This window comes from Manihot esculenta, chromosome 11, assembly GCF_001659605.2.
Source record: "Manihot esculenta cultivar AM560-2 chromosome 11, M.esculenta_v8, whole genome shotgun sequence".
In the NCBI taxonomy this organism is placed as follows: Eukaryota; Viridiplantae; Streptophyta; class Magnoliopsida; order Malpighiales; family Euphorbiaceae; genus Manihot; species Manihot esculenta.
This window is the reverse complement of record NC_035171.2, coordinates 374870-446958: the sequence shown is the minus strand read 5'-3', so window position 1 is coordinate 446958 and position 72089 is coordinate 374870. Positions and strand designations below refer to the sequence as shown.

Genomic DNA, 72089 nt, shown 5'->3' with positions numbered 1-72089 from the left:
GCGGCTGGAGCTGCTGGCTGAGCCACACTACCAGAAGCTGTCTGCTGAGACTGTGCCATAGAAGCTACTCTAGGATACTCCCGTGCCATGTGTCCCTCCTGCCCACATCTGACGCAGGCTGTCGTCCCAACCAGACATACTCCCTTGTGTGGCTTCCCACACTTCATACATGTTGTAGTACCTGCACCCGAGCTCGAGCCACTACCTAGTCCCAGACCTGACTTGATCTTATTCCAGAACTTGCTCTTCTTTGACTTCTTGGAGCCCCTGCCCCACTTCTTACTGCCTGAACTCAGAGAAGAAGGATCAAATCTTCCCCCACCTGGGGTCTTGGAACCAGAAGGCTGTGCTACTGACTGTTTAAATTTCCCTTCGATGATTGCACTAGCCTCCATTCTCCGAGCCATATCCATAATGGCATGGAAACTCTCCCTCTCTGTTGACTGAATCAATGAGGAATACCTGGAATGGAGCTTCATGATATACCTCCTTGACTTCTTCTGATCTGTGTCCAGATTCTACCCAGCATACGGCAACAGCTCCAAGAATCTGTCTGTATACTCGTCCACGCTCATCTCATCCGTCTGCCTCAACTGCTCAAATTCAATCATTTTCAACTCCCTGGAACTGTCAGGGAAAGCCCATCCTGCAAACTCATTTGCAAACTCCTCCCATGATAGGCTGTCCATCCTTGGGTTTACATAGTTCTTAAACCACTCTCGGGCCTTCTTGTATTTTAATGTGAACCCAGCCATCTGAATGGCTCTATTGTCATCAGCTCCTATCTCATCTGTAATTGTCTTGACCCTCTCTAGGTACATAAACGGGTCATCACCGGTTTCAAACTGGGGAGCACCCAGCTTCATGTAGTCGGTCATCTTGACCTTGCTCCCCCCAGATGAGCTAGGTTTAGGGTCTTGGGTTGCTGGGACAGCAGGTGCTGCTGGTGGTGGAGGAGGTGCAGCATCCCCTGGGGTAGGGTCTGCTGGACTTGGATGGTAGGGTGGGGGTGGGTACATAGGGTACTGTGGGTACGGTGGGTAGAAAGGTGGGTATGGCATCTGAGAGTGATAAGGGTTAAAACTAGGGTAATCCAATGTACCTCCCATCGAATACCCGGGATTATATGAAAAGGGTGGGTAGAAAGGTGGCTGAACAAATCCCGAGGCCTGAGTGCCTCCTTGGGACTCTCCCATTCCCTCTTCCGACATACTCACTCCTAAACTGCCATCCCTCCTCTGATCCACATCCATCTGATCCCCCACATCTTCTGACATATCACCTTGCACTGTTCCCCTTACTGATCTGCTTCTACCCAAATCCAAAGACCTTCTAGGGTCTCTTACTGCTCTTTCTCTGTTGGACCTACTTGACATTTCCCTAGGCAATGCAGGAGGACGGGCATCAGTGCCCTCATCCTGGGGTGGTACTCCAGTCAATCGTGCAGATTGACGAGTTCCTCTCATCCTGTTTTCTGAAAACAGCACACACCACATGGAACATTAGCATCAAATGGTTCATGTGCAAACACATGAACCCACATCACATACATCACATATCATAGCATAACATTAATGCACATGCATATAATCATGGCATTTCACATCATCATTCAAGACAGGACTCTTTATCCTATCCTAGTGGACATGATCTTCTTATTGTGCTTGACCTTCTATAACATCTATGAGCCCGACACTCTAGGTCCGACCATATGAACCTAGGGCTCTGATACCAATCTGTAACGACCCGAAAATTGGACCGCTACCGGCGTTAGGATCCAGGTCGGTATAAGGCCGCCGGGACCCGTAGCAAGCCTGACATTTATCCTGTGAACCTGTTTAATCCCATACATGATCAACATATACATAATAACTTTGAACTTTTCCTTACATTTATTCATTCTTTCATTCATTCACCAAACTCAACCTGTGCATGCACAATACATAGACATAAACATTAACTCCTCTTTGGAGCCTCATCATAGCCCCAATGGGGTGACATCATATAAATTGAGTTTGGTTACATAAACATTAATAAAATCATGTACTCAGAGGGATTAACAACATTACACTATAGTCAAGCACAACTCTAAACTTCCATAAGCATCATTACATCACATTTCTATATCATACTTTTACATAACTGTACTCAACATAACATATCATCATTTATCATGTCCACACTAGCTATTACAAGACCATGACTTTATTACTCTTGCTGACCTCCTGGTCTACCCTGTACCTATATACCTGGGGGTTAAGAGAGAGGGGTGAGCTACTAGAGCCCAGTGAGCAGAATAATAAAACATAGCATTTAAAACATATGATATCATGGAATGCATCACAGCACAAACATTTCACATCAAGGATGAACTTGTCACCACTTAGCCCTCCATACAGTCTAATCATGCCAGGGGCGTAGTGCAGGCACACCTGGACTTCCATAGCATATCATACATATTCAGTCATGCCGGCGGCGTAGTGCAGGCTCACCCGGACTTCCATAGTCTGTCATACTATATGAGGGCTAATGGATCATTCAACATTCATCCACATCAACAACATAAAGTGCAATGCGACATATTCATGAATTCTAATGCAAACACCCTAGTATATCTCATGGCATTCATGATGCGTGAATCATGCTAAAACATTCATTATTTATTTTGAAATCATAGAGAGTTATTCCACTCACCTCTGGCTAGCTCTGACAAGACTCGAAAGCAGCTATCTCACTGCTGGGGTCCTCGGTTCCTCGGGTCCGAACCTACACAGGTGGACTCAATTGAGGGACCTAACAAACATAAACATAACTCTAAACTACTCCCCAAAAACCCCCCTAGAACATCATGAAACAATCATAGAAAAACATGCAAAGGAGGGCTGGACAGGGCACTTTCGGCGGCAGGTTCGGCGGCCGAAAGTCCCTCCAGAGCCGAAAGTCCCTCCAGAGCCGAAAGTCAGGTAGGTTCGGCGGCACCTTCGGCGGCCGAAGCTCCCAGACAGAGACGAAACTCATGCATGTTCGGGGGCACCTTCGGCGGCCGAAAGTCCCTTCCAGAGCCAAAAGTCATCTTTCGGGGGCAGGGTTCGGCAGCCGATTCATGCTACCACAGGCAGGTTCGGCGGCCAAAAGGACCTTCGGCTGCTGAACCTGGTTTCTCCCAGAAGGGCAGAAACTCAGCTCAACATGCATAAACGCCTCCCAACTCATTTAATCATGTATTTTCCTATTCTACAACATGCATACTCAAGCATACAAGCTCTTAGGGGCTCCAAACTATCCTAAGCCCCATCTACAACACATCAAACAAGCACATACAAGCCACATTGTCCATGAACACATCAAAAACCCATAAACTCAACATAAACCTATACATGCATTTCTACGCCAAAAACTTCATAAAACTTACTTAAAACATGAAAGGAACTATGGATCTACTCTTACCTCTTGTAGAACGAGAGGAGAGACGATCTGACTCGGAGATGGGAGAGATCCGCTCTTTGGTCTCCAAGTTTCCAAAACTTGCTCTTTTTGCTCTAAACTCTTCAAATCAATATAAAGCTTGTTAAAACATGAAAGATTGGAGGGAAAAAGCAAAAATGAACCAAAGGAGAGCATGAACTCACCGTGGCCGAAAATAGGGAGAAAACTCGCCCGTTTCGGCCATGGAGCTCTTATATAGGGCTGGCAGACCACCTTTCGGCAGCCGAACGTGCCCCCACATCTCATGCAAGTTCGGCGGCCGAACATGAGGTTCGGCGGTCGAACCTTTGAGACTTGCGGAAGCCTAACTTGCCCCCCTAAACCATCCCACGTTCGGCGGCCGAACTTGGAAATGCCTCCTTGGTCTTTTTCATTTAAAACTCAATTTCCTTTTTAATTAAAATCATAAAATACATTAAACATTTCATGAAAACATGGTTTTTCCCTTCTAGAGGTTTCCGACATCCAAGATTCCACCGGACGGTAGGAATTCCGATACTGGAGTCTAGCCGGGTATTACAACAGTAAAGTTGCTTCAGGTTGATCATTTCCAAAATTAGCAAGTAACCTACGAAGCCAAATAGCTTGATTTGAGGCTGCAGCAGCTGCTATATACTTTGCCTCCGCGGTAGACTGAGCAACAACTTCTTATTTATTAGAAATCCAAGAAAATTAACATGATCCAAGAGAAAATAGATAACCTAAAGTGCTCTTCATATATTCAGCACTACCAGCCCAATCACTGTCAACATATCCTTCAAGTTTTGCATTTTCATTCTTCGAATACAACACACCATAATCAGAGGTGCCTTTCAAATATTTCAGAAAAATGAGAATTACTTGGAGAGTTCATGAACCTAGCTAAGAAACTTGCTGTGAACATAATATTAGGTCTTGTTGAAGTTAAGAATAACAAACTCCCAATTAGACTTCTATAACTTGTAGTGTCTATTATGGAATCATCATCCTCTTTACTAAGCTTCATATTTGGATCAAGAGGAGTTGCCACAGCTTTGCATTGATTTAGATTGAACCTTTTAAGGACATCAAATATATATTTTCTTTGTGAAATGAAAATTCTAAAATGTGATTGCTCAATCTCCATACCCAAAAAATAGGTCATTAAGCCTAGATCAGACATCTCAAACTCCATTTGCATTTGGAGCTTAAAATCTTTTATCAATTCTGAAGAGCTTCCGGTAACAAGCATATCATCAACATATAGAGAAATAATTAAGATATTTCTATCTTGACATATTCTTATAAAGAGAGTAGCTTCATTCAAGCTCCTCCTAAAATTATGATGGATCAAATAATCATCAATTCTAGAATACCATACCCTTAGAGCCTATTTTAATCCGTATAAAGCCTTCTTTAGCTTATAGACTTTGTCTTCATGTCCAACAATAATAAATCCTTCAGGTTGGTGAACATAAATCTCCTCCTGAAGCAATCCATTTAAAAAAGCCGATTTGACATCAAGATGGAATCTACCCTCCATCCTTTTTGAACTGCAAATGCAAGTAATAGTCTGATGGTGTCATGTCTTGCTACTGGAGCAAAAGTATCCCCAAAATTAATTCCTGGCAGGTGAGCATAGCCCTTCACAACAAGTCTTGCTTTGTGTTTGAACATGGTGCCATTTGGATTCAGTTTTGTTCTAAATACCCACTTTACTCCAATTACATGCTTTTCTTTTGGTTCGGCAATGAGTTCCCACGTTTTGTTTTTGTCAATCATAGCCATTTCATCTTCCATAGCTTGCTGCCATTCAAGAAACTTGCTTGCCTCTTGATAATTAGATGGCTCCATATTCACCATATTACATTTTTCATAAATTTCAGCAATTGACTTGGTTTTTACATTAGGAGAACCAAGTTTAGAATCACTTCCATCATCATAGGAAGCATGCAATTCTGAAATTGCATCTTCTTGCTGTCTTCTTACAATAGAATCATTTGAAGGCATCTCAACCTCTTCCTTCTTCCAATTCCAAAAAGCTTGCTCATTCACCACCATATCCCTTGCAACCATTATCTTATTAGATTTTAGTTCAAGAATTCTATAACCCTTGGAATTTGCAGCATATCCGAGGAAAATTCCCACCATAGCTTTATCATCCAGCTTAGATCTCTTTACATCAGGAACATGAACATAACAAGGAGAGCCAAATACTTTGAGGTGTTTAACAGATGATTTCCAACCAAACCAAGCTTCATATGGAGTCATTCCTTTAACAGATTTAGTGGGAAGCCTGTTTAAGAGATAAACAGCTGTAAATACTGTTTCTGCCCATAAGTGCTTTGGTAAGTTCTTCTCAACCAACATACACCTTGCCATTTCAATAATAGTTATGTTTCTCCTCTCAGAAGCACCATTTTGTTGAGGTGTAGAGCTCACAGTCAATTGATGTTGAATACAAGCTGATTCATAGAACTTATCAAACTCCAAAGAGTTATACTCCATGCCATTATCTGACCTCAAGGTCTTAATTTTCATGCCACATTGGTTTTCTATTAGAGCTTTAAATTTCTTGAATACAGAGAATGCTTGAGATTTGGCACTTAGAAACTAGACCCATGTCATTCTTGAAAAATCATTAATAAATAGAATAAAATACCTGTTCCCACTCATTGAGGGAACTGACATAGGGCCACAAACATCAGTGTGGACAAGCTCCAGCTTTTTTCCAGCTCTAACAACTTGATTTACAGGAAAAGATTGTCTATGCATCTTTCCAAGTTGGCAAGCTTGGCACACATCATCATTTAGATGGATCTCAGGCATGTCTTTAACTAAATCAATTGAAGAGAGAGATTTTAAAGCACTTAAATTAAAGTGGCCAAATCTCTTATGCCATAACTTCACATCAACATCAGCAGCATTATATACATGATGAGATGCATTAATTTGTTATATCAAAGGGAAAGCAATTATCAATCATGGTGACTTTAGTAATCTCAGCACCAGTAGAATCATAGATAATGCAAGATTCATCTTTAAAAAAGATAGAATAATTTTTTCTCAATAATTGGGCAACACTCAACAAGTTCTGATTCCAGCCAGGAACAAGTAACACATCAGAAATAAACTTTGTACCTGACCTGGAGTGCATTCAGCTTGCACTAGTTGGCCATTTGCCAACTTAACTTTTGTTTTGATAGATGAATCTAGAGAAGAGAACAAATCAACATCTTTGGCCATGTGTACAGTGCAACCACTATCAATAAACCATGTGCAAGAGCTGTTTAAAAAGGAAGAAGAGTGATGAGAGGCCATAAACAAATGCTCTTCAGCTTCTTGTTTATAATACCCGGCTAAACTCCGGTATCGGAATTCCTACCGTCCGGTGGAATCTCGGGTGCTGGAAACCTTTAGAAGGGTAAAATCACGTTTTTATAAAATATTTTCATGTATTTTATGGTTTTAAGTAAGAAAGAAATTAAGTTTTGAATGAAAAAGACCATGGAGGCATTTCCAGGTTCGGCCGCCGAACGTGGGATGGCTTAGGGGGCATGTTAGGCTTCCGAAAGCAGTTTACTTTCGACCGCCGAACTTGCATGAGTTTTGGTTTCGCCTTCGGCTTCCGAAGGTGGCCTGGCCAGCCACCTATAAGAGGCCCATGGCCGAGAAACGGGAGAGTTTTCTCCCCCTTTTCGGCCAACGGTGAGTCCATGCTCTTCCACGGTTAGTTTTGTTGATTTTCCTCAAATCTTTCAAGTTTTAACAAGTTTTAACTTGGTTTTGAAGATTTATGAGCTTAGAACAAGCTTTGGAGACCCAAGGAGTTAGATCTCTCCCATCTCCGTTTTGGACCACCTCTCCTCTCGATCTTCAAGAGGTAAGAGTCGATCTTTAGCTCATTATATGTTTTTAACAAGTTTCATGAAGGTTTTTGGGGTAGAAATACATGTTTAGGTTTATAGTGAGTTTTTGGTTAATGTTGAGTATATGGACAATGTGTGTTGTATATGCATGTTTGATGTGTTTTGGTTGGGGTTTAGGATAGTTTGAGGCCCCTATGAGCTGATGTATGAGTGTATGCATGTTGTGGAAGTGTTGGTTTTGAGTTGAATGGCTTGGAATGAAAATGTGCATTGTGGAGGCTGAGTTCTGCCCTTTGGAAGAACTCAGGTTCGGCAGTCGAAGGGACTTTCGGCCGCCGAACCTGCCTGTGGAGGCAAGCCTTCGGCTGCCGAACCCTGCCCCCGAAAGTGGACTTTCGGCTCTGGAAGGGAGTTTCGGCCGCCGAAGGTGCCGCCGAACATGCATGAGTTTCGTCTCTAGAAGGAACCTTCTGCCGCCGAAAGTGCCGCCGAAGGTGCATGACTTTCGGCTCTAGAGGGACTTTCGGCCGCCGAACATGCCGCCGAAAGTGCCCTGTTCAGCCTTCCTTTGCATGTTTTCTATGATTGTTTTAAGGTATTTTAGGGGGTTTTTTGCGGAGTATTTTAGAGTCATGTTCATGTATGTTTGGTCCCTCATTTGAGTCCACTTGTGTAGGTTCGGACCCGAGGAACCGAGGACCCCAGCAGTGAGATAGCTGCTTCAGTGTCTTGTCAGAGCTAGCCTGAGGTGAGTGGAATAAACCTTTATTGTAACGATCCGGAAACTGGATCGCTACCGGTGCTAGGATCCAGATCGGCTTAAGGCCGCCGGGACCCATAGCAAGCCAAACATTCATCCTGTGAACCTGTTTAATCCCATACATGATCAACAACATACATAAAAATTTTAAACTTTTCTTTCGATTCATTCACCAAACTCAACCTGTGCATGCACTATTCATAACATAGGCATCAATCCCTCATTGAAGTCCTCATCAAATACTCCAATGAGATAACATAACATAACATATATTAAGTTTGGTTTACATAAACATCAATAAAAAGATCATGTACTCAAAAGGGATTAACAACATACTATGGTTGTAACAGCCCGACCCTTTCACCAGCACTGTTACCGTTCACGGCCCAGGGCTATCCCTCGCCTGGCCTCGTGCCACCTCGGGCTTTCCACTGGCGTCGTGAACAGCTTTTAACATCCATTCACCCTCATGAGTTCCTGGCAGGATTTGTTCCCTTGGGTTCTTGCATCGCATCCTTCCCCAAGTGGATTTGGCCCAAATTTCCCTTTGGAAATTAGGTCGCCTCCCCCACTACTCGAACCCTTGACCTCCCACTTTAAGGGAATAGTCTGGTGAGAGTGAACAATTGGTACTCACTCTCACTGTAACAGCCCGAAAATCGAACTGCTACCGGCACTAGGATCCAGATCGACTTAAGGTCGCCGGGACCCGTAGTAAGCCTGCTATCCTGTCTGTGTACCTGTGAAATCCCATACATGATCATACTTTTTCTGTCAAACCATTAAAACTGTTCTTTCCTCCAGGGCTTAACCTGTGCATGCACTGATTCTGCTATCTCTTATCCGTCTCTAAGCGGATAAACTCATAATGTTAAGCCTGGATGTCTCATATACATCAACAAGAAAAGATACATACATATACTGAGCATGTGAAAACACAAAGGGATTACAACTCTTAGAAGTCAAGCACAAGTCTATACACTGTACACCATCTCTTTTCAATACATGTCCACTCTAACTATTACAATACTCTTCTTCTTCCATACCCTGCTGAACTCCCTCCTGGACTCTGAACCTGCACAACTGGGGATAGGGGAGAGGGATGAGCTATACAAGCCCAATGAGTAGAACTATAAAACATGATCTCATGGAATGCATCACATCACAGACATTTCATCTCAAGGACAAACATGACCACCAAAATTCTCACTAGGAGGATGCCTGGCCTAGCCAGGTCTTACAACCTCAATTTGCCTGGCCCGGCCAGGTCTTACAAACTCTGCTCGCCTGGCCCAGCCAGGTCTTACGATAATCTGCCGCCTGGCCTAGCCAGGTCTTACCTACAGAAGGCTGCCTGGCCCGGCCAGGTCTTACACAGAGTTAGGGCTATTGGGGTCGCCTAGGTCCATCCATCTCATCATGTACATCGTATTATGCAATGCAATGCGCCATATTCGTGAAACTAGTGCACTCAACCTACTATAGTCATCATGATGCATGCCACATGCTAAAGCAGTTTAGTTCAGAAAAGAGAAGTTCCACTCACCTCTGGCTGACTCTGGACTACCTCTGCAGGTTCTGAACCTGAGCTCACTGCTGACCTCCCTGATTCCTCTGGTCCGTTCCTACACAGGTGGACTCAAATGAGGGACCAAACTAACTCAAGAACCGCTCTAAGAAACTCCCCAAAAGCCCTCTAAAAGATCCTAACACAATCACATAAAACATGCAAAAGAAGGCTGGACAGGGCACTTTCGGCGGCATGTTCGGCGGCCGAAACCCCTCTCCAGAGACGAAACTCATGCATGTTCGGCGGCACCTTCGGCAGCCGAAAGTCTCGTCCAGAGACGAACCTCAACCTTTGGCGGCACTTTCGGCGGCCGAACCTTGCCTCCAGAGACGAAAGTCCAAATGTTCGGGGGCAAGCTTTGGCAGCCGAAACTGCCTCCACAAGGGGTTCGGCGGCCGAACCTGGCTTTGTCCAGTGGACAGAACCCTGCTCTGTTTCATGCAAATCTCCCCCAAAATTTACCCAACATGCATAGCAACTACTCCCAACTAACACATACCATATAACATGCATAAAGAGGTCCAAAACTCTCCTAAAACCTCAAACAAACACATCAAACAACACTGAACATGCTTGAACACAAACATCTCCCAAAAACCTCCCTTAAACCTAATCATGCATACTACCCATCCAACTCCCATAAAACCTTCAAAACTCATCAAAGAAGTTCAGGATCAACCCTTACCTCCTAAAGAACTTAAGGATGAGTGATCCTAACGTGGAGATAGGGAGAAAACCTCTTCCAAAGCTCCAAGCTTCAAAACTTACTATTTTTGCTCAAAACCTTCAAAACACACCAAAACACTTAAAACCTTTGAAAGATTTGGTGAAAAACATGAAAGTCAACGTGGGAGAGGCTTGAACTCACCTCTGGCTGCAAGTGGAGGAGAAATATCCTCCTTCCACCGACCCTTGGCCCTTTTTATAGGTGGCTGGCCAGACCACATTCGGCAGCCGAACGTGAATCCGAAACCATGCAATGTTCGGCGGCCGAACCTTTGCATGTCTCCCTTGTTGCTTTTCTTTCAAAACTCATTTCCTTTAACACTTTAAAACATTCAAAACCCATAAAAACACATGAAAACATATGTCTTACCCTTCTCGAGGGTCCGACACTCGAGATTCCACCGGTCTATAGGAATTCCGATGCCGAACTCAAGCCGGGTATTACACTCACCAGACTATTCCCTTAAAGTGGGAGGTCAAGGGTTCGAGTAGTGGGGGAGGCGACCTAATTTCCAAAGGGAAATTTGGGCCAAATCCACTTGGGGAAGGATGCGATGCAAGAACCCAAGGGGACAAATCCTGCCAGGAACCCGTGAGGGTGAATGGATGTTAAAAGCTGTTCACGACGCCAGTGGAAAGCCCGAGGTGGCACGAGGCCAGGCGAGGGATAGCCCTGGGCCGTGAACGGTAACAGTGCCGGTGAAAGGGCCGGGCTGTTACAATGGTCAAGCACAGTTCTAAACTTTCATAAACATTATTACATTACATAATATTCATGTCCACATCTAGCTATTACAAAAAACATAATTCTACTCCTGCTGACCTCCTGGTCTACCCTGCACCTGCAAACCTGGGGGTTAAGGGAGAGGGGTGAGCTATAAAGCCCAGTGAGCAGAATAATAAAACATTTAATTTATATTTCATGCTTTCATGGAATGCAACACATCACAAATAATTCACATCAAGGATGAACTTGTCACCAATAGCCCACTACTGAATCCAATAGTGCCAGGGGCGTAGATTGGGCCTCACTGGTCTTTCTCTTACATTACATTCATAACATAACATTCCAATATGCCAGGGGCGTAGAATGGGCCTCGCTGGTCTTTCTCTTACATGGTACCAGGGGCGTAGAATGGGCCTCACTGGTCTTCCGTATCGTATCATATCATAACGTAGTGCGGCTAAAGGATCATCCAACATTCATCCACATCATCAACATATTATGCAATGCAACATATTCGTGAATTCTAATGCAAACAACCTAGAATATCTCATGGCATTCATGATGCATGTATCATGCTCATAATTCATTTATTTATTTTGAAACATAATAAAGTATTCCACTCACCTCTGGCTGAAGCTCTAACAGACTCAGAAGCAGCTGAACTCACTGCTGGGGTCCTCGGTTCCTCGGGTCCGAACCTACACAGGTGGACTCAAATGAGGGACCTAACATACATAAACATGACTCTAAAATACTCCCTAAAAACCCCCTAAAACACCATAAAACAATCACATAAATCATGCAAAAGAAGGCTGAACAGGGCACTTTCGGCGGCAAGTTCGGCGGCCGAAAGTCCCTCCAGAGTCGAAAGTCATGCAGGTTCGGCGGCACCTTCAGTGGCCGAAAGTGCCCTCCAGAGACGAAAGTCCATTTTCGGAGGCAGGCTTCGGCAGCCGAAAGTTGGCCTCCACAGGCAGGTTCGGCGGCCGAAAGTCCCTTCGGCTGCCGAACCTGGTTTCTCCCAAAGGGCAGAAACCCGGCTCCAACATGCACAATTGCCTCCCAACTCATCCAATCATGCATTTTCCTATTCTACAACATGCATACTCAAGCATACAAGCTCCTAGGGGCTTCAAACTATCCTAAACCCCATCCACAACACATCAAACAACCCACATTGCTCAAAAATATAATATAAACCCATAAGATCAACAATAACCTAAACATGCATTTTTACCCCATAGATCTTCATAAAACTTGTTTAAAACATGCAAGAAAGGTTGGATCTAAGCTTACCTCTTGAAGATCGAGAGGAAAGACGATCCTAGCTTGGAGGTAGGGAGAAATCAACCCTTTGGTCTCCAAGCTTCCCAACTTGTTCTTTTGCTCAAAAATCTTCAAACCAAGTGAAAACTCATCAGAAAAATCATGAAGATTCGAAGGAAGAAGCTCAAAATCGATGAGGGACGGCAGAGAACTCACCTTGGCCGAAAACGGGGAGAAAAGTTCACCTGTTCGGACATGGGGACCTCTTTATAGGTGGCTAGCCAGACCACTTTCGGGGGCCTAACGTGCCTCCGCATGCATGCCATGTTCGGCGGCCGAACTTAAGGTTCGGCGGCCAAACCTGGACTTCCCTCAATTATGCCTTCGGGGGCCTAAAGCACTCCTGAAGCGCATGCACGTTCGGCGGCCGAACTTGGGATTCGGTGGCTGAACCTGAGTCTTCCTCCAAGGCTATTTTCATTTCAAAACTCAATTTCCTTTTCACTTAAAATCATAAAAATACATCAAAACATTTTATAAAAACATAATTTTACCCTTCTAGAGGTTTCCGACATCCGAGATTCCACCGGACGGTAGGAATTTCGATACCGGAGTCTAGCCGGGTATTACATTTATGTTTTAAATTAATGAAAGTTTTAGTATTATTCATACATCACGAATGCCATGAGATATATTAGGGTGCTTGCATTAGAAATCACGAATATGTTGCATTGCATACTATGATGTTGATGTGGATGAATGTTGAATGATCCTTTAGCCCTCATATGATATGATGACATGATATGATGACATGATATGATATGATGACATGATATGATATGATGACACGGTATGAAAGTCCAAGTGTGGCCTGCACTACGCCCCTGGCACCATGTAAGTGAAAGACCGGGTGTGGCCTACACTACGCCCCCGGCATGATTGGATATGTATGATATGACATGTGTAAGAGAAAGACCAGGTGTGGCCTGTACTACGCCCCTGGCATGATTGGATTATGTAGAGGGCTATTGGTGACAAGTTCATCCTTGATGTGTTATGTTTGTGATGTGATGCATTTCATGAAAGCATGAACTTTAATGTAATGTTTTTACTATTCTGCTCACTAGACTCTAATAGCTCACCCCTCTCCCTTAACCCCCAGGTTTGCAGGTACGGGATAGACCAGGAGGTCGTCAAGAGTAAAGAAGTCATGTTTTATGTATTAGCTAGATGTGGACATGAAAATATTATAATGTATAGTACTGAATGGTTATGTAATGTAATGATGATTATTGAGGATAGAATTGTGCTTGGCCCTAGAGTATGTTAATCCCTTTTTGATACATGATCCTTTAATGAGATGTTTTATTGATGTTCATGTAAACCAAGCTTAATGTATGTTATGATACCCCATTGGAGCATTTGATGAGGGCTCCAGTGTGAGGTTTATGTTTATGAGTTGTGCATGCACAGGTTAAGCTTGGTAAATGAAAGAAAAAATTTTGTGGCTATGAGTTTATGTATGATCATGTATGGGATTAAAAAGGTATACAGGATGTATGTTAGCTTGCTACGGGTCCCGGCGGCCTTATGTCGATCTGGATCCTAGCGCCGGTAGCGGTCCGGTTTCCAGGTCGTTACATTGTTGTTGATTTTCAATAGAGTTAGCGTGATGGGTTGATTGCTACTTCTCCTGCTGCTCCTTGTTTTGCTTTGCTTTGCAGAATTTTTCAATATGGCCATGCTTTTTACAATACCAACATTGTAACACCGGTTTACCTTTATGTCAACAATCTTTTTCCAAGTGATTTGTCCTTTTACAGATGCTACATGGAGGGAACTTGCCTTTTCTTGCATCTTTTCTTGAATTCTCAACTGATTTGCTCTTCCCCTGCTTTTCATGGGAGAATTTCTTCCCATTTTTGCTTGGAGTTGGTTTCCCCTTTTGCTTCACTTGAAATGCAGATTTACTGATTTCTTGATTCCTCATGGAGCATCTCTGTTCCTGAGCTTGAAGCTTGCTGATGAGTTTAGTAACCGTGAGAGTCTTAAGATCACATGATTCCTCAATTGCAAAAATTTTTTACTCAAATTTCTCCGGAAGACTAATCAGAATCTTCTCAACAACCTGACTATCAGGAAATTGAGCACCATAAAGTCTCATTTGATTCACCAACTCTATTAGCTTTGAGGAATACTGCTTTATGGTTTCTCCTTCCTTCATCCTCAACATCTCAAATTCTCTCTTTAGAGTTAGAAGCTTGACTGATCTAGCTCTTTCACTTCCTTGGAATTCATCTCTCAGCTTGTCCCATGCCTCCTTGGCTGTTTGAGCTCCCAAGATTCTTGGAAAAATTGCATCTGAAACAGATTGATGGATGAATGTCAAGGCTTTAAATTTTTTGGAACACTCATCATTATGATACTTGATTTGCGCCAATGTAGGATCTGCGGGCAATGGAGCAGGTTCTCTACCTGTAGAAACAACCTCCCATAGATCATGAGCCTTCAAGAATGCTGTCATTTTGACAGCCTAGAAATCATAATTCTCTCCAGTAAAAATAGGAGCTGAAATGGAGAAAATGCTTGCTGATATTTTTTAGAGACCAACGAAATTAAAAAGAAAACAGAGGAAGACTTAATTACTCAAACAAAAAATATAGGACCCGTAGGAAAAAGGGCTATGATACCACTGTTGGAGCTAAATAGATCAAACATAAACTGATATTAATGAAGTAGAAAGGAAGACAACATAGACATGAAAGAAAATAGATTCACAGCTATCGGAAGAAAACCCTTTTCTCTTATATTTCAAAGCACACTTACATACATCATCAGAACATCTTTTTGCTTTACACATTTATATATATATATATATATATATATATATAAAGCGAAAAGAGAATTTTCTTTACAATATCCCTATAAATATATATGTATATATATATATATTTACAGGGATATTATAAAAAAAATTCTAAGTGACAAAATTATAGTCTTTACATTTGTTAATAAAAGAGAGTGGTTTGATAAGACACCACTAAAGTTCTCTAAAATTAACTACAGCTATACTTAATTAATTTACTAAATATTCTGTAACCTTGATCGAGAAAACTCTCAATTCTTACAAAAATTAAGGATTTAGTTTAGGGAAGCAAATGCAAGGAATTCAGGATCATGTTCTAACATGGCCATTACGTTGTCATCTAGTGTCATCCATGCTTCTATTCCATTGTTTCTTCCAACATCTTTCAAAATTATGAAATTGGAATCACACGGACTACTTCTACTGGCTTCTCCAAAAATCCCAACCCAAACAGGCTTTCCCCACCCGAAATCAATTTCACTGAAATCAAACTTATGCCAACTGAAGAAGCTGAATACATCTGTCTTTCCACTGCCAATATCTGCTAGTCTGTCCAGGTGCTCAAAAATGGCTACGCACCCTTCGCCAGATAGTTTCTTTATGTACTCACTATTGATTTTTCCAACACCTTCTCTTACAAGGGCCACTAGTTCTTGCATCCCCATCTCTGTCTCATCTGGGTTATAGCTAGTGATTGCAGACCAAACAAGATTTCCTATGGAATATCTTGACAGGCGTGGCTTTGCTATTCTTCTTATGTTCACTGCTTGAGACAGAACAGATGCTCTTGGAGAACCTGATATTGATCTACAAGCATTCATGCAACATCTCCAAATGAAACAACACAATCCTTCAACCCGTGTCGGCCTCTCTACGAATTTACTTCTTCCTTTGGCTGTCAGAGTAGCCACTGCATTGGCACCAAAAACGAATCTTCTAGTCCTGAAACTTCTTCTGCTAAACCAGAGGCTTTCCATTAATGATGTATAGTACGAAGGTAATGATTGTTGAGGAGGAAAGAGCGATGAAGCCTCAGATAAATTAGGATTTATAGCTTCATAAGCAGAGCCCCTTGCATTGGCTGCCCAGCTTTTGATGAAGGAACTCCCAGTAATTCCGTCGTTGATCTTGTGTGAGAAGCACATTCCAAGTGCAATTCCACCACAATCGAACATGTTCACTTGCACAGCTACTTGTGCTACCGTGGGATTTGGTTGTTGGCAAAAGGGTTGGCATGGAAGGAATTGGTTAAGCAACTCCATTGGAGGGTGTTGAAGGAAATCAGACAAATGACCCTTTACTCGGGCTTCGATGAAAGGAACACCCTCTTCGTAGTTATGGATGAAATAATTGTCCTTCACCCTTCCGGAGAGAGGGTAGAATGGAGTTAGAGTCTTTGAGAGTGCGGATTTGAGCTGAGTTAAGAACTGGGTGCTCTTCAAATGAGCATGGATGGGGTAGAAGAGAATGAGTGGGGAATAGGATGTGGGAGTAAGCTGATCTAAAAGGCAAAGCTTGAAAGGTTTCAGATGATGAACGGGCGAAGAAGGTTTAATGCTTTCCACTGAAATGACTGCAACTTCCATAGCTTGATGGGCTTTCAGTTACAATGCAGGAAATTGAGTACAAGGAGCAAGAGAAACGCCTTGGTGGCCACATGTGAGGTGCTTGGTCATGGCTGTCCATGTGTGTGGCGGAATGGAAACGCCTTGGTGGGCCATGTGCAAGTGAAGATGCTGTCCATATGAAGTGGAATTGAAGTGCGGTCCCCTTGAGTGAGCGTAAGTGGCGGGCCAGCGTGAGTGGCTGGCCATTGCGTGGAGGTTGGTGAAGATTGGTCCATGTGAAGAGGTCCATGTGAAGAGGTTTTGAAGCTGGCCCATGTGTGTGAATTTGTGGAGTGCGGGCCGGTCCACGTGCTTGGTCTGGTGGGCGGTCCCGTGAGCTTGGTCTGGTCCATGTGCGGGAATGGGCCGTCTAAAGTGAAGTGGATTGAATATTTTCTGCATTTTAGCCCGACTTGAATCCCACTTAGCAGACTTACTCTTTTTTGCTCCAAATAATACAGTTTTAGGGGATTTTCTCCAAATTTTACACAATTTTCTGCAAAATAATATTAAAAGCACTAAATTAAGCAGAAATCATGTAAATATTCATCAATAATATTAATATAAATTAGACTAATTTATGCTCTATCACATTAGGCAGCATGATTTTTAATTTTCATTTGTATTTCAATCATCTCAATTATTCATTTAATATGATTGTGTTTAAATTTTAAATTACAAACTAAATTAATCTATTCATTATTTTAGAAATTTTATTCATTTAAGCTCTTTAATTTTGCCTAATATAAAATTATTTTTTCTTTTAATTATTTACTTATCTAGTAATTAATAATGATCATTGTATATACAACGAACGATTGTATCTGATAGTGGCAAATGCATTATAAGATCGCAAAAGTTTTTCTATTTCATGTAATGAAACCAAATCATGGAGAAAATGTAAAGAAAAGACAAAGCCATTTAAAATTGTTGGAGCTAAATAGATCAAACATAAACTGACATTAATGAAGTAGAAAGGAAGACAATATAGACATGAAAGAAAATAGACTCACAGCTACCGGAAGAAAACTCTTTTCTCTTATATTTCAAAACACACTTACATACATCATCATCAGAACATCTTTTTGCTTTACACATTTATATATATATATATATATTTACAGAGATATTACAAGGGTTCCAAAAAATTTTAGGTGGCAAAATTATAGTTTTTACATTTGTCAACAAAAGAGTGGCTTGATAAGATACCACTAAAGTTCTCTAGAATTAACTACAATTATACTTAATTAATTTACTAAATATTCTGGAACCTTCATTGATAAAACTCTCAATTCTAACACTCCTCCTTGAGAGTTTTTTTAGAAACTACCAACTTGCTTCTCAAACATTCAAACCTGTTTTTTGAAAGTGCCTTGGTGAGGATATCAGCAACCTGCATCTCAGATTTGCAATGCACTAGCTTCACTTCTTGATTTCTTTCAGCTTCTCTGATTGCATGACACTTGACTAAGATGTGTTTGGTCCTACCATGTTGCACTGGATTGTTAGCAATGGCAATAGCTGACTTGTTTTCACACCACAGTAAAGTTGCTTCAGGTTGATCATTTCCAAAATTAGCAAGTAACCTACGAAGCCAAATAGCTTGATTTGAGGTTGCAGCAGCTGCTATATACTTTGCCTCCGCGGTAGACTGAGCAACAACTTCTTATTTATTAGAAATCCAAGAAAATTAACCTGATCCAAGAGAAAATAGATAACCTAAAGTGCTCTTCATATATTCAGCACTACTAGCCCAATCACTGTCAACATATCCTTCAAGTTTTGCATTTTCATTCTTCGAATACAACACACCATAATCAGAGGTGCCTTTCAAATATTTCAGAACTCTCTTAGCAGCCATAAAATGAGAATTACTTGGAGAGTTCATGAACCTAGCTAAGAAACTTGCTGTGAACATAATATCAGGTCTTGTTGAAGTTAAGAATAACAAACTCCCAACTAGACTTCTATAACTTATAGTGTCTATTATGGAATCATCATCCTCTTTACTAAGCTTCATATTTGGATCAAGAGGAGTTGCCACAGCTTTGCATTGATTCAGATTGAACCTTTTAAGGACATCAAATATATATTTTCTTTGTGAAATGAAAATTCTAGAATGTGATTGCTCAATCTTCATACCCAAAAAATAGATCATTAAGCCTAGATCAGACATCTCAAACTCCATTTGCATTTGGAGCTTAAAATCTTTTATCAATTCTGAAGAGCTTTCGGTAACAAGCATATCATCAACATATAGAGAAATAATTAAGATATTTCTATCTTGACATGTTCTTATAAAGAGAGTAGCTTCATTCAAGCTCCTCCTAAAATCATGATGGATCAAATAATCATCAATTCTAGAATACTATACCCTTAGAGCCTGTTTTAATCCGTATAAAGCCTTCTTTAGCTTATAGACTTTGTCTTCATGTCCAACAATAATAAATCCTTCAGGTTGGTGAACATAAATCTCCTCCTGAAGCAATCCATTTAAAAAAGCCGATTTGACATCAAGATGGAATCTACCCTCCATCCTTTTTGAATTGTAAATGCAAGTAATAGTCTGATGGTGTCATGTCTTGCTACTGGAGCAAAAGTATCCCCAAAATCAATTCCTGGCAGCTGAGCATAGCCCTTCACAACAAGTCTTGCTTTGTGTTTGAACATGGTGCCATTTGGATTCAGTTTTGTTCTAAATACCCACTTTACTCCAATTACATGCTTTTCTTTTGGTTCGGCAATGAGTTCCCACGTTTTGTTTTTGTCAATCATAGCCATTTCATCTTCCATAGCTTGCTGCCATTTAGGAAACTTGCTTGCCTCTTGATAATTAGATGGCTCCATATTCACCATATTACATTTTTCATAAATTTCAGCAATTGACTTGGTTTTTACATTAGGAGAACCAAGTTCAGAATCACTTCCATCATCATAGGAAGCATGCAATTCTGAAATTGCATCTTCTTGCTGTCTTCTTACAATAGAATCATTTGAAGGCATCTCAACCTCTTCCTTCTTCCAATTCCAAAAAGCTTGCTCATTCACCACCATATCCCTTGCAACCATTATCTTATTAGATTTTAGTTCAAGAATTCTATAACCCTTGGAATTTGCAGCATATCCAAGGAAAATTCCCACCATAGCTTTATCATCCAGCTTAGATCTCTTTACATCAGGAACATGAACATAACAAGGAGAGCCAAATACTTTGAGGTGTTTAACAGATGATTTCCAACCAAACCAAGCTTCATATGGAGTCATTCCTTTAACAGACTTAGTGGGAAGCCTGTTTAAGAGATAAACAGCTGTAAATACTGTTTCTGCCCATAAGTGCTTTGGTAAGTTCTTCTCAACCAACATACACCTTGCCATTTCAACAATAGTTCTGTTTCTCCTCTCAGAAGCACCATTTTGTTGAGGTGTAGAGCTCACAGTCAATTGATGTTGAATACAAGCTGATTCATAGAACTTCTCAAACTCCGAAGAGTTATACTCCATGCCATTATCTGACCTCAAGGTCTTAATTTTCATGCCACATTGGTTTTCTATTAGAACTTTAAATTTCTTGAATACAGAGAATGCTTGAGATTTGGCACTTAGAAACTAGACCCATGTCATTTTTGAAAAATCATCAATAAATAGAATAAAATACTTGTTCCCACTCATTGAGGGAACTGACATAGGGCCACAAACATTAGTGTGGACAAGCTCCAGCTTTTTTCCAGCTCTAACAACTTGATTTACAGGAAAAGATTGTCTATGCATCTTTCCAAGTTGGCAAGCTTGGCACACATCATCATTTAGATGGATCTCAGGCATGTCTTTGACTAAATCAATTGAAGAGAGAGATTTTAAAGCACTTAAATTAAAGTGGCCAAATCTCTTATGCCATAACTTCACATCAACATCAGCAGCATTATATACATGATGAGATGCATTAATTTGTTATATCAAAGGGAAAGCAATTATCAATCATGGTGACTTTAGTAATCTCAGCACCAGTAGAATCATAGATAATGCAAGATTCATCTTTAAAAAAGATAGAATAATTTTTTCTCAATAATTGGGCAACGATTAATAAGTTCTGATTCCAGCCAGGAACAAGCAACACTTCAGAAATAAACTTTGTACCTGACCTGGAGTGCATTCAGCTTGCACTAGTTGGCCATTTGCCAACTTAACTTTTGTTTTGATAGATGAATCTAGAGAAGAGAACAAATCAACATCTTTGGCCATGTGTACAGTGCAACCACTGTCAATAAACCATGTGCAAGAGCTGTTTAAAAAGGAAGAAGAGTGATGAGAGGCTATAAACAAATGCTCTTCAGCTTCTTGTTGTTGATTTTCAATAGAGTTAGCGTGATGGGTTGATTGCTACTTCTCCTGCTGCTCCTTGTTTTGCTTTGCTTTGCAGAATTTTTCAATATGGCCATGCTTTTTACAATACCAACATTGTAACACCGGTTTACCTTTATGTCAACAATCTTTTTCCAAGTGATTTGTCCTTTTGCAGATGCTACATGGAGGGAACTTGCCTTTTCTTGCATCTTTTCTTGAATTCTCAACTGATTTGCTCTTCCCCTGCTTTTCATGGGAGAATTTCTTCCCATTTTTGCTTGGAGTTGGTTTCCCCTTTTGCTTCACTTGAAATTAGTAACCGTGAGAGTCTTAAGATCACATGATTCCTCAATTGCAAAAATTTTTTACTCAAATTTCTCCGGAAGACTAATCAGAATCTTCTCAACAACCTGGCTAGTAGGAAATTGAGCACCATAAAGTCTCATTTGATTCACCAACTCTATTAGCTTTGAGGAATACTGCTTTATGGTTTCTTCTTCCTTCATCCTCAACATCTCAAATTCTCTCTTTAGAGTTAGAAGCTTGACTGATCTAACTCTTTCACTTCATTGGAATTCATCTCTTAGCTTATCCCATGCCTCCTTGGCTGTTTGAGCTCCCAAGATTCTTGGAAAATGTAATCCCCGGCTAGACTCCGGTATTGGAATTCCTACCGTCCGATGGAATCTCGGATGTCGGAAACCTCTATAAGGGTAAAATCATGTTTTTATAAAATGTTTTAATGTATTTTATGGTTTTAAGTAAGAAAGAAATTGAGTTTTGAATGAAAATGACCATGGAGGGAAATCCAGGTTCGGCCGCCGAACATGCATGAGTTTTGGAGTCACCTTTGGCTTCCGAAGGTGGCCTGACCAGCCACCTATAAGAGGCCCCATGGCCGAAAATGGGCGAGTTTTCTTCCCCATTTCCAGCCAGAGGTGAGTCCATGCCCTCCCATGGTTGGTTTTGATGTTTTTCCTCAAATCTTTCAAGTTTTAACAAGTGTTTACTTGGTCTTTGAAGTCTTTGGAGCTTAGATCAAGTTGTGGAGCTTGGAGACCCAAGGAGCTAGATTTCTCCTACCTCCAAGTTAAGGATCGTTTCTCCTCTCGATCTTCAAGAGCTAAGCTTAGATCCTACCCTTCTTGTATGTTTAAAACAAGTTTTATGAGGTTTATGGGGTAAAAATGCATGTTTAGGTTAATTGTTTGTTTTTAAGGTTAATGTTGAGTTTATGAACAATGTATGTTGTATATGTCTGTTAGATGCGTTTTTGTTGGGGTTTAAGTTAGTGTTAGACCCCTATGTGCTTGTGGAAGTGAGTATGCATGTTTTGGTTGAGTTGGAAAGTTTGGGAGGCATTTATGCCTTGAATGGCTGAGTTCTGCCACTTTGGAAGAACTCAGGTTCGGCAGCCAAAGGCACTTTCGGCCGCCGAACCTGCCTGTGGAGGCAAGCTTTTGGCTGCCGAACCCTGCCCCCGAAAGTTGGACTTTCGGCTCTGGAGGGGAGTTTCGGCCGCCGAAGGTGCCGCCGAACATGCATGAGTTTTGTCTCTGGAAGGGACTTTCGGCCGCCGAACCTGCCGCCGAAAGATGCCTAGGATCGACGATCTATTCGACCAACTAGCAGGAGCAGGTTGTTTCTCCAAGATAGATCTGAGATCCGGGTACCATCAGCTGAGGATAAGAGAAGAAGATGTGCCGAAGACGGCATTCAGGACTAGATATGGGCACTATGAGTTCCTAGTAATGCCGTTCGGGCTAACCAATGCCCCTGCAGTATTCATGGATCTCATGAACAGAGTTTTCAGTCAGTACCTGGATCACTTTGTTATTGTCTTCTTTGATGATATCTTGGTGTATTCCAGAAATGCAGAGGAGCATGCCCATCATCTGAGGACAGTTTTGCAGACCCTGAGGGAACATGGCTTGTATGCCAAGTTCTCCAAGTGTGAATTCTGGTTGAGGAGCATCTCATTCTTGGGGCATGTGGTGTCAGAACAGGGAATAGAAGTGGACCCCAAAAAGGTAGAAGCTGTAGCTAACTAGCCTAGACCCACCACAGTAACAGAGATCAAGAGCTTCTTGGGTTTGGCAGGTTACTACAGGAGGTTCGTACAAGACTTTTCTAAAATTGCCGCTCCTATGACCAGATTGACCAAGAAGAACCAAAGGTTTGTGTGGTCTGAACAATGTGAGGAAAAGCTTTGAGGAGCTGAAGAAAAGGTTGACATCAGCACCGGTGTTAGCTCTGCCCACTAGTAATGAAGACTTCACAGTGTTCTGTGATGCATCCCGTGTGGGACTGGGTTGTGTGTTGATGCAGAATGAAAGGGTGATTGCTTATGCTTGTAGACAACTGAAGAAGCATGAGTTGAATTACCCTACACATGACCTAGAAATGGCAGCTGTAATCTTTGCACTCAAGATGTGGAGGCATTACCTTTATGGGGTTAAATGTGAGATCTTCACAGATCATAAAAGTCTGCAATACATCCTGAGTCAGAGAGAGTTAAACTTGAGACAGAGGAGATGGGTAGAACTGCTTAGTGATTATGATTGCAAGATTCAGTACCATCCGGGTAAGGCGAATTTTGTGGCAGATGCCCTAAGCCGGAAGTCACTTGGCAGTCTATCTCATATTACAGTAGAGAGGAGACCGGTAGTGAGAGAGTTCTACAAGCTCATTGATGAAGGTCTACAGTTAGAGTTGTCTGGTACATGTGCTTTGATAGCCCAGATGAGAGTGACACCCGTATTTCTGGAGCAGGTGGCTCAGAAACAGCACGAGGACTGTTCAGTCGGGCAAGAATGATGAGTTCAGATTTGACAGCAAATGGATCCTCCGCTTTGGGAATAGATTGTGTGTACCAGATGACGTGAGTCTGAAGGAAGACATTATGAGGGAAGCTCATAATGCCAGATACAGTGTTCACCCTGGAGCCACCAAAATGTACTAGAATCTAAAAAGAGTCTATTGGTGGCCAGCTATAAAAAGAGAAGTGGCACAGTTTGTGTCCGCCTGCGAAGTATGTCAGAGGGTGAAGCTGGAACATCAGAAGCCGGCTGGAATGCTTAACCCATTGCCGATTCCAGAGTGGAAATGGGAGAATATAGCTATGGATTTCGTGGTGGGGTTACCGGCGACGTCCAACAGACTAGACTCCATATGAGTGATTGTGGACAGACTGACAAAATCTGCTCACTTCATCCCTGTCAGGAGTGGCTATTCTGTGGACAAATTGGCGCAGGTCTATGTAGAAGAGGTTGTCAGGTTGCATGGGGCTCCTGTTTCTATAGTGTCTGATAGAGGACCCCAGTTCACCTCCAGGTTTTGGCGGAGTCTGCAGAATGCTATGGGCACTAGGCTAGACTTCAGTACTGCTTTCCATCCTGAGACCGATGGACAGTCAGAGAGGACCATCCAGACTATAGAAGATATGCTCAGAATATGTGTGCTAGATTTTGGCGGTTCTTGGAGGCAGCATCTACCCTTGGTGGAGTTTGCCTACAATAACAGCTATCATGCTAGCATCGGGATGGCTCCATATGAAGCTTTGTATGGGATGAAGTGCAGGTCACCTGTCTGTTGGGAAGAAGTTGGGGAAAGGTCCTTAGTGAGGCCTGAGTTAGTAGAGATCACCAGCAGGGTAGTGCCCATTATAAGAGAAAGAATCAAGACTGCTGTTAGTCGGCAGAAGAGCTATGCAGATGTCCGCAGGAGGCATTTAGAGTTTCAGGAGGGAGATTTGGTGTTGCTCAAGGTGTCTCCTATGAAAGGGGTGATTCGGTTTGGGAAGAAAGGTAAGCTAGCTCCACGGTACATCGGACCTTTTGAGATCTTGCAGAAGATTGGGAATGTATCATACAAGCTGAACTTACTTGCTTCAATGGAAAGAATCCATCCGATTTTCCATGTTTCCATGTTACGAAAATTCGTGTCAGATCCAGACAAGGTTCTTAGCAAGCCTGATGTAGAGATCCTAGGAGATCTCACCTATGTTGAGCAGCCAGTACGGATCCTAGACACACAGATCAGAAAGTTGAGGAACAAGGAAATTCCGATGGTGAAACTCCTTTGGAATCACCACAACATCGAGGAATGTACCTGGGAGACACGGGAGTCTATGCTCCAGCAGTACCCTTATCTCTTCTAAGGTGAGTGTTTTGTGTTTCTATGTGTATGTTATGTTATATGCTTTACATGTGTTAGTTGAGGAACATTCGGGGACAAATGTTCTTAAGAGGGGAGAATGTAATACCCGGCTAGACTCCGGTATCGGAATTCCTATCGTCCGGTGGAATCTCGGATGTCGAAAACCTCTATAAGGGTAAAATCATGTTTTTATAAAATGTTTTAATGTATTTTATGGTTTTAAGTAAGAAAGAAATTGAGTTTTGAATGAAAATGACTATGGAGGGAAATCCAGGTTCGGCCGCCGAACATGCATGAGTTTTGGAGTCACCTTTGGCTTCCGAAGGTGGCCTGGCCAGCCACCTATAAGAGGCCCCATGGCCGAAAATGGGCGAGTTTTCTTTCCCATTTCCGGCCAGAGGTGAGTCCATACCCTCCCATGGTTGGTTTTGATGTTTTTCCTCAAATCTTTCAAGTTTTAACAAGTGTTTACTTGGTCTTTGAAGTCTTTGGAGCTTAGATCAAGTTGTGGAGCTTGGAGACCTAAGGAGCTAGATTTCTCCTACCTCTAAGTTAAGGATCGTTTCTCCTCTCGATCTTCAAGAGGTAAGCTTAGATCCTACCCTTCTTGTATGTTTTAAACAAGTTTTATGAGGTTTATGGGGTAGAAATGCATGTTTAGGTTAGTTGTTTGTTTTTAAGGTTAATGTTGAGTTTATGAACAATGTATGTTGTATATGTCTGTTAGATGCGTTTTTGTTGGGGTTTAAGTTAGTTTGAGACCCCTATGTGCTTGTGGAAGTGAGTATGCATGTTTTGGTTGAGTTGGAAAGTTTGGGAGGCATTTATGCCTTGAATGGCTGAGTTCTGCCACTTTGGAAGAACTCAGGTTCGGCAGCCGAAGGCACTTTCGGCCGCCGAACCTGCCTGTGGAGGCAAGCTTTTGGCTGCCGAACCCTGCCCCCGAAAGTTGGACTTTTGGCTCTAGAAGGGAGTTTCGGCCGCCGAAGGTGCCACCGAACATGCATGAGTTTCGTCTCTAGAAGGGACTTTCGACCGCCGAAGGTGCCGCCGAAAGTGACTGAGTTTCAGCTCTGGAGGGACTTTCGGCCGCCGAACCTGCCGCCGAAAGTGCCCTGTTTAGCCTTCCTTTGCATGATTTCTATGAATGTTTTGAGGTGTTTTAAGGGGATTTTTGCAGAGTTGTTTAGAGTTTTGTTAGTTTATATTGGTCCCTCATTTGAGTCCACCTGTGTAGGTTCGGACCCGAGGAACCAAGGACCCCAGCAGTGAGTCAGCTGCTACAGAGTAGATCAGAGTCAGCCAGAGGTGAGTAGAACTGAACTATGTTTAAAATAATAAAAGTTTTTAACATGTTTCATGCATCACGAATGCCATGTATATATTAGGTTGTGTTGCATTAGAATTCACGAATATGATGCATTGCATAAATTGTTGTTGATGTGGATGGATTTTGGATGAACCATTGCCCTCAATATGTCTGATGTTTAATGAAATTCCAAGGCTGCCCATGTCCATGCGTCCTGGCATTTATTTATATATGATGATTAATGAAAGTCCAGGGCTGCCCATGTCCACGCGTCTTGGCATTATGTTATGATTATAGAAGTCCTGCGGAGTTCCGTCGAGGGCCGGGCACATTGGATGAGAGGGTTATTGGTGACAAGTCCATCCGAGAAGTGAATAGAATGTGATGTGAATTGTATGTGTTGTGATGCATTCCATGAAAGCATGATTTATGATAATGTTTTATGGTTCTGCTCACTGGACTTTTTAGCTCACCCCATTCCCTTAACCCCAGGTTTGCAGGTACGAGGCAGTCCGGGAAGTCTGCTAGAGTAGGAAGGTTTTATGTATGTAATAGTTAGTTGTGGACATGAGAATTTTGTAATGTAAAGTATTGAACAGTCATGTGATGTAATGATGTTTATTGAGGTTTAGAGTTGTGTTTGACCCTAGTATGTATGGTTAATCTTTTTTTATATACATGATCCATGTAATGGGTTAATGTTGTTATGGTGTTATGTTTAACCAAGCTTAGTGTATGGTATGTTACCCCATTGGAGCATTTGATGAGGGCTCAGTGTGAGGTTTATGTTTATGAGTTTATGCATGCACAGGTTAAGCTTGGTAAATGAAAGACAAAGTTTACAGTTTTATGTATATGTATGATCATGTATGAGATTTAACAGGTATACAGGATGTATGTTAGGCTTGCTACGGGTCCCGGCGACCTTAAGTCGATCTGGATCCTAGCGCCGGTAGCGGTCCGATTTCCGGGTCGTTACAGAAAAATTGCATCTGAAACAGATTGATGGATGAATGTCAAGGCTTTAAATTTTTTGGAACACTCATCATTATGATACTTTATTTGCGCCAATGTAGGATCTGCGGGCAATGGAGCAGGTTCTCTACCTGTAGAAACAACCTCCCATAGATCATGAGCCTTCAAGAATGCTGTCATTTTGACAGCCTAGAAATCATAATTCTCTCCTGTAAAAATAGGAGCTGAAATGGAGAAAATGCTTGCTGACATTTTTTAGAGACCAACGAAATTAAAAAGAAAACAGAGGAAGACTTAATTACTCAAACAAAAAATATAGGACCCGTAGGAAGAAGGGCTATGATGCCACTGTTGGAGCTAAATAGATCAAACATAAACTGACATTAATGAAGTAGAAAGGAAGACAACATAGACATGAAAGAAAATAGATTCACAGCTATCGGAAGAAAACCCTTTTCTCTTATATTTCAAAGCACACTTATATACATCATCATCAGAACATCTTTTTGCTTTACACATTTATTTATTTATATATATATATATATATATATATATATATATATAGGGATATTATAAAGAAAATTCTAGGTGGCAAAATTATAGTCTTTACATTTGTCAACAAAAAAATGACTTGATAAGACACCATTAAAGTTCTCTAGAATTAACTACGGCTATACTTAATTAATTTACTAAATATTCTGGAACCTTCATTGATAAAACTCTCAATTCTTACAAAAATTAAGGATTTAGTTTAGGGAAGCAAATGCAAGGAATTCAGGATCATGTTCTAACATGGCCATTACGTTGTCATCTAGTGTCATCCATGCTTCTATTCCATTGTTTCTTCCAACATCTTTCAAAATTATGAAATTGGAATCACACGGACTACTTCTACTGGCTTCTCCAAAAATCCCAACCCAAACAGGCTTTCCCCACCCGAAATCAATTTCACTGAAATCAAACGTATGCCAACTGAAGAAGCTGAATACATCTGGCTTTCCACTGCCAATATCTGCTAGTCTGTCCAGGTGCTCAAAAATGGCTACACACCCTTCGCCAGATAGTTTCTTTATGTACTCACTATTGATTTTTCCAACACCTTCTCTTACAAGGGCCACTAGTTCTTGCATCCCCATCTCTGTCTCATCTGGGTTATAGCTAGTGATTGCAGACCAAACAAGATTTCCTATGGAATATCTTGACAGGCGTGGCTTTGCTATTCTTCTTATGTTCACTGCTTGAGACAGAACAGATGCTCTTGGAGAACCTGATATTGATCTACAAGCATTCATGCAACATCTCCAAATGAAACAACACAATCCTTCAACCCGTGTCGGCCTCTCTACGAATTTACTTCTTCCTTTGGCTGTCAGAGTAGCCACTGCATTGGCACCAAAAACGAATCTTCTAGTCCTGAAACTTCTTCTGCTAAACCAGAGGCTTTCCATTAATGATGTATAGTACGAAGGTAATGATTGTTGAGGAGGAAAGAGCGATGAAGCCTCAGATAAATTAGGATTTATAGCTTCATAAGCAGAGCCCCTTGCATTGGCTGCCCAGCTTTTGATGAAGGAACTCCCAGTAATTCCGTCGTTGATCTTGTGTGAGAAGCACATTCCAAGTGCAATTCCACCACAATCGAACATGTTCACTTGCACAGCTACTTGTGCTACCGTGGGATTTGGTTGTTGGCAAAAGGGTTGGCATGGAAGGAATTGGTTAAGCAACTCCATTGGAGGGTGTTGAAGGAAATCAGACAAATGACCCTTTACTCGGGCTTCGATGAAAGGAACACCCTCTTCGTAGTTATGGATGAAATAATTGTCCTTCACCCTTCCGGAGAGAGGGTAGAATGGAGTTAGAGTCTTTGAGAGTGCGGATTTGAGCTGAGTTAAGAACTGGGTTCTCTTCAAATGAGCATGGATGGTGGGGTAGAAGAGAATGAGTGGGGAATAGGATGTGGGAGTAAGCTGATCTAAAAGGCAAAGCTTGAAAGGTTTCAGATGATGAACGGGCGAAGAAGGTTTAATGCTTTCCACTGAAATGACTGCAACTTCCATAGCTTGATGGGCTTTCAGTTACAATGCAGGAAATTTTGTACAAGGAGCAAGAGAAAGAGAGGAAGGATTTGCAACTCTCTTTGCCATTTTCCAACTCTTAATTAACAGGATCTCAAATGCCTCTATTAGGCATATGGTAAAGCATTGTAGCAAGGGCCAATTAACCGACTACATTGCCGCCCTCTCTCTCTATATTTTATGGGGTCGGCAAGAGCTGATGCATGGTTGTCACGCATCCTTGGTTATATAAGCTAATGATTTTTCTTCTGGTTTTATTACCGTGTTGCTGCCTCATGCCGGCTTGAAGATGGATGTTGGGCAATCGAGAATGATTGGCAAATGAATTGTTATATATATATATATTTTTTTTAATTAGCTGAGATTGATCTCTACAAGTTGTAACCAAAATCACAAATAACATTTGCAACAACACAATGCCATTAGGAGTCAACAACATTCTTGAGAGAAATCCTATCTGCAAACATACATATACCACCATGCGACGTGATCCAGCACCAGTTATCCTCTGCCAGCCGCCTGTATGAAGACTTGAGAGAGCTAGCTGAACAGCATTTGTTATGTTAGGAATGCAATTGTGAGGAGCAATCCGGCTCTGCTGTATATCGGGCACAACAATTTGCATAACAATCACTCCTACTCCATTATTATAAAAACTTAACGATATACAGAATGAGTAGAATTAAACAAAAAGGAAATCAGATATCAAATTCAAAATTCACTAACAGATTGTTTGATTCCTTTATAAAAAGATGATAGACTATCTATCAAACAAACGGAATTGCATGGCAGAGTATTCAACCAACCCTTACAACAAACTAAAGAACAGAAAACATCAAGTAACTCCTAAATTTTCTGCAGCTTGAGCTGAGATTGTCCTTCTTGCATCCATTTTAACCTAGCTCTTACTCTTTCATAAAAAAAAAAAAACCTAGCTAGTACTCTGCATCATCCGCAGCACATCTGCTCGGTGTTGGGTTTGCATCATTGATGTATTTTGGAGTGTTAGAAATATGCATTTATTTTAGTTCAGACAAGGTTTGTGATGGTACTAGATAGTAGATATGCTAGTAGGATGGAAGAAACGGTGGCGTAACCGCTTCAACTGTATATGATTCCTAAATCCTAATCCTATAATTTTTTTTCACAAGAATTTAAGGCCTGTTCTTAAATCCCATATTCCTATAATCTGACTAATTGATTTTTGGTCTCTTTTTTTTTTGTTTAATATTCTCAACTTCTCGAAATATAAATGAATTGTTCTTATGTTTCAAATCGTGTTAATATCATTGGAATAATACCTTAGTTATTGTATTAAATTGCTATGAGCAACTCTAATCCTGACAAATGATTGAGCACTTTCATTGATATCCAACTTCTAGGTTTGTCTGGGAACTTGAGAATTTGAATAGCGGAGATTATATTGAGCTCCGATTTTATGGAAGGATATATTCTTGTATTCATTTGCTGAAGGATCATACTGTTAGATTTATCTATTTCTGATGGGATGTTCGTTTGTGCTTCAAATTTAGGTATGCTGGAATTTATATAGCAACTACACTGAAACAGCTGGTTTCACGCAAAGCCAAGGCATCTTTTAGGGAACTGCAAAATATTAGCCTTTAAACATGTGTAAGGCCATCTCCAACACCCTATCAAATCCTATTTTAGCGTTGGAGACATGGGCTTCCAACGGAACACTAGAATTCAGCGCTCATTTTAGATCGCATGACACTGTACCAATACCATTTATTTTATTTTCATTTTTTTAATTTATAATATAATTTTATATTTTATATTTTTTTCATAAAAATCCTTTTTTACTATTTGAATATTTAAAACTTTTAATTAGATTTTTAGTTTTTTTACTCTCATAATATATTATATTTTAATTTATTTTATATTTTTATAATTATAAAAATTTAATTTGAATTAATATATTTTTAATTATAAATAATATTTATAATAAATTAATTAATTTATAATATATTATATAGAATATGTAAGGTGACACCTATATTATAATTGAACAATATATAATAATTAAAAATATAATATTTAATATTTCGGTAGGTCAGACCTGAATACAATAATATTATTAAAATATTGACTATATACATTAAATGCGAATAACAGTGATGATGGTTTACGTTGAACTCTTACGATTGCATTCATCCCCTATACAAACAACATATAATTTTAGTTTTTTAACACTAAAAGATTGATTCGATGATATACAATCTTTTATATAATATGATAATCGAGGATTAATGCACCTATTGAAAACCGTTGAGAATTTTTAGTTTCAACTATTAAAATGGTTGTTGATAAAACTACATGATTTGAATATTTTTTTGCTCGATACAAAAAAATTAAGGATAAAAATATCTATTTTAATAGAGCATTTGTGAGAGCAATATACGAATTCAAATAATCATCTAAATTAATTTATAATTTTTTATTGATAATTTAATATGTATAAGTCTATTTTATTTTTAATTTACTAATTAATGTTTAATTTAATGTAGATTTATAATTAATGTTTAATTAATATATTTTTATAATTAATATTTAATTAATGTATTTTTATTTATTTCTAATATAATTGAATATTTGAGTATTAAATGAAAATATAAAATATATAAATATATGGGTGAATATATAAAATGGTATGAAATTATTTAATGAAAAAAATAAATAAGATTAAAGTAAAATAAATAATATACTGTTAAAGAGAATGAAGAATATAAATAAAATATATATATATTTTTTTGTTAAAAATGATGTAAAACGTTGGCAATGATATTATGCTATTTTGATGTTTTGTATTAAAATATTGCAAAAAGTAATGCGGCTTTAGAATCCTGTGTTGTGGCACCAAAATCATGTGCATGTGCAGGGCAACTTCTGTTGTATTTTTATTTTGTTGCAATCACTTGTTTGGTTCTCTTTATTTTGAATCCTGAATAGATTAAATGCACTGCATCACTGTATTTTTATTTTTGTGTGTAGGTTATTGGGGAAGGTTGCATTGGTTAATGGTGGAGCCACAGGAATTGGAGAGAGGGCATTGTGCGTGTATTCCACACTCATGGTGCAAAAGTATGCATAGCTGATTTGCAAGACACCCGTGGGCAAGATGTATGTGAATCCCTTGGCGGTGACCGAAACGCATGTTATTTCCATTGTGATGTCACAGTAGAAGATGAGGTTCGAAGTGCCATTGATTTCACAGTAAATAAATTTGGAACATTGGATATTATGGTCAACAATGCAGGGTTGTCAGGTCCACCCGGCCCAGACATTCAGGATGTGGACTTACAGATTTCGAGAAGGTGTTCAATGTAAATGTGAAGGGCACATTTCTTGGAATGAAGCATGCAGCAAGGGTTATGATCCCGCTAAATAAGCGTTCTATTATTTCTCTCTGCAGCGTTAGCAGCACCATTTTGGGAGCGGGACCTCACGCGTATACAGGATCAAAGCATGCTGTACTGGGACTAACCAGAAATGTTGCAGCAGAGCTGGGGAAATATGGTATACGTGTCAATTGTGTTTCTCCTTATGCGGTTCCAACGGGCTTGGCCTTGGCTCGCTTGCCCGAAGAGGAGAGAACTGAAGATGCCATGGCGGGTTTTCGCGCTTTTGTTGGTGGGAATGCTAACTTGCAAGGGGTGGAATTGACAGCTGATGATGTGGCTAACGTTGTGCTCTTCTTGGCAAGTGATGAATCAAGGGACATTAGTGGGGCTAATCTAATGGTAGACGGGGGCTGCACTATTGCAAACCACTCCCTCAGGGTCTTCAGATGATCGGTGAAGTTCAACAATCGTGCTGCCTTTCTTTAGGTAGCAATCCATTTTCTCATCTTTAACGCCTAATCCTCTACCATGAGATGGTAAGGTTTCTTTTTTGGGGGATACATCTTTTGGGTTTGCTTTTTGTTCTTGCTAGGAAATAATTATTGCTCCTATCACTTACTAAAAGGAACAGCAGAGTCGGCAGTTTTAAAATCTGTGTTGCAATTGAAAAGTTTGGCAGCATAGATACTCTACTGTTGTAATATAACCTTTCTACAGATGCCGTCTTCGAGGTAATAGTGTTTAACAATCAATAAGAATACAATAGTTTTAAACAAAGTGTTAAGGCCTACAAATCCCCTGGATCAAACTCCTGACAAGTAATTGTTCTCAACTAAGAAATGATATAGGGGACCACAACTAAGAACATGCATCTGTAATGATACGACAAATCAGATATATGGTGCAGAGCTACCCTGCTTTGTTATCGTGAAGGAGAGACATGTTGATCTCAAGCTCTGTAGAAATTAAAAAGTATATCATAAACATGCCCACTGGCCATATCAGAATTGCCACAAAACTTGTCCATCATTCTTTTCACTAGAATACAACGCTAAATATATGCAATAAGTTAGTAGGGAAGGGCATCCAGGCATTAAGCTAGTGATAATATATTTTCTTCATAGCCGGTGACTGCAACAGCATTTCGAGATAAATCAAGAGAATCAAAACCTGGAAGCCCACAAATTTGCACCCATCTAAGGTTGGATCTTTCTAGATCGTAGTAGAACATATAAAAGGGATTGACTAGGCAGCGAGGTGCTAGTAGGATCTCTCCTGTAGCGATGGTGCCTACAGCGAAGTAGTCTTTATTCATTTTCCTCCAAGACGAAGGAAGGGCGATGTGGTGCCTGACCCAAACCACATTCCAGCTGTCCTCCAGAACCCATAGACTTAACTGGTTCTTCAAATCCAGTTGAAAATCAACTATAGCCAAACGCCCTGCCAATTGAATCAAACAAGATGTATTCACATAATGCGGGGCTCGAATTGGGATTTTGATCACTCGAAAAGTTTCGTTTTGCACATCGAAAGCAACCATGGCTGCAATTTTTCGTCCCTCCATGCTAGCTAGATTCACCCAGCTCCGGAAATATATGAATCCATTGAGGCAAATGCTTTCCCGCTGAGGATAGTAAGGAGGGCCATCGTGCAGAAGCCGCCATGATTGAGTACCCAATGTGAAAACTCGATATTCAGTCTTGTTCGTTTGGTAATTCCGCCATGAATTTAAAACCTTGTAATGCTTAGAAACAGGGTCGAACCCTAATGAGTTAACGCAAAAGTAGGTAGAAGAAGCAGCCGTTGCTGTCTTTGAACAAACAAGGGGTAAAGTGATCGCCTGCTTAGTACTGGGGTTGCAAATGGTAGCGCAAAGGCCAAAATCCATACATACTATGCCATTAATTGATTGGGTAGTGTAGCGGGAGTACCGAGGAGGGAGTGTGAGGCAGTGCGTGGCGGGGCCGCCGTTGAGGTCAGCAGAGAAGAAGGTCTGGGCTGATTGAAGCTGGGTAGGACAGGAAATGAGAAGGCCCGGTTTCGGCCGGGGATGAGGCTGATGAGCCGCGGCGAAAGATTGGTCAGCAATGAAGGTGGAGCAGAGCTTGTCAAGGCACCGGAATCGCACGAGGGATTTGACGGGAAGCCTTGAAAAAATGTCGAAAATGAGATCGGGGGAGATTTTGGTTGTGGGTGTGGGGTTTGAGTTTCTTAGAATGGTATGGTTGGTGGATCTGTGTTGCATGTTGGAAATGGAGGGTTTGGATCCCATTGCTGAAATTTAGAAATTAGAATTGTGCGAGAAGAAGAAGGGTTTGAGAGGGAGTAATGGGTGCATTGACTAATATGATGACAATAATAAATTTTGTTTTGGTATATTAAAAATGAAACAAATTATTGGAAATTTTAAAAAACTATTATATTGAATAGGAACATATTAGCGTTTCTTTACTGGCAAAGATAATATAAAATCAACTAGAATTATTTATTTTTGGTGTGTGATGATCATGCCTTTGACGCCTTATTCATGTTAAACGCATGAAGCAGTGTTGTTTATGGCAGAATGCATAATGCTAATTGTTATTGACCCTAGGAGCTCCCCCAAGTCCAACTGAATGGATGGCTCAACGAATTTGCTGGATTTTCTGGCAAATAACGTGACATAATGCTACATGCATCAACTAGTGTTTTTATATCTATTTTATTTTTTAGTTTTTATAAATGTTTGCTAAGTGTTTAACAATCATATAACCGCTCCTTCCTAACTCAAATGAAATTAAACTTCAATTCTCTCATCCTATTCCTAGGTAAACAAAAATCCGCCAAGAGGTGCACCCAAATAACTACCCTTATCTAATCTAACTGTAATTTAAAACAAGAGGAGCCCAAAGGCCAACGGCTTCATCTCCCTTAACTCGCGAAAAATCCCACACTCTTTACATACCTAATTAACCAACTCCTTCATGGCTTCTATTCATCAATTTCAACATTCTTGTCTTTCTTCTCTTATCCAAAAACCCACCACTCTCTTCCCCTCCAAGCCTTCTCCATTCACTGTCTCATTCTCTCTTAATCCATCCAATGCCAAGCTCACTTCACAAAACCCACTGGAAACCACGCCACAACCACAACCCCAACCCCAATCCCAATCCCAACCCGAACCTGAACCTGGGGCTGTGGACCCTGTGAAGCTGGCTTTTCAGAAAGCTAAAGCGTATAAGAAATCAATTGAAGACGGCAAGAAAACGAAACTCGACCAAAGACCAGTTGAGGGTTCTGGTACTACTTCAATTGGGAAGGATGGTGAAGACCCGGTCTCGGTTAAGGTCGCTATGGAGAAAGCTAAGGAGTACAAGAAGAGAAAAGAGGTCGGCGGTGGTGGAGGTGTGAAGGGTGCTTCAGAAAATGAAACAAATTCAGGTATTTTATTGCAATTGCGGTAAAATTGAACAAGGTATATCTGTTTCAATGAGCAATTTCAGCTAATTTTAGTTTATTAGGCATAGCTTTTATCATGATACCCATGTCTAGTTGAGATAACTTGGTGGCAATTCCACATGAGGTGCTAAGAAAATGTTTGCGTTCTCCAAGTAGTCGAGGTCCGTATACAGCTGGATCAACCAAATCTAGTTGCCTCTATAATTTCCCACAGAGGTTTGATATATAACAAATGTGTGGAGTTTTATGCGGTAGAAATCTAGTTTTAGGGATATTAAATTTGCATATTCTAAATACGATTTAATTGCATGCCAAGTCTGAATTTGGGTGCTTTATTAATATAATGACAGTGAAAAAGAGGATAAGGTCTATAAACGCCCAGGTATGGAAGCCATTTTCAGGGTCTTCTGTAAATCTGTTGCTGGATCCTTTTTAGAACCAACGTGAGCCTCAATCAGAGGTCTACTAAAAAATCATTTAGGCCTTTTGAAATTTTATCCATTTCAAATGACTGAGGACCGGAGATACTTTAGTTCTCTTTATCAACCCATGCTGTACTGTTGGCCTAGAAAATCTGGAGAATTTGATGTTTGAGACTGCTGCAAAAAGTATAACATTCACTTGCACATGTTTATGAATTTGTTTCAGGATCAAAGGGAGAGAATGGGGAGAATTTAGGAAGTGGCTTGGTGGATAAAGGTAATATTAAAGAAAAAAAACTGTCAATTTCAAGTATGGATTTCATTGGACTCAACTTTGATGACAAGAAAAAGGGAAGGGGACTGCCAGCTGGATTGGCTCCAGTAGTTAACCCTTTTCTAGAAGGGGACTTACCTGAGGTGGAGATAATTGTTGGAGACACCAGCAAGTTTAAGGACTCAACAACACCAATGCCTCAGCCTAGCCAAGAAGATAATTTGGATCTTTACAAGCCAAAAGTTTCAACATGGGGTGTCTTTCCTAGACCTGGAGACATTTCAAAGACTGTATGCTGACATCATTTTCTCTCCTCAACATCAATTTTTGTTTAAGTCTTTTTTCCCCCTCAGTTGATGTCTTTTTTTTTTAAAGTTATTAACTGACCCTGCCAGTGTACTTTGTGATAAGTTTGTTTCAGAAAGAAATAGAATGAAGCTGGCATGAGATCACAAAACTTTCTGTTAAATTTTCCAAGAGAGAAAAAATAGTGGCCTTAGCTGTGAGTGAATTTTAGGATAAAGTTGGAAGCTGCAAAAGGAGATAACTCATTTGTCAATTGTGAATAAGAAATTATCTTTTGTAAGAACTAAATGGAATTTCTAATCTATTGGCCTAAATTGTTAATGACACCTTTTCATTTTACTATTTTTTAGAAAAGCACTCTTAGGAATAATCTATGTTAACTTCCTTTTTTTGGTGTTTAGTTTGGTGGTGGAAGAACTATTCGCCCTGGAGATGTGCTTGAAACAGCAGAAGAACGGGCTGCTAAAGATGAACGCACAAAGCAATTGCTTGCAGCATACAGGAAGAAAGTTGGCTTAAATGTTGATCCAAAGCTTAAATCTGAGTGTGAGAAGGTACTGCTTACTTAATTCAACCTTTATAATATAAGATGGAAAAATATTCTACTGAATTTTTTTTTTGGATGAATTATTAGATGATAAGGAGCTTAATATGATATCAAATTCTTTTTCCAATTGCATGTCCTTCATGTACTACTTAAAATCAAAGTGTAGCAGTGTCTTCTCTCCATGAAGTAGCACGCCTGCATAAAATTATTTTTGTTTGAAAATTGAAATTCTTTTCCAGTTAAGATGAAGGAAAAAACATGATTACATTAGCTTTAGTAATGTTTAGTAGTTTTTGTGCACTCTATTGTAGTTCATTGGTGCTATAAGGTTTCATGGTTGATTTTTCAATATATCTGTGTTTGATTGGAAAATAAAGTCAGATGGTAGTTTTTCTTGTCCACTGTTCAATTTGCAATTGCTGATAATATTTCTGTCCTTATGAACCTACCACAGCATTGAGAATATAAAACAAACAGCAAGTGCCCCAATCTAGCTGAAAGTGGTAGAGAAGTCAAATTGGTTGTATTAATCTATCAATTTAGTAGGTTGTACCATTTATCCGAACATTTTTGTGTTGGAACCCAGACAAGTTGCCTACTGCTTTGGTTGCCAAGCTGATAGAAGTATATATGCTTGAAAGCAAGGAGCAAAATAATTGTAATAATAGCCAACTGCAAAAGATAATACAGATGAATGATGAATTGACATTGTTGGTATTTGCTAGGGAAGTTGGCAATTTTGTCATATGATAAAGAGTGCACTTTTGATTCCTTTTTTGTGCAATTGCATGCTAATGTGCATCTATTTGAGGACTGTGCGCACTACCTCTTTCCTAATTCAAGTCTTTGTAATTTATAGGCCTTGAAGGATGGTGACTCCTTGATGGATTCTGGAAAGCTTAATGAAGCATTATCATATTATCAGAAGGTTATGGATAAGTTGCCATTTCAGGTAAGTTTACTTAAAATGTGAATCACAACTATTTGAGTAATATCCAATATGTTAACTGCAACTCAGTTCAGTTTTCATTTGAGAATTTAAGTTCATCGACTTGATTTTCATATCTTTTTGAAGTTCAGAATGATCTCGTACAAAATTTTAAATATGGGAAAATGAAGTCATGGATAGCTCTTGTTTCAGTGGTTTTTCTAGTTCTGAAATTTGAATTCATATAATACATGTTTCTGCAGAGTGAACTTCATGGATTGGCTGCTTTGCAATGGTCTATCTGTCTTGATTCACTTAATAGGTACACTTGTTTACAATAATTGCTAGATCCCTGAGGGATTGAGTTTGTTGAAACTTGAGTGTTCAGTGCTCATTTCATTGCATTGAACTTCGAACTATTCTTGTCAGTAAATGAGACTATTCTTTCTTCTTTTTTTTTCTTCTCCTTTTTTTGTCTGCTTCTAGGAATCATGAATGTGTTTAACTCATTTCAAATCACTACGTCCTGACTCAGCAAAAACTTGGGGTGTAGATGGGATGGCGGGCATATTTAGACTTGAATGTGGTTGCTTTCTCTATTTATTATGCTTTTTGCTTCATTGGCAAATTTGTTGATGAGGACGTAACAAATTCTGAAACATTACTAGATCGCAGTGTTGAAATATGCATTTTGGTTCCTTCTAATTTCTTGATGAAAATTTAATATATTTCTTCCTTGCTACTATATTGTAGTAAAATATCACAATGATTGGCAGGCCAAATGAGGCTAGGGCAATGTATGAGAAACTTCAGTCTCATCCAAATGCTGAAGTGAGCAAGAAAGCAAGACAATTTATGTTCAGTTTCCAGGTAACTGAGAATGTACTAGAGATATTTCAGTCTTCATGTGTAAAACTGTGGAAGAAAACTTAGGGCTAGAGGAAAGACATTGAAATATTTTAAGTCCAGCATAAGCATTCTCATCATTTAATTCTACTAAAACACAACGTGCTGTTCACTGTAATCTGGTGACTGAAAACTGTTCGATTCACACATGTTTAACATGTATGCTATACAATAGGAAAAAAAATAAATAAATAAAACAACAGATCTAATGTTGTCAACAACTGCAAGGCCCAAGGGCCAAGAACAAAATAGGCAAAATTTCTGTGCTGGTTTTATGATTTTGCAATCCAAATGTGTAGTAGTTCTAGACAAAATTTTAAATACCATGAATGAGGTATTATCATAAATATTTCAACTTATATTTTGGAAGTTTTGCCCTCGTATCCATTTCAGTTAATCATTAAATGACCTGTATTTATGGTAGGCCATGGATATGATGAAGGTTAGTGGATCAAATTTCTTACCAAAAAGCACAGGCTACCAGAACTACTTTGAGGCGTTCATTGAAGATAAAAGCAACTATCCTCTGGGAGAGGCTGGAAGTGAAGAAGATGCTGTGAGTCAAGCCCTCCCATATTTGTTTCTTCTTGTTTCTCCCATTTTTATCGTACTGTTGGTTGCAGCACAGGGAGCAAATACAAATTAGAAGCTCGTGAATATGTAATTATAAATCTCTGTGATTCATTTTTAAGTTGAATATTTATTCAAGTGGTGAAATAGCTCGTCTATGACTTGACCAGTGTCTTGCTCACACTGGCAGCATCTGAATATGGAACTGTATTTGATGAGAGCTGTAATTACTTGCAGTGACAAACATGCAGATGATCTTATCTTACTCGTATAAAAATTTTGGTGAGGTCATGGTGAACTCATTTTAAAGAAAGTGTCCATTTACATGAGGGCCTATTTTGTTAAAATATTAATTTTAAAATATATTATTTTAATTTCAAAAATAATTTTTTTTTATTTATATTGGGTGGGTGATTGGTTGGCTGATACCTCTAAAACTAAAGCCTGAATCACCCGATAATGAGATCTAAGTATCAATATGGAACAATTAGTGAAAAAAATTGCCATACAAAGTGATACAATTTGAGTGAAACTGTATTATATAAAATGAAAACTGAACGTTCAACCCTTTCATGAGAATCTATTCACAATAATCAAGCATGTTCTTTATGTGATGATTAATTAGCAGCATCATTTTACTGATAGTTCATTACAATGGAATTCTCTACAATTCACCTTGGATCAATCAGTGCAAAGGGTTCCTTTGTGTTAATCATATCATATAGATGGAGATTCATGTGATTAAAGCATCCTTAATTATGGAGATTCAGGTTGCAGAAAAACAAAAAGCAATTCCCTCATAGCAAAAAGAATCTTGCCTAAGCTGTCCACCTAATCAGGACATTGTACCTTAAATAATTAGGCTGCTTTTGTGTGTCCCTAATTAGCTCATTTTTGTATGTATATCCATTATCCAACATGTCATTATGACCTTGTTTATCCAAATAATTCATTAATATTTTTTTTTTCTTATATGTATGATTCTTATCATCATGTGGGCAATTATGTATTTGAAGCATCACCCCTCTGATGATATGATATAAAATTTCCAATGTTTTCAGCTGACAGATGAATTGAAGGCCATGCTTAATGCTTCTACATCTATCCTCATACATATATTAAAATCTTCCTCTCTCTCTCTCAATCAATCTACAGAGACATTGCAACTACATGGTAAATCTGCAGTGACTTTGCAACTATAATGGAACTACTCATCATTAATTTTTTATTATTTTTTTTGCAATAATGTTTTGGGCTTCTGTACTTCAAGCTGCCTAGTTTTCCACAATAGCAGAAGAGCAAGTATTGATTCCAGAATATGTTTAGCTATATGATGAGTGAAAATAATCAGGAGAGTGAACCTTACACTAGGCCAACTTGGTAATAATCCTTATGGGTTTCCCTGGTTTTCAGATCTCAGCATCATTTTTTTGGGCTTTAAAGGAGACAATCATTTAGGAAAGCTATTTGTTACTCATTTTCAGTGATAAAGAGAACACATGCTTATACACCAAACAAAAAGTAGATTCTAAAACAATATCCTTCACCCTAAAGATATGTGATTAAGAAAACCAAAGGCACTTACGTGTCTGCGTTCAGCCTTATCAGATGTGATTTTTACCAGGATAATGGCATGTGAGACTTCAATGGAAGCTTGGGATAAGTTAAAAGCTGAGTTTGAAGGAAGCGAAAGAGAAAGAGAAAGGACGGTTAAACTCTTGACACTCAAAAGAGAGTTTGAGATGTTGAGAATGAAGGATGGGAACAGATGTTGAGAATGAAGGATGGGAAACAGTAAATAGTATTCTTCTAAACTCCTTCATACTGTAAATAAAATAAGGTTGTTAGGGGAAGATTTTGGTGATTAAAAGGTTGTAGAGAAGATGTTGATCAGCTTGCCTAATAGATTTGAAGCAAAAGTGTCTGCAATAGAAGAGTCATGTGATTTGAAATCACTTTCTGTTGCTGAATTGATCAGCGAACTTCAAACACATGAGCAGAGGTCCAACATGAGAGATGAAGTACACCTCTTGTAACGGCCCCAAACTGCTCGGCACCAGGATCCAGATCGGCTTAAAGCCGCCGGGACCCGTAGTAAGCCTCTAGACATCCTGAACTCTAGGTATAATCCCATACATGATCAGCATTTTAAAAAAAACTTAAGCTTTTTCAGAAGCCTTTAAACTTTTTCTTTAACTTTCATATTGATCATGCAAAACCAAGGGATTTACCAATACTAGGCAAAGCACAACTCTATACTATACATCTCACATACTTTTCTTAGCTTGACTCTATCTCTTATAACATACTCATTACTCTTTCCATTCATCATATTCTTTATATACATAAGGACCATACATCAAGTCCATCTATCATGTCCATATATCATCATTATCATCATGTCCACTACTAAGCTAAACAAGCATACAAAACATACATAGCATTACATAACATATCATCTCTTTAACAACTTCCTTACATAACATCCACTATAACCATAAACATACACATCAAGCCTTACTCAAACATAAACAAAACACAGCTAAGCTATTACAACCAAACATGGCAACCCATGCTTGAACCTCTTCTTTCCCATAGCTCTATCTGACTTACTCTGGCTTACTTACTCTGGCCCTGCAAAACTGGGGTTAAGGGAATGGGGTGAGCTACAAGAGCCCAGTGAGTAGAAACAGAGAAAACAGTTCATTAATTATGATTTCATTTTATTATTCATTATTTATTTTATTTCATTTTATTTTATTTCTTTCTTTTATTTCATGCTTTCATGAAATGCGTCATATCACAACGAATACACATCAAACATTTCTTCCCCGCTTGAGTTCACGCTAGCAATCTCTTCCTCTTGCGGGTGATTTTAGAGGGTTCACGAAACGTCCTTCCCCTCAGGGTTAGACATGACCCCAACATTCCCTCTGTCAAAACTTGGCCCCGAAGGAGCTCTCATAGGGCTTTCCTACATGTACTTGCCCGACTGACAAAGACTCATTGACAGACTTGTGGGCTATTGAGGTCGCCTTGGTCCACCCATCACATCATATACACAGCAATTTATGCAATGTGTCATATTCGTGAAACTAGTGCAATCATCCTATTACATATAAACATGATGCATGCATATGCTTTAGGCATTTGAATTCCTTGAAATAAATGATGCATTAGACATTTGATTTCTTAAAATAAAAGGTTAGGTTTAGTTCTACTCACCTCCTGGCAGACGCTGACTGACTCTGCAACTGCTAGCACTACTGGCCTCCTCGGTCCCTCGGGTCCGATCCTACACAGGTGGACTCGAATGAGGTGCCAAACATACTCTAAACAACTCATAAACATACCCCCAAAAACCCCTCTAAACATCACTAAAACATGCATAGGAAACACCCAAGAAACGGCTGGACAGGGCACTTTCGGCGGCACCTTCGGCGGCCGAAAGTCCCTTCCAGAGACGAAACTCGGGTAAGTTCGGCGGCAGGTTCGGCGGCCGAAACCCCTGGACAGAAACGAAAGTCCCTCCTTCGGGGGCACGTTCGGCAGCCGAAAGACTGCCTCCCATGCAGGTTCGGCGGCCGAAACTCCTCTCGGCGGCCGAACCTGGTCCCCTCTGGACGACAGGTCCGATTCTGCCAAGCCAAAAACCAAGCTCAATACACCCAAATCCTTACATACTCTCTCCCGAACATGTATACTCACTCCCACAAGCATAAAGGAGCATAAACTAACATAAACTCCTCAACACAAACATCACATAACATACATTGGGTATACAACCCACATAAACCTTAAACATGCATTTCTATCCAAACTCAACCATCAAACTCTATAAAACTTACTTAAAACTTCATTAAACATAAGGAAAAGCAAGGATCTACACTAACCTCTTGGAGATCGAGGGTTGGTGTGACCCGAACCTTGGAGATGTGGAGGAAACTAGCTCCGGGGTCTCCAAGCTCCAAATCCTTGATCCAAGCTTAAAACTCTTCAAAACCAAGAATGAAACTCATAAAAACCATAGAAGATTGAAGGAAAACGTGAAATCGACCAAGGGAGGACATGAACTCACCTGGACACGAGAATGGGGAGAAAACTCGCCCATTTTCGGTCTGAGGCCTTTTATAGGCGACCGGCTGAGCCACATTCGGCGGCCAAATCAGCACCCTAAAGTCCCCCATGTTCGGCGGCCGAACTTGAGGTTCGGCAGCCGAACCTGGTTTCTGCCCAACTCAACTTTCGGAAGCCAAAAGTCCATCTGAAACCATCTCATGTTCGGCGGCCGAACATCACCTTCGGCGGCCGAACCTGGGTTCTTCCTCCTTGGCCTTCTTCTCTTCAAAACTCAATTCATTTTCATTTAAAACCATGAAATCATGTGAAAACATTTCAGAAAACACATTCTACCCTTCTAGAGAGATCCAACACCCTAGATTCCGCCGGAAGGCAGGAATCCCGATGCCGGATTCTAGCCGGGTATTACATTCTTCCCCCCTTCAAGAACATTCGTCCCCGAATGTTCCACAAACAAACAGGCATCTGAAACATAGCATCAATCATACATAAACAAGCAAGCAATCAAGCAAGCAAAACCTAAAAACCTCTCTCCTAAAAGAGAGACACGGCACTGCCGGAGTCAAAACTCCCGGTTCTCCTAAGAACACTCTTCCAATAGGAGACACCTCTAGCAATACCCAACTTCCTCTGAAACTCAACACTTCCACTGCGCTACTCTGATCCTTACTCTTCTCTTCTCTTCTCATCTTTACTAACTGGCTTCTTCTCACTGCTAACCCAAACTAACTCTAACCCTCACAGGTAGTACCCGAATTTCAGATCTATCTTGGAAAAGCAAACAGCTCCTACTAGCTGTCCCAATAGATCATCCATCCTGCATGGGAATACCTGCTCTTGGTAGTGACCTTGTTTAACTGCTTACAGTCGTTACAAAGTCTCAGGGATCCATCCTTCTTTTCCCACAACCACACTGGAACACTCCAGAGTGAGGTACTAGGTCGGATAAAACCCTTATCTACCAAGCCTCACCTCTATTCTGACAACTCTCAACTATAGGTGCCATCCTATAGGGAAGGACAGAAATGGTTCTGCGTCCAGACACCATTCCTAACAGATGGTGAACCTGACAACTCGCCTGGGGAGACATCTACGAACTCTCTCTAACAACTGTCACTGAGGCTGGTTCCCCGACCTGACTGCTAAACTCTCAAACAAGAGCTAGAACCCTCTGACAACCCTTCCTACGCACCCTACGAACCTGATAGGCTGACATCAAACCTCTAGGCATCCCTACTGTGTCCCCTCAGAAGACTACCTCTGACCCATCCTGTCCTCTGAACTTGACTACCTCGTCTCTGCAGACCAAGATAGCACCACGAGCAGAAAAATCCAGTCCAACCCTAAACTGACGTCCAGATAGTCAAATCTAAGACCTCAAATTCGGGTGGAAGGCATCTACCCTCAACTGTCACAGAACTGAACCGGCAGACTGACTCTGCCCCAGATGGATCACACTCGAGTCCACTGACCCAAAAAAAAAGAACACTCTAGCCCATAAGCTATCAACTCAACCTCTCGACGGCTCCTAGAGCAACTAAAGAAAGAGAAACTCTAGGGTTCACAAAAACACACACATCAGAACATTCAAAAGTGAGCGTACCTGGCGTCACCGTGTTCGATGTGTTTGCTTCCCTTCCTTGCCCACTGGTCTGAGCCACATTACTTGGAGTTAACCGCTGGGACCGTACCATCCTGGGTGCAGTAGGACACTCACGTGCTATGTGTCCCTCCTGTCCGCACCTATAACAAGCTGTTGTCCCATAACGGCAGACTCCCTTGTGCGGCCCTCCGCACCTCATACATCTTGTAGTGTCTCGACCAGAACTCGAACCATCTTCAGCATCTAGCCTAAACCTTTTCCACAACCTACCCTTCCTAGTTCTGCCCCATTGCTTAGGGGTTCTTCTCCCCCTTCTACCTCTCTTGGCGGCTGTACTCAGCATGGAGGGATCAATTTCCCTTGAACTTGAACTCTCAGAATCCTTAGACTCTCCCATGCAGTCCTCATCCATATTCACTTGCACACCTATGTCCCTCCTCTGCACCATTCCTTCTCTACTGACATCAACAGACCTTCCAGGGTCTCTTGATGTTTCCCCACTGCCAACCATACCTGACTGTACTCCTGGCAGAACGGGAGGAAAGGTCTCCGTACCTTCCCACTCAGACGGATCTGACTCCACAGATCGACTAGCACCTTGCATCTTCAGCTCTTCTGAAAACACAACAAGCGCACCGGTACACATAAGCATCACATCACATAGCATGGCATCATAACACATAGCATGCATTATATCATATGGTCCATGTGACAAACACATGACCCCTCATGCAATATATATCATGGATGAACCTGTCACCTATAGCCTACAACATAGCAGAACATGCCTCGACCAACTGTGCCAAAGGCCATACCTGGTCTCTCAGCCCATCTCATATCAGTACATATTATGCCATTTCGTAGCTAGGGGACTATCAACATCCATAATACAAACATAAATGCACATGCACCACACATGGCATTACACATCATCAAACAAGACGGGACTCCTCATCCGATCCTAGTGGACATGATCTTACTCTGAATCTTTCTTATTGTGCTTGCCCTTCTATGACATCTAAACCAACCTCTTTCCGATGTGGGATATCTCTAATCCTTGAGCATCTTTGCTCAACACACCGTACTTATGAGGCCCAAAGCTTTGATACCAACTGTAACAACCCGGACACCGGTACACCTCTTGTAACGGCCCCAAACTGCTCGGCACTAGGATCCAGATCGGCTTAAGGCCGCCGGGACCCGTAGTAAGCCTCTAGACATCCTGAACTCTAGGTATAATCCCATACATGATCAGCATTTTAAAAAAAACTTAAGCTTTTTCAGAAGCCTTTAAACTTTTTCTTTAACTTTCATATTGATCATGCAAAACCAAGGGATTTACCAATACTAGGCAAAGCACAACTCTATACTATACATCTCACATACTTTTCTTAGCTTGGCTCTATCTCTTATAACATACTCATTACTCTTTCCATTCATCATATTCTTTATATACATAAGGACCATACATCAAGTCCATCTATCATGTCCATATATCATCATTATCATCATGTCCACTACTAAGCTAAACAAGCATACAAAACATACATAGCATTACATAACATATCATCTCTTTAACAACTTCCTTACATAACATCCACTATAACCATAAACATACACATCAAGCCTTACTCAAACATAAACAAAACACAGCTAAGCTATTACAACCAAACATGGCAACCCATGCTTGAACCTCTTCTTTCCCATAGCTCTATCTGACTTACTCTGGCTTACTTACTCTGGCCCTGCAAAACTGGGGTTAAGGGAATGGGGTGAGCTACAAGAGCCCAGTGAGTAGAAACAGAGAAAACAGTTCATTAATTATGATTTCATTTTATTATTCATTATTTATTTTATTTCATTTTATTTTATTTCTTTCTTTTATTTCATGCTTTCATGAAATGCGTCATATCACAACGAATACACATCAAACATTTCTTCCCCGCTTGAGTTCACGCTAGCAATCTCTTCCTCTTGCGGGTGATTTTAGAGGGTTCACGAAACGTCCTTCCCCTCAGGGTTAGACATGACCCCAACATTCCTTCTGTCAAAACTTGGCCCCGAAGGAGCTCTCATAGGGCTTTCCTACATGTACTTGCCCGACTGACAAAGACTCATTGACAGACTTGTGGGCTATTGAGGTCGCCTTGGTCCACCCATCACATCATATACACAGCAATTTATGCAATGTGTCATATTCGTGAAACTAGTGCAATCATCCTATTACATATAAACATGATGCATGCATATGCTTTAGGCATTTGAATTCCTTGAAATAAATGATGCATTAGACATTTGATTTCTTAAAATAAAAGGTTAGGTTTAGTTCTACTCACCTCCTGGCAGACGCTGACTGACTCTGCAACTGCTAGCACTACTGGCCTCCTCGGTCCCTCGGGTCCGATCCTACACAGGTGGACTCGAATGAGGTGCCAAACATACTCTAAACAACTCATAAACATACCCCCAAAAACCCCTCTAAACATCACTAAAACATGCATAGGAAACACCCAAGAAACGGCTGGACAGGGCACTTTCGGCGGCACCTTCGGCGGCCGAAAGTCCCTTCCAGAGACGAAACTCGGGTAAGTTCGGCGGCAGGTTCGGCGGCCGAAACCCCTGGACAGAAACGAAAGTCCCTCCTTCGGGGGCACGTTCGGCAGCCGAAAGACTGCCTCCCATGCAGGTTCGGCGGCCGAAACTCCTCTCGGCGGCCGAACCTGGTCCCCTCTGGACGACAGGTCCGATTCTGCCAAGCCAAAAACCAAGCTCAATACACCCAAATCCTTACATACTCTCTCCCGAACATGTATACTCACTCCCACAAGCATAAAGGAGCATAAACTAACATAAACTCCTCAACACAAACATCACATAACATACATTGGGTATACAACCCACATAAACCTTAAACATGCATTTCTACCCAAACTCAACCATCAAACTCTATAAAACTTACTTAAAACTTCATTAAACATAAGGAAAAGCAAGGATCTACACTAACCTCTTGGAGATCGAGGGTTGGTGTGACCCGAACCTTGGAGATGTGGAGGAAACTAGCTCCGGGGTCTCCAAGCTCCAAATCCTTGATCCAAGCTTAAAACTCTTCAAAACCAAGAATGAAACTCATAAAAACCATAGAAGATTGAAGGAAAACGTGAAATCGACCAAGGGAGGACATGAACTCACCTGGACACGAGAATGGGGAGAAAACTCGCCCATTTTCGGTCTGAGGCCTTTTATAGGCGACCGGCTGAGCCACATTCGGCGGCCAAACCAGCACCCTAAAGTCCCCCATGTTCGGCGGCCGAACTTGAGGTTCGGCAGCCGAACCTGGTTTCTGCCCAACTCAACTTTCGGAAGCCAAAAGTCCATCCGAAACCATCTCATGTTCGGCGGCCGAACATCACCTTCGGCGGCCGAACCTGGGTTCTTCCTCCTTGGCCTTCTTCTCTTCAAAACTCAATTCATTTTCATTTAAAACCATGAAATCATGTGAAAACATTTTAGAAAACACATTCTACCCTTCTAGAGAGATCCAACACCCTAGATTCCGCCGGAAGGCAGGAATCCCGATGCCGGATTCTAGCCGGGTATTACACTTGACACTCAAAAGAGAGTTTGAGATGTTGAGAATGAAGGATGGGAACAGATGTTGAGAATGAAGGATGGGAAACAGTAAATAGTATTCTTCTAAACTCCTTCATACTGTAAATAAAATAAGGTTGTTAGGGGAAGATTTTGGTGATTAAAAGGTTGTAGAGAAGATGTTGATCAGCTTGCCTACTAGATTTGAAGCAAAAGTGTCTGCAATAGAAGAGTCATGTGATTTGAAATCACTTTCTGTTGCTGAATTGATCAGCAAACTTCAAACACATGAGCAGAGGTCCAACATGAGAGATGAAGGGATAATTGAAGGCGCTTTCCAAGCAAGGCAGAAAGGGAAGCAACTTGTAAAAGAAGGGAAGAAGTCTGGTAATGACAAAACTATAAATAAAAGAAATTTTAAGACTAAAGGAAAGAAAGGCAGGTTTCCTCCTCGTAATATTTGTCAAAGAGATAATCACATGGAGAAAGATTGCTGGTACAAGGACAAGGGCTCTATTTAGTACAGATTTTGCAAGAAAATGGGTCACAGAGAAAAATTGTAAGCAAAAACAGAACCAGCAACAACAAACTCAGCAGCAAGCCAATTTCACAAAAGATCTGGAGGAAGCTACTGACAGCTTGTTTATGGTTTTACAAGCAAAAAACAGAGGCATGGGAGGTTCCTCGTCTATAAACAATAGTTGTACAAGTCACATGTCCAATGATAAATCATTGTTCAGGAATCTGGACAAATCAATCAAGACAAAAGTTAGATTGGGCAATAGAGAGGTGGTGCAAGCTTAATGATGTCCTGTTTATTCCTTTCTTAGCTTAGAATTTATTAAGTGTTGCTCAGATTCTTGCATATGGTTATTCTTTGGATTTCAAGGGAAAATGTTGTTCTATTTATGATCCTAATGACTGTGATAAGAGTTTTTCCTTGAATTGGATTGATTGTTATAATAGTGTGAATTATGTGGTAAAAGATTACTCAGTTTTATGGCATAGAATATATGGCCATTTTAATTTTGCTGCTTTAAAAAACATGCAATCAAAAGGCATGATAAGAGATTTACCATAAATCTCTTTAAACAATGAAGTATGCAGTCCTTGTCAATTTAGAAAACTTCATAAGAAGTCATTTCCTTCAAGAGCTTCATGGAGGGCCAAAGAGAAGTTGGAATTAGTTCACATAGACGTATGTGAACCAATGAGCACATAATCATTGAGTAATAGGTACTTTGTGTTGTTTATTGATGATTTTATAAGGATATCATGGGTTTATTTTCTAAGTGGCAATGCTCAAGTTTTTTCTATGTTTAAGAAATTCAAGACTATGAATGAAGTTCAAAGTGGTTACAAGCTGAAGTCCCTAAGATCCGATAATAGGAAGGAATACACTTCAAATGAATTTGAGAGGTTCTGTGCTGACATGGGAATTGGACATCAATTAACTGTTAGCTACTCACCACAACAAAATGGAGTATGTAAGAGAAGGAATAGGACTGTGGTTGAATTGGCTAGAAGCATGACGACGGATAAGAAGCTACTGCTGAAATTCTAGGCAGAGGCTATTTACATAGCTGTATACTTGCTGAACAGGCTGCCAACAAAGTCAGTTGAAGGAAAAACACCAATTGAGGCATGGAGTGAGGTCAAACCATCTGCAAGACACCTTAAGATATTTGATTCAGTATGTTATGCTCACATTCCTTCAGTCAAAAGGGGCAAACTTGATCAAAAGGTTCAATTAGAAATTTTTTTGGGGTATGTAGTAATGTCAAAAGGTTACAGGGTGTTTAATTTGTCAACTCAAAAAATCACAGTGAGCAGAAATGTAATTGTTGATGAAAACACATATTGGAATTGAGATAAAGAGCAGATTGAGAAGGAAGAAAGGGATAAAAAAATTGTCATTAGCTCCAATTTAGGAGACTGAAAATTTAACAGAAAAAAAAAAAAGAAATGATTGAAAATGAGGAATTAATTAAAGCAGAAGACTCTCCACTAGACTCTCCTACTCTTAAGACCAAATCTTTGGCTAAAATTTATGAAAATTGCAGACATGTGGTGCTAGAACCTCAATCATTTGAATAAGCAAAAGAATATGAAGAATGGAGAAATGCAATGAAGGAGGAGATTACTATGATAGAAAAAAAATTACACTTGGGAATTAGTAAATAGACCTGATTACAGAAATGTTATAGGAGTCAAGTGGGTGTTTAGGACAAAATTGAATCCAAATGGGTCAATCTATAAACATAAAGCTAGATTGGTAGTGAACTCACAGCAACCTAGCGTAGATTATGGTGACACATTTACACCAGTTGCAAGACATGAAACTATTAGATTAATTCTTACTTTAGCTGCTTAGATGAAGTGGATTGTGTTTCATTTAGATATCAAGTCAGCTTATGTAAATGGAGAGTTAAAGGAGGAGATATATGTCGAGCAGCCAGGTGGTTTTAAGAAAAGGGGCAAAGAAGACTTTATTTTTCAGGTTGCACAAAGCTTTATATGGCCTTAAGCAGGCTCCTAGAGCCTAGTACAACAAAGTTGATTCACATCTTATGAAGTGTGGCTTTGTTAAAAGTGAAAGTGAGGCCACCTTGTATGTGAAGAAAAATGATGATGGGGAACTAATAATTGTATCTATTTATGTTGATGACATATTGGTTACAGGTAACAACACTTATGTAGTGAAGAAGTTCAAAAGGGAGATGGAAATGGTGTTTGAGGTTTCTAATTTGGAGAAAATGACTTACTTCTTAGGAATGGAAATTTTTCAAAATGACTCTAGAATTTTTATTTCCCAACGAAAGTATGCATTGGATGTATTAAAGAAATTCAGAATGGAAAGGAGTAAATCAATCTCCACTCCTTTGGTTTATAATGAAAAACTTTCAAAAGAAAATAAAGGGAGTGAGGTGGATGCAAGTTTATATAGAAGTTTGATAAAAAGTTTGTTGTACTTGATTGCTACAAGACCAGACCTCATGTTCGCACCAAGTGTCCTTTCAAGATTTATGCAATCTCCTGGTCAAGTTCACTTGGGAGCTGCTAAACATATATTAAGATATATTAAGAGGCCAATTGACTATGACATATGGTACACCGGTGTTGAAGATGGAAAATTGATAGGTTATTCAGATAGCGATGAGTACTAATAGATATGTTTTTTCAATAGGATACGGAATTTTTTCATGGATGTCAAGAAAGCAAGATCTAGTGGCACAATCAATGGCAGAGATAAAGTATGCAGCATTAGTTGTAGCTGCAAATCAAGTTATCTGGATTATAAAAATTTTATCAGATCTTCATCAGGTTCAGAAAGATGTTACTGTTGTGTTTGGTGATAATCAATCAGCTATTTCAATGACAAAGAATCCTATGTATCATGGTAGAACCAAATATATAAATGTGAAATTTCATGCTATAAGGCAAGCAGAAAAGGAAGGGAATGTGCAGCTGGTTCATTGTAGATCAAAAGAACAGATTGCAGACATAATGGCCAAGCCTCGGTCAAGAAGAAGATTCATATTTTTTAGGGTAGCACTTGGAGTCTTGAAAAAAATCTTAAAGAGAAGAATATTAACGGCTAAGATTTTTCTGTTATACTCAGTTTTTGCAGAAAATCATGGAACAATTTTTTGATTTTTTGTTTCTGCTGTAAAGTAATGGCTCCCCTTATCCTCATATACTTTTTGTTTATTTTATCATGTATTAGTTTGGGAGCAGGTGTAACTTTTCTTAAATTATGTAATTGTGTTTTGTAATACTTTTATGTATATATTTTCTCTTCAATGGAATTGAGATCAGAGTATTACAGAAAAAAGCTTTCAAAACTAACACATACTCTGAATTCAATACTTGTCAAAAAGTTTGTTTATTACCTTGTTTTGGTGCTATAAATGAAAAACTTGGCAGGAATCCATTTTGGGTTTTGCATTATTCAACCATATCCATTGCTAGAGCCAAGCTTCACAAAGTTGGCATTGAAATAATAGCATTACTTGATGAGGATGAAGGAAACAGCACAACATGGGAGTTGCATTGCACATAAGTTTTGTGGCGTCGTATATGTAACAACACAGATGCATGTCTTTGTTAGTTGTTGCAGCTCACATGGCCTCAGCCCCATAAGTGCAAAACAAGTCATCAACTCAATTCACATCTCCATCTCTTTCACCTCATCTCCATGGATGCATTGAGATTAGACAACTTCAGAGATGACTATAATAACAGTGAGATAATATTCTCTCTATATATTTTAAAATGTCCTGTGTGACTCAAAGCTGTCCAATAATGTCTAGACCATTCTCCTTTGTTCAGAGGGTCACACACGAAAATTACCCACATAACAGCTTATAAAGAAAAACGATTTAACGTATGGGTCCTAGGGACGCCTTCTCTATGAGATTGTCATCTATTTAATCCATTTGTCCAATTTGGCACACAATTTTCTATGTTCAATGATTATTGTCTTACCATTATTTACATCTTTTGTAATCTTCATCCACCAAGTAAATTGAAGTTCAATGGAATTAAAACACTCAGATTCAATATTCATTTGGATTGTTTTTTTTTTTTTATTTGGCATAATTGACTCTAATTGACACTCCAACACTAGATTTCACAGTTGTAGAAGCAAATGTAGTACTAGTAAATAAATCTCACTCGTATTTAGGTGTGCAACTTTATACAAGTTTTAATCACATATGATTCCTATTGAATTTGTTAGGAGACAATATAGGAATAAATCTTGCATTTTCTAACATGAATTTGACGCACTTGACCAAGAAAAAAAATTAATAAGCCAGATTTTGGTAGCATATTTGAAAATCAAGCTAAGAATTTTAGGTACTATATTATTTTAAAAAAATAAAAAAAAATCATTTTTATATAGCCTTTCACATTATGGGAGACTTGGGATGGACTTATAATTTTGGAGGGATGAACTTCAAAACTTACTTAACATTCTGAAATAGATTTAAAGAAATGAGCAAAAAAGAAAGGAGATTTGAAACTAGAAAATAAAATCAACAATTTCAACTAATCATTAATAATTTTATACTTTTAAGCTTAATTTTTATGTTGATGTTCTGAGATCCAATAGAAGGTTGGATTAGAGTATGTGTGTCAACCTAACCTGAATGGTTCATGCCCCATTCTTTTATTCTTTTTTTTACAATTTATTTATTAGTAACGTGTAACCGCCACACTATTACAGTACAACATATCGTTGTCATGCATGGCAATATGTACGGACATACTGTCTCTTTTTCTATTATTAGGCGGCCATTTAATTTCCTCTGACGCCTGTATTGATGTGATTCTAGATGTGTAGAGGTCTGTTGCCCCACTGACCCACTAAGTTAGTTAAACTGGATCCCTCTCAGTTGAGACCGAGCCCTGCTCTGTCCGACCTGCTGGTGCGGGACCTGAACCACGCTTATATGGGTGGATCGGTGTGTTGGGTTCTCATAGGGCTATAGTCTGGTCTTTCCTCATGGGCTCAGCTGTGATTTGGGTATTCGAGACCTAACTGTTATTAAACGCCCCTTTACCTGCTCATTAATTATTCCATGATTAATGAGGGGTAAATCCCTGTAATACCCGGCTAGACTCCGGTATCGGAATTCCTACTGTCCGGTAGAATATCGGATGTCGGAAACCTCTAGGAGGGTAAAACCATGTTTTTATAAAATGTTTTCATGTATTTTATGGTTTTAAGTAAGAAAAAAAATTGAGTTTTGAATGAAAAAGACCATGGAGGGAAATCCAGGTTCGACCGCCGAACCTCATGTTCAGCCGCCGAACTTGCATGAGTTTTGGAGGCACTTTAGGCTTCCGAAGGTGGCCTGACCAGCCCCTATAAGAAGCCCCATGGCCGAAAATGGGCGAGTTTCTTCCCCATTTCCGGCCATCCCATTTTCGGCCAGAGGTGAGTCCATGCCCTCCCAGGTTGATTTTACTGATTTTCCTCAAATCTTTCAAGTTTTAACAAGTGTTTACTTGGTTTTTGAAGTTTTTGGAACTAAGATCAAGTTGTGGAGCTTGGAGACCCAAGGAGCTAGATTTCTCCTATCTCCAAGTTAAGGATCGTTTCTCCTCTCGATCTTCAAGAGGTAAGCTTAGATCCTACCCTTCTTGTATGTTTTAAGCAAGTTTTATGATGGTTTAAGGGGTAGAGATGCATGTTGGGGTTGGTTGGTTGTTGATAGGGTTTATGTTGAGTTTGTGGTTAATGTATATTATTTTGAGATGTTTTGTGTGTTGTTGGGGGTTTAGGATAGTTTGAGGCCCCTATATGCTTATGTATGTGTGTATGCATGTTGTAGAATAGCTAAATGCATGTTTGGATGAGTTTAGGAGGCAATGTGCATAGAATGGCTGAGTTCTGCCACTTTGGGAGAACTCAGGTTCGGCAGCCGAAGGTACTTTCGGCCGCCAAACCTGCCTGTGGAGGCAAACTTTTGGCTGCCGAACGCTGCCCCCGAAAGTTGGACTTTCGGCTCTGGATGGGAATTTCGGTCGCCTAACCTGCGGCCGAACATACATGAGTTTCGGATTTGGAGGGAACTTTTGGCCGCCGAAGGTGCCCAGTTCAGCCTTCCTTTGCATGATTTCTATAATTGTTTTAAGGTGTTTTAGGGGGTTTTTGGGGAATACTTTAGAGTCATGTTCACGTATGTTTAGTCCCTCATTTGAGTCCACCTGTGTAGGTTCTTATCCGAGGAACCGAGGACCCCAGCAGTGAGTTAGCTGCTTCAGTGTCTTTTCAGAGCTAGCCTGAGGTGAGTAGAATGACTCTTTATGTTTCAAAGCAAATAATGAAAGTTTTATTATGATTCACGCATCATGAATGCCATGAGATATATTAGGTTGTTTGCATTAGAATTCACGAATATGTTGCATTGCATATTATGTTGTTGAAGTGGATGAACATTGAGTGATCCATTAGCCCTCGTATGGTATGATATGATATGATGATGATACGGTATGGAAGTCCAGGAAGACCCATTCTACGTCCCTGGCACTATGTAAGAGAAAGTCCAGGAAGACCCATTCTACGTCCCTGACACATTGGAATGTCATGATATGTTATGTAAGGGAAAAGACCAGGACTCATTCTACGTTCTGGCACTATTGGATATGTAGAGGGCTATTGGTGACAAGTTCATCCTTAATGTGATTTGTTTGTGATGTGATGCATTCCATGAAAGCATGAATCTTTAATATAATGTTTTACTATTCTGCTCACTGGGCTCTAGTAGCTCACCCCATTCCCTTAATCCCCAAGTTTGCAGGTACGGGCTAGACCAGAAAGTCACCAGGATTAGAAGTCATGTTTTATGTAATAGCTAGATGTGGACATGTATTGTAAAATGTTATAATTTGATGTAATGTAAAGAATTGTATTGAGGATAGAATGGTGCTTGGCCCTAGTATATGTTAATCCCTTTTTGGTACATGATCCTTTTAATGAAATTTTTTTAATGATGTTGATGTAAACCAAGCTTAATGTACGATATGTCACCCCATTGGAGCATTTGATGAGGGCTCCAGTATGGGGTTTATGATTATGAGTTGTGCATGCACAGGGTAAGCTTGGTGAATGAAAAAAAAGTTTAAAGTTTTATGTATATGATTGATCATGTATGAGATTAAACAGGTATACAGAATATATGTTAGGCTTGCTACGGGTCACGGCAGCCTTATACCGATCTGGATCCTAGCGCCGGTAGCGGTCCGGTTTCCGGGTCGTTACAATTCCGAAACTCCAATTATTATTGCGCGGCTCATAGAGCTATAGTCTGGTCTTTCCTCATGGGCTCAGCTGTGATCTGGGTATTCGAGACCTCATGGGCTCAGCTGTGATCTGGGTATTCCACGTTTGTCAAAACGTCTTCTTTCTGTCTTTACCATTTCAAATTTATACTTTTATTTTGCTCTCGATTCTTCTTCTTGCGTTGCTTCTGCTAACTTGCTCTCCTTCTCCTCTATAATCTCTACTTTCTCACTTCGAAGTACGTCTCACTCTTCTCATAACTTTCGTTAGAATTCTTGATATTGTAGGTTTGGTGTCCTCTGTTACCCTTTCTTCCCTCTTTAATTTCTTTTCCAACGAGTACGCTGACACCACTATCTATAGGATTAGGGCTCCCCTTCCTAATGAAAGGATTGTTCTTCCCAATCCACATCCGGCGAGCTTAATAGACGCCCAACAAGGATGCAGCTTAGTTTTCTTTGTTAAACAGTACGATTTCGGGCTAATATTCCCTTTCACCCCTTTCTTCGTTGAGGTCTTCCGTCACTTCAGATTGACTCCCCCGTATGTTGTCCCCCAACTCCATCCTCTTCATGTGCTGCTTCAAGCCTATCTATTTGTGTTGGGGTTTTGCCCCCTCTGTCATGTTATTTTTCACCTTCTTTCGTCTTGTTAGATCCAACCAGGGATTTTATTATTTTGATCTCAAGAAGGGTTGTCTATTTTCGCTAGGTACAAAGACTCGATAAAGGGCAGGGTTGATGCCTTTATGATAGTCGAGCTGAAAGAGAGCTCAGGGATCAACTGAGATGTTGATGTCTCTTGGTGGGAAGTCCCTCAGGGCTGCAATGACTTCCCCAGGCTGATTTTGTTGGACTAAGTTCGCCTTCTTCGACTAACTTTTGTATGGAAGAAGTATGACATCAAGAAGTGCATGTTCATGTCCAACCTTCGGGACTGCCAGGAAGCTAGTAATGCTAACTATTATTTTTCTGCTTTTATTCCTTGTTGTGCTTTCTTTTGTTATTTTGAGTTCTAATCCGAATTGACATCTCTTTTTCAGCTTCTGTCATTCCCATGGACAATATTAAGCTCCCGAAAAACTTATCCCTGTCCTGGGAGAGCATGAAGGCCACGTTGGATGCCTTCAAGGCTGGCAAAACGGTGGCGAACGTGACCCGAGAGGTCTTTTAGGCCGTGGCCCCTGCTGCAGCAAATCGAACTACTGCTCCTGCCCCAACTTTGGCGTTGGTACCTGCCGCAGGGGGTTCTCGATCTGTAGCTTCGAGGGCCTCATCAGCCACCTTGCCTGCTCCACCAAGCAACAGGCGGTGTTTAGCACTCATTTCTTGGACGATCTCGAACACAGTTTAAGGGGAAATGTTCCTCATGGTAAGCCCCCTGCCCTTCTCAATAGTATTTCTGAGTTCTTTGACTTTTTTAACTTTTTTTTTTCTTTTTCTATGGCAGGCCTTCGGGTGTTCCTTGAGATCGGTGCTAAGAACCACTTTTTTCAGAGCTCGGTGGAGTAGCGCATAGCTGAAGAGCATCGGGATGAAAACATCGTTGCCACTAGTGAGGCCCGTCGGACAAATCATTAAGTTTAAAGGGGTTATTGAGGACCTCACCAAGCAACTTGGGGAGATGAGGGTAGAGGTTGCCCAGGCCTCCCAATGAGTTTCTGCGGTTGAGACTCAATGAGACGAGGCCTTAGCACAACTATCCTCTTTAGAGGAGTCCTACTGTAATACCCGGCTAGACTCCGGTATCGGAATTCCTACCGTCCGGTGGAATCTCGGATGTCGGAAGCCTCTAGTAGGGTAGAAACATGTTTTCATAAAATGTTTTAAAGCATCTCATGGTTTTAAGTATGAAAATTAAAAGAGTTTTTGCATGAAAAGTCCTTGGAGGAAAACCCAGGTTCGGCCGCCGAAAGCCAAGTTCGGCCGCCGAACATGCATGCGTTTTGGAGGCACGTTAGGCCCCCGAAAGCATGAGTGAGGGAAGTGCAGGTTCGGCCGCCGAACCTCATGTTCGGCCGCCGAACATTTGCATGGATGCGGAGGCACATTCGGCCCCCGAACGTGGCCTGGCCAGCCACTATAAAAGGGTCCCTTAGCCGAAAATGGGCGAGCTTTTTCTCCCCATTTCGGCCAAGGTGAGCATTCCGCTATCCTCCCTCGATCTTGAGTGTTTTCCTTAGATCTTCCATGATTTTCACGGGTTTTAACTTTGGTTTTGAAGGTTTGTGAATAAAAAGCAAGTTTTGGGTACTTGGAGGTTCAAAGAGCTCAATCTCTCCATCTCCAAGCTAGGATCGTCTTTCCTCTCGTTTCTTCAAGAGGTAAGCTCGGATCCACCCTTGTTATGTGTTTTAAACAAGCTTTAAGTTGATTTATGGGTAGAAATGCATGTTTAGGCTTTTTGTTGAGATTATGGGTTTTGATGCTTTGATGAACAATGTATGTTGCTTGTGAGTGTTGTAGTTGGGGTATTTGATAGTTTGAGACCCCTAGGTGTGATGTATGGTGTTTATGCATGTTTTAGAACAAGTTTATGCATGATTTAAGAGTTGGGAGGCAAATGTGCATAGAGGAGCCAAAGTTTCTGCCCTTTGGCAGAAACCAGGTTCGGCAGCCGAAGGGAGTTTCGGCCGCCGAACATGGCTTGAGAGGCAGCTTTAGGCTGCCGAAGCTTGCCCCCGAAAGTTGGAGTTTCGGCTCTGTCCGAGACTTTCGGCCGCCGAAGGTGCCGCCGAACATGCATGAGTTTCGCCTCTGTCTGGGAGTTTCGGCCGCCGAAGGTGCCGCCGAACCTGCCTGACTTTCAGCTCTGGAGGGACTTCCGGCCGCCGAACCTGCCGCCGAAAGTGCCCTGTCCAGCCTTTTCTTGCATGTTTCCTAGGAGTGTTTTGAGGTGTTTTTAGGAGGTTTTTGGGGGGTATGTTTAGAGTTATGTTCTTGTTGTTTGGTGCCTCATTTGAGTCCACCTGTGTAGGTTCGGACCCGAGGAACCGAGACCCCCGGTTGTGAGATAGTCGTTCAGAGTTCGTTGTTAAGCTTCAGTCACCAGGTGAGTGGAACAATCCCTTCAGTTTTAAAGTAAAGTAAATGAATAAATGAATGAATCATAAAGCATTGCCCATGCATCATTATGCCATGCAATATTTCAGGATGTTTGCATTAGAATTCACGAATATGCTGCATTGCATAAATTGATGTTGATGTGGATGGTTGTTGGGTGATCCATAGTCCTCTGATGATATGTTATGATGATATGTATGGAAGACCAGCGAGGCCCATTCTACGCCCCTGGCATTTGGAATGTTATGATATGTAAGAGAAAGACCAGTGAGGCCCATTCTACGCCCCTGGCATTTGGAGATGTTGAGGACTAATGGTGACAACACCATCCTTTATGTGATTAGTTGTGATGTGTTGCATTTCATGAAAGCATGAATAAGAAAAAGTTAAATAATAATAGTAATAATAATAAAATGAAGAATAATATACCTAAAAATGGAGGAACTATAATAATAATAAAATGAAGAATAATATACCTAAAAATGGAGGAATTAAAGCAAATGTTTTTAGTTTCTGCTCATTGGGCTTCATAGCTCACCCCCTCTCCCCTAACCCCAGTCTTGCAGGTGCAGAGTAGATAGAGAAGTCAGCAGAGTAAGAGAAGTTTATGTAATAGCTTAGTTGTGGACATGATTTGTTGGTAATGTAAAAGTATGAGATGTAATGTACTGTAAGTTTGATAATGTGCTTGACTAGAGTCTGTTGTATTCCCTGTACACATGGTCTTGTATGAGATATAATGTTTTTATGATGCCTATGTAATCCAAGCCTATGTTATGATATGTTACCCCATTGGAGTATTTGATGAGGACATCCAATGAGGGGTTTATGTTATGTTTGTGCATGCACAGGCTAGGCTTGGCAAAGAAATGTTTGATTGAAAGAAAAGTTTTTAATTTTTATGAATGTTGTTGACCATGTATGGGATGAAACAGGTTCACAGGATGTATGTTTGGCTTGCTACGGGTTCTGGCGGCCTTAAGCCGATCTGAATCCTAGCGCCGGTAGCGATCCGGATTTTCGGAGCGTTACACCTACTGTCAACGTGATGAGGCCTTAGCTCGTGCTGCTGTCCTCTAGCAGGAGCTCAGCAAGCACATTGAGGATCTGAAAGGTATGGCTTCGGCGGTGGAGGAGTCTCATCTCCAGCAACAATAACTTGGTTAAGAGATCACTGCTCTGGAGGAGAGGTGTTCCGTATTATTGAGGGATGCTCGGGCTGTAGAGGATAAGGTCTAGCAGGCTTGTAAGGAGCGCTTGCAGGAGTATAAGGACTATGTTGAGCTAAAAGCCAAGATCCAGCAGGCCTAAGAAGCGCGACTTGAGAAGTACCAGGCCTCCAAGGAGATGAAAGAAAGACTATATAGGGAGGGTTTCCGCATGTTCGCTTTGGGCTACAATCAAGGCCTTAAGGCAGCTAGGGATGCCCCCTCCACTCTATTGGCAAACCTACAAGCTTCTATAGTGGACTCCGATGGTGAGGAGGTGTGCTATAGAGAGAAAGACAATCCTTTGCCTAAAAAGGCTCCTCGCTTGCCTTTTGGACCTCAAGGGGAAGACACTGTAAATAAACCCTTAAATGACTTAGTTAGTTCTGGTTCCCCCTCCCCTGCTGCCTCTGCTGTCTCTATAACTCATTCCAACAATCAATAAGGATTTATATTTCATTATTATTCCCTCTATCTATTTTTGTTTTTTTGTGCTTATTGAATTTATTTGTATGTCTGTACTTGAGCTGTTAACTTATGAATATTACCAAGCTAGCAACTTGTTAATTTTGATTTGTTTGTGTTTGTATACTTAAACTGTTTTTGTATATATAGCCTGTGGACTTTACCAGGCTGGCAGCCTGTGGACTTCACTGGGCTGGCAGCCTGTAAGTTTTATCGGGCTGTTAGCTTGTTTAACTTAATTTATTTATGTTTATATACTTAGACTGTTTTTATGTATACAGCCTATGAGCTCTGTCGGGCTGTCAGCTCATTTAACTTAATTCTTTTATGTTTATATACTTAGGATGTTTTTATGTATACAACCTGTGAGCTCTACCAGGCTGTCAGCTCATTAATCTTGCCTTATGCATATCGCGTCTTTCCTGTTATGTTATCTCTCCTTTTTACTGAATGTCTTGGCACTTTTTGCTTTCTATTTTCTTGAAGCCTTTATTTGGGCTAAAGTTTGATTTTCTTACAGCTTTTTATTTTAGCTCGTATTGCCATTTGGCTAGTTAAGTTTTTTAATTTTTTTCTTCGTGTACTTGTTTATGGAGCTTAACAATAAGGCTTATTTTTATCTTAATTTTGCCTTGGTTTTGTTTACCTAGGGGCCTTAAGAGCATTGGGCTCATTTTTGAGGTCGGCCTGGCATTTTGGCTCTATGAGCATTGAATTAGCTTTTTCATAGGTAACACCATTTCGTAAAGTGGGCATTAGGATGCCTCAAGTTAATTTAATTAATTTTTTTTACGCCGGGCCTTTTCGTGAGATCGGGGTCTCATTTTTCAGGGATCCGAGCCTTTTAACTAGGTCGGAGCTAAGCTTTCTATTAGTATTGTTGCATTCCATGCCCCCTAGTGAGGTCGAATTCAAGTTTTTCACTTGTGTTCCTATGGTCCAAGCCTTCGTGTGAGGTCGGAACCAGGTTCTTGTTTGTTATTTCTGTGCGATCCGAGCTCCTTTTGTGAGGTCGGAGCCAGGTTTTTATCTGTTTGCTGAGCCTTATTCGTGCCAAGGTCCTTTCTTAGGTCGGGTGCGTATTTTCTAGTTTTTCTTCCTTGGCCTTATAGCCTTTGTTGACGTTGGGCCTTCATTATTGGTCTTTGTTCCCTTGCCGATTTTATGGTGTTGGTGGTCATTTTCTAGGACCGGTCACCTACCTCACTAGGGTCTTCTTCTCCTCAGTTAGTTTTGTGGTGTCGGTGGGCATGTTCCAAGACCAATCACCTACCTTACTGAGGGCTTCATCTCCCCAGCCGGTTTTGTGGTGTCAGAAGTCATGTTCCGAGACCGGTCACCTATCTCACTAGGGTCTTCTTCTCCTCAGTCGATTTTGTGGTGCCGGCAGTCATGTTCCAAGACCGATCACCTACCTCACTGGAGCCTTCTATACCTGCTCTGTAACGACCCGGAAACCGGACCGCTACCGGCGCTAGGATTCAGGTCGGCTTAAGGCCGCCAGAACCCGTAGCAAGCCAAACATACATCCTGTGAACCTGTTTAATCCCATACATGGTCAACAACATGCTCATAGAAAAATAAACTTTTCTATGAGCATGTTGTTGACCATGTATGGGATTAAACAGGTTCACAGGATGTATGTTTGGCTTGCTACGGGTTCTGGCGGCCTTAAGCCGACCTGAATCTTAGCGCCGGTAGCGGTCCGGTTTCCGGGTCGTTACAGAGTGGTATCAGAGCCCTAGGTTCATATGGTCGGACCTAGAGTGTCGGGCTCATAGATGTGATAGAAAGTCAAGCACAATAGGAAATCATGTCCACTAGGATAGGATGTAGAGTCCTGTCTAGAATGAAAGTATGATATGCCATGAGATATGCTATGTATATGATGTGGGTTCATGTGTTTCCACATGAACCATTGGATACTAATGTTTTGTTATCTGTGCTGTTTTTCAGTAAACAGAATGCGAGGAACTCGTCGATCAGCTAGATTGACTCGAGTACCACCGGAGGAGGAGGGCACGAGCGCCCGTCCTCCAGCATTGCCAAGGGCAATGTCAAGTAGGTCCAACAGGGACAGAGCAGTGGGAGACCCTAGAAGATCTCTGGATCTGGGTAGAAACAGATCAGTAAGAGGAACGGTTCAAGGAGGCAGGTCAGTGGATGTGGGAGAAGAGATAGATGTGGACCAGAGGAGGGATGGTAGTCTTGGTGTGAGCATGCCAGAAGAGGGCATGGGTGAGTCTCAGGGAGGCACTCAGGCCTCGGGGTTTGTTCCACCACCCCAGTACCCACCTTTTTCACCATAACCCGGGTATTCGATGGGAGGTACATCGGATTACCCCAGTTTTAATCCTTACCCTTCTCACATGCCATACCCACCTTTCTACCCACAGTATCCACAGTACCCTATGTACCCACCTCCATCCTTCCATCCAGGCACAGCAAACCCTATCCCAGGGGATGCCGCACCTCCACCACCAGCAGAAACCGCAGTTACAGAAACCCAAAGACCTCAACCTACCTCATCTGGAGGGAGCAAGACCAAGATGACCGACTATATGAAGTTGGGTGCTCCCCAGTTTGATACCGGTGACGATCCGTTTGTGTACCTGGAGAAGGTCAAAACAATTACAGATGAGATAGGGGCTGATGACAGTAGAGCCATTCAGATGGCTGGTTTCACTCTGAAATGCAAGAAGGCACGAGAGTGGTTCAAGAACTATGTGAAACCAAGGGTGGACAGTCTGTCATGGGAGGAGTTTGCGAATGAGTTCGCAGGATGGGCTTTCCCTGACAGTTCTAGGGAGCTGAAGGTGATTGAGTTTGAACAGCTGAAGCAGACAGATGAGATGGGTGTCGATGAGTACACCGATAGATTCTTAGAGTTGTTGCCGTTTGCTGGGCAACATCTGGACACAGATCCGAAGAAGTCGAGGAGGTATATCATGAGGCTCAATTCCAGGTATTCCTCTTTGATTCAGTCAGCTGATAGAGAAAGTTTCCATGCCATTATAGACATGGCCAGGAGAATGGAGGCTAGTGCCGTAATAGAGGGAAAAGTCAAGCAGTCAGTGGCACAACCTTCTAGTTCTAAGACCCCAGGTGGGGGAAGGATAGACCCTTCATCCTTGAGTTCAGCTAGTAAGAAGTGGGGCAGTACCGCTAAGAAACCAAAGAAGAATAAGTTCTGGAGCAAGATCAAATCAGGTCTGGGATTAGGAGGTGGCTCAAGCTCTGGTGCTGATAATGCAGTGTGTGCAAGGTGTGGTAAGCTACACAGGGGGGTATGCCGGTTTGGGACGACAGCCTGCTACAGGTGTGGGCAAGAGGGACATATGTCTTGGGAATGTCCGAGAGCAGTTCCTACGGCACAGCCCCAGCAGACAACTTCGGGTAGCGTAGCACAGCCAGCAGCTTCAGCCGCAACACAGGCTAGTGGCAGAGGCAGAGGGAGAGGGTCAGCCTCTTCTTCATCAGTTTACAGAGGGGAAGGTCCGTCAGCTCCAGCACGGATTTTCACAATGACGCAGCAGGAGGCAAACGCATCCAACACCGTGGTGTCAGGTAATATCATCATTGGTTGTTCAGATGTTTATGCCTTAATGGACCCGGGTGCATCCCATTCTTTTGTTTCTCCGAGAGCGGTCGAGAGGTTGGGTCTGATGGTCTCTGGGTTAGAGTGCCCCCTATGGGTTAGCGGACCCAAATGTGACCCGTCAGTGGCAGAGTCAGTCTGCCAGTACAGTCCAGTTTTCATAGAGGGAAGATGCCTATCCGCCGACCTAGTGGTTCTAGACTTGACAGATTTTGACGTCATTCTAGGGATGGATTGGCTATCTACCCATGGTGCTACCTTGGATTGCCGAGACAAGGTAGTTAAGTTCAGATGTCAGGATGGGTCAGAGGTTGTCTTTAGAGGAGACAGGGGGAGTACACCTAGAGGTTTGATATCAGCCCTACAGGCTCGTAGGCTGCTCAGGAGGGGTTGTCAGGGTTATCTAGCTCATGTGAGAGAGCTAGACAGAGATGTCAGAGAGCCCGCCTCGGTGCCTGTGGTTAGAGAGTTCTTAGATGTTTTCCCAGACGAGCTACCAGGTTTACCGCCTCCTAGGGAGATAGAGTTCGAAATAGAATTGATGCCAGAAACCAGACCGATCTCTATCCCTCCCTACAGGATGGCGCCAGCAGAGCTGAAAGAGCTTAAAGAACAGTTGCAAGAGCTGGTAGACAAGGGTTTCATCCGACCGAGTGCCTCACCTTGGGGTGCTCCAGTGTTGTTCGTGAAAAAGAAGGATGGATCCCTCAGACTTTGTATCGACTATAGACAGTTGAACAAGGTTACTACCAAGAACAAGTACCCGTTGCCTAGGATCGATGATCTATTCGACCAGCTAGCAGGAGCAGGTTGTTTCTCCAAAATAGATCTGAGATCTGGGTATCATTAGCTGAGGATCAGAGATGAAGATGTGCCAAAGACAGCATTCAGGACCAGATATGGGCATTTTGAGTTCCTAGTGATGCCGTTCGGGTTAACAAACGCCCCTGCAGCATTCATGGATCTCATGAACAGAGTATTTAGCCAATACCTGGATCACTTCGTTATTGTCTTCATAGATGATATCTTAGTGTATTCCAGAAATGCAGAAGAGCATGCCCATCATCTGCGGTTGGTCTTACAGACTTTGAGGGAACATGGCTTGTATGCCAAGTTCTCTAAATGTGAATTCTGGCTGAGGAGCATTTCGTTCTTGGGGCATGTAGTGTCAGAAAATGGTATTGAGGTGGACCCCAAGAAGACAGAAACTGTGGCTAACTGGCCTAGACCCACTTCAGTGACAGAGATTAGAAGTTTCTTGGGTTTGGCAGGTTACTACAGGAGGTTCGTTCAGGACTTCTCAAAGATAGCAGCTCCTCTGACCAGGTTAACCAGGAAGAATCAGAAGTTTCTGTGGACCGACCAGTGCGAAGAGAGTTTTGAAGAACTTAAGAAGAGGTTGACTTCAGCACCAGTTTTAGCTCTGCCATCTAGTGATGAGGACTTTACAGTCTTTTGTGATGCGTCCCGTGTGGGACTGGGTTGTGTACTGATGCAGAATGAGAGGGTGATCGCTTATGCTTCTAGGCAGCTGAAGAAGCATGAGTTGAATTACCCCACACATGACCTGGAGATGGCAGCAGTAATCTTTGCACTCAAGATGTGGAGGCACTACCTCTATGGGGTAAAATGTGAGATCTTTACAGATCATAAGAGCCTGCAGTACATCCTGAGTCAAAGAGATTTGAATTTGAGACAGAGAAGATGGGTAGAACTGCTCAGTGACTACGATTGCAAAATCCAGTATCATCCGGGTAAGGCTAATGTTGTAGCTGATGCCTTAAGCCGGAAATCACTCGGCAGTCTATCCCACATCACAGCAGAACGAAGACCAGAAGTAAAGGAGTTCTACAAGCTCATCGAAGAAGGGCTACAGTTAGAGTTGTCGGGTACAGGCGCCTTGTTGGCTCAGATGAAAGTGACACCCGTGTTCCTTGAGCAAGTCGCTCAGAAACAGCATGAGGACCCCGAGTTAGTGAAGATTGCCAGGACTGTTCAGTCAGGCAAGAATGATGAGTTCAGATTTGACAACAAGGGGATCCTCCGCTATGGGAGTCGATTATGTGTACCGGATGACATAGGGCTAAAAGGAGACATTATGAGAGAGGCTCATAATGCAAGATACAGCATTCACCCTGGAGCCACCAAGATGTATCAAGATTTGAAGAAAGTTTATTGGTGGCCAGCGATGAAGAAAGAAGTGGCACAGTTCGTGTCAGCCTGCGAAGTGTGTCAGAGGGTGAAGCTGGAACATCAGAAGCCAGCTGGAATGCTTAACCCGCTACCGATTCCAGAATGGAAATGGGAAAACATAGCTATGGACTTCGTAGTAGGGTTACCGGCGACATCCAACAGAGTGGACTCCATATGGGTGATTGTGGACAGACTCACCAAATCCGCTCACTTCATCCCTGTTAGGAGTGGCTACTCTGTGGACAAGTTGGCGCAGGTGTATGTGGATGAGATTGTCAGGCTGCACGGGGTTCCAGTGTCTATAGTGTCTGATAGAGGGCCCCAGTTCACTTCCAGGTTTTGGCGGAGTCTGCAAAATGCCATGGGTACTAGGTTGGATTTCAGTACTGCCTTCCACCCCCAAACTGATGGACAGTCAGAAAGGACCATCCAGACTATAGAGGATATGCTTAGGATGTGTGTGCTGGACTTTGGCGGTTCTTGGAGGCAGCATCTACCTTTGGTGGAGTTTGCCTACAACAACAGCCATCATGCTAGCATCGGGATGGCTCCATATGAAGCTTTGTACGGAAGGAAGTGCAGATCACCTGTTTGCTGGGAGGAAGTTGGAGAGAAGGCCTTGGCAGGGCCTGAGCTAGTAGAGATTACCAGCAGGGTGGTACCCATAATCAGAGAGAGAATCAAGACTGCTGCAAGCAGACAAAAGAGTTATGCAGACATCCGCAGAAGGCAGTTAGAGTTTCAGGAGGGGGACCTGGTATTGCTCAAGGTGTCTCCAATGAAGGGAGTGATTAGGTTCGGGAAGAAAGGTAAGCTAGCCCCACGATACATCGGACCCTTTGAAATCTTGCAAAAGATTGGGAATGTGTCGTACAAGCTGGATTTACCTGCTTCTATGGAGAGAATCCATCCGGTTTTCCATGTTTCCATGTTGAGGAAGTTTGTGTCAGATCCGAGCAAGGTTCTTAATGAGCCTGATGTGGAGGTCCAGGAGAATCTCACCTATGTTGAACAACCAGTGCGGATCATAGACACTCAGATCAGAAAGTTAAGAAACAAGGAAATCCCGATGGTGAAAGTCCTGTGGAACCACCACAACTTGGAAGAATGCACTTGGGAGACACGAGAGTCTATACTCCAGCAGTACCCTCATCTCTTTTAAGGTTAGATCCCTATGTGTTGATGTGCTATATGCGTGTTATATGTTGTTTGGTGAACATTCGGGGACGAATGTTCTTAAGGGGGGGAGAATGTAATACCCGGCTAGACTCTGGTATCGGAATTCCTACCGTCTGGTGGAATCTCGGATGTCGGAAGCCTCTAGTAGGGTAGAAACATGTTTTCATAAAATGTTTTAAAGCATTTCATGGTTTTAAGTATGAAAATTAAATGAGTTTTTGCATGAGAAGTCTTTGGAGGAAAACCCAGGTTCGGCCGCCGAAAGTCAAGTTCGGCCGCCGAACATGCATGCGTTTTGGAGGCACGTTAGGCCCCCGAAAGCATGAGTTAGGGAAGTCCAGGTTCGGCCGCCGAAAGCCAAGTTCGGCCGCCGAACATTTCATGGATGCGGAGGCACATTCGGCCCCCGAACGTGGCCTGGCCAGCCACCTATAAAAGGGGCACTTAGCCGAAATGGGCGAGCTTTCTCCCATTTTCGGCCACAGCAAGCTTCCGACCTTCCCTTCGCAAATCTTGTGTTTTTCTTCCAAATCTCTTCCATTTTCCTTGAGTTTTAAACTCACATTGCAAGTTTTGAGCATTTAAACCAAGTTTTGGGGCTTTGGGAACTCAGTAGCTCATTTTCGTGGATCTCCAAGTTTAGGTCGTCTCCCTCTCGATCTTCAAGAGGTAAGAGCCGATCTTAAGCTCCTTATATGTTTTAAGTAAGTTTTAAGTTGTTTTATGGGTAGAGATGCATGTTTAGGCTTGTTGATGAGTTTATGGGTTTTGATGTTTTGATGAACAATGTATGTTGCTTGTGTGTGTTGAAGTGTTGTAGTTGGGGTATTTGATAGTTTGAGACCCCTAGGTGTGATGTATGGTGTTTATGCATGTTTTAGAACAAGTTTATGCATGATTGGGGAGTTTGAAGGCAAAATGCTTAAGGGAGCCAAGTTTCTGCCCTTTGGCAGAAACCAGGTTCGGCAGCCGAAGGGAGTTTCGGCCGCCGAACATGGCTTGAGAGGCAGCTTTAGGCTGCCGAAGCTTGCCCCCGAAAGTTGGAGTTTCGGCTCTGTCCGAGACTTTCGGCCGCCGAAGGTGCCGCCGAACATGCATGAGTTTCGCCTCTGTCTGGGAGTTTCGGCCGCCGAAGGTGCCGCCGAACCTGCCTGACTTTCGGCTCTGGAGGGACTTCCGGCCGCCGAAGGTGCCGCCGAAAGTGCCCTGTCCAGCCTTTTCTTGCATGCTTCCTAGGAGTGTTTTGAGGTGTTTTTAGGAGGTTTTTGGGGGTATGTTTAGAGTTATGTTCTTGTTGTTTGGTGCCTCATTTGAGTCCACCTGTGTAGGTTCGGACCCGAGGAACCGAGACCCCCGGTTGTGAGATAGTCGTTCAGAGTTCGTTGTTAAAGCTTCAGTCACCAGGTGAGTGGAATAATCCCTTAAGTTTTAAAGCAAAGTAAACGAATAAATGAATGAATCATAAAGCATTTCCCATGCATCATTATGCCATGCAATATTTCAGGATGTTTGCATTAGAATTCACGAATATGCTGCATTGCATAAATTGATGTTGATGTGGATGGTTGTTGGGTGATCCATAGTCCTCTGATGCTATGTTATGATGATATGTTATGGAAGACCAGCGAGGCCCATTCTACGCCCCTGGCACTATGTAAGAGAAAGACCAGCGAGGCCCATTCTACGCCTCTGGCATTTTGGAATGTTATAATATGTAAGAGAAAGACCAGTGAGGCCCATTCTACGCCCCTGGCATTTGGAGATGTTGAGGACTAATGGTGACAATACCATCCTTTATGTGATTAGCTGTGATGTGTTGCATTTCATGAAAGCATGAATAAGAAAAAGAAAGAAAAAGTTAAATAATAATAATAATAATAATAATAATAATAATAAAATGAATAATAATATACCTAAAAATGGAGGAATTAAAGCAAATGTTTTTAGTTTCTGCTCATTGGGCTTTATAGCTCACCCCCTCTCCCCTAACCCCAGTCTTGCAGGTGCAGAGTAGATAGAGAAGTCAGCAGAGTAAGAGAAATTTATGTAATAGCTTAGCTGTGGACATGGTTTGTTGGTAATGTAAATTATGAGATATAATGTAATGTAAGTTTGATAATGTGCTTGACTAGAGTCTGTTGAATTCCCTGTACACATGGTCTTGTATGAGCTATAATGTTTTTATGATGCCTATGTAATCCAAGCCTATGTTATGTTATGTTACCCCATTGGAGTATTTGATGAGGACTCCAATGAGGGGTTTATGTTATGTTTGTGCATGCACAGGCTAGGCTTGGCAAAGAAATGTTTGAATGAAAGAAAAGTTTATTTTTCTATGAGCATGTTGTTGACCATGTATGGGATTAAACAGGTTCACAGGATGTATGTTTGGCTTGCTACGGGTTCTGGCGGCCTTAAGCCGACCTGAATCCTAGCGCCGGTAGCGGTCCGGTTTCCGGGTCGTTACATGCTCAGATATACTAATAGGAAAAGAGAGATGACAATTTTATTCATGCTTTCAAAAAGTAGTAGATTACATTGCATGCATTTATGAGAAATACATGCGGCTCCAGATTTCCTTACAGGTCTTCAATTCGGTACACCCTAGGTTTGATTACCTTGGTGATTTTAAAGGGCCTTCCCAGGTTAGCGCTAGCTTCCCCACAGTTGCCCTCTTTCCCGTTGCTTCCAATCTCCTCAAAGCCAGGTCTCCAACCTTTAGGTTCCTCTCTCGGACTTTTTGGTTGTAATATTGGGCTGCATTCTATTGATAAGCAGCTGTTCTTATTTGGGCCTCATTTATTATATCTTCTAAGACATCTAGATTGCTCATCAACTTCTCCCATTGGTGCTTTCATCACTGAATTGGACT

At 41.2% G+C, this 72089-nt stretch overlaps 4 protein-coding genes and 1 pseudogene across 5 annotated transcripts; 2 read left to right on the top strand and 3 right to left on the bottom strand.

The window, feature by feature from the left end:
* Positions 1 to 15315: 15315 nt before the first annotated feature.
* LOC110627105 (stemmadenine O-acetyltransferase) lies at positions 15316 to 16859 on the bottom strand. Its single transcript, XM_021773348.2, has one exon. The coding sequence runs from the start codon at positions 16812 to 16814 to the stop codon at positions 15504 to 15506; it is 1311 nt and encodes a 436-aa protein (XP_021629040.1). The 5' UTR covers positions 16815 to 16859; the 3' UTR covers positions 15316 to 15503.
* Positions 16860 to 28322: 11463 nt separating this feature from the next.
* Positions 28323 to 29739, bottom strand: LOC122725154 (stemmadenine O-acetyltransferase-like). Its single transcript, XM_043962068.1, has one exon. The coding sequence runs from the start codon at positions 29676 to 29678 to the stop codon at positions 28365 to 28367; it is 1314 nt and encodes a 437-aa protein (XP_043818003.1). The 5' UTR covers positions 29679 to 29739; the 3' UTR covers positions 28323 to 28364.
* Positions 29740 to 32476: 2737 nt separating this feature from the next.
* LOC110626641 lies at positions 32477 to 33793 on the top strand (annotated as a pseudogene).
* A 208-nt stretch (positions 33794 to 34001) lies between these two features.
* LOC110626220 (F-box protein At1g30790) lies at positions 34002 to 35418 on the bottom strand. Its single transcript, XM_021772003.2, has one exon. The coding sequence runs from the start codon at positions 35328 to 35330 to the stop codon at positions 34152 to 34154; it is 1179 nt and encodes a 392-aa protein (XP_021627695.1). The 5' UTR covers positions 35331 to 35418; the 3' UTR covers positions 34002 to 34151.
* A 403-nt stretch (positions 35419 to 35821) lies between these two features.
* LOC110627170 lies at positions 35822 to 40758 on the top strand. 2 transcript variants are annotated; one of them, XR_006352572.1, is made up of 7 exons: positions 35822 to 36478; positions 37145 to 37482; positions 37900 to 38052; positions 38905 to 38997; positions 39237 to 39295; positions 39727 to 39843; positions 40304 to 40342. XR_006352572.1 is itself a non-coding variant. In XM_021773432.2 (7 exons), the coding sequence occupies exons 1-7, from the start codon at positions 36022 to 36024 to the stop codon at positions 40523 to 40525; spliced, it is 1416 nt and encodes a 471-aa protein (XP_021629124.1). In that variant the 5' UTR covers positions 35825 to 36021; the 3' UTR covers positions 40526 to 40758. The 2 variants fall into 2 exon arrangements, 1 of the variants encoding a protein (XP_021629124.1); XM_021773432.2 differs by having other exon boundaries at positions 35825 to 36478; positions 39750 to 39843; positions 40304 to 40758.
* Positions 40759 to 72089: the final 31331 nt, after the last annotated feature.

Coding starts and splice junctions, on each gene's coding strand:
- LOC110627105 (XM_021773348.2), bottom strand. CDS start 16,814: ATGGAAGTTGCAGTCATTTCAGTGGAAAGCATTAAACCTTCTTCGCCC.
- LOC122725154 (XM_043962068.1), bottom strand. CDS start 29,678: ATGGAAGTTGCAGTCATTTCAGTGGAAAGCATTAAACCTTCTTCGCCC.
- LOC110626220 (XM_021772003.2), bottom strand. CDS start 35,330: ATGGGATCCAAACCCTCCATTTCCAACATGCAACACAGATCCACCAAC.
- LOC110627170 (XM_021773432.2), top strand. CDS start 36,022: ATGGCTTCTATTCATCAATTTCAACATTCTTGTCTTTCTTCTCTTATC. Junction 36,479..37,144: donor AGAAAATGAAACAAATTCAG/GTATTTTATTGC, acceptor AATTTGTTTCAG/GATCAAAGGGAGAGAATGGG. Junction 38,998..39,236: donor TGGATAAGTTGCCATTTCAG/GTAAGTTTACTT, acceptor ATGTTTCTGCAG/AGTGAACTTCATGGATTGGC.